The sequence below is a fragment of the Triticum urartu genome, chromosome 1, assembly GCF_003073215.2.
Source record: "Triticum urartu cultivar G1812 chromosome 1, Tu2.1, whole genome shotgun sequence".
NCBI lineage: Eukaryota > Viridiplantae > Streptophyta > Magnoliopsida > Poales > Poaceae > Triticum > Triticum urartu.
This window is the reverse complement of record NC_053022.1, coordinates 561,356,210-561,427,601: the sequence shown is the minus strand read 5'-3', so window position 1 is coordinate 561,427,601 and position 71,392 is coordinate 561,356,210. Positions and strand designations below refer to the sequence as shown.

At 48.1% G+C, this 71,392-nt stretch overlaps 3 protein-coding genes across 4 annotated transcripts; 1 reads left to right on the top strand and 2 right to left on the bottom strand.

The window, feature by feature from the left end:
• Positions 1–48,929: 48,929 nt before the first annotated feature.
• LOC125533154 (DEAD-box ATP-dependent RNA helicase 21-like) lies at positions 48,930–53,832 on the bottom strand. Its single transcript, XM_048696911.1, has 2 exons — positions 53,761–53,832; positions 48,930–50,693 (listed from the first exon to the last, which is right to left on the bottom strand). The coding sequence occupies exons 1-2, from the start codon at positions 53,830–53,832 to the stop codon at positions 48,930–48,932; spliced, it is 1,836 nt and encodes a 611-aa protein (XP_048552868.1).
• Positions 53,833–57,414: 3,582 nt separating this feature from the next.
• LOC125533153 (probable auxin efflux carrier component 3b) lies at positions 57,415–59,962 on the top strand. Its single transcript, XM_048696910.1, has 5 exons — positions 57,415–58,591; positions 58,745–59,009; positions 59,090–59,333; positions 59,467–59,543; positions 59,834–59,962. Exons 1-5 carry the CDS (start codon positions 57,451–57,453, stop codon positions 59,901–59,903), a joined length of 1,797 nt encoding a protein of 598 aa, XP_048552867.1. The 5' UTR covers positions 57,415–57,450; the 3' UTR covers positions 59,904–59,962.
• Positions 59,963–61,622: 1,660 nt separating this feature from the next.
• On the bottom strand, positions 61,623–66,875 carry LOC125530401 (mitogen-activated protein kinase 17-like). 2 transcript variants are annotated; one of them, XM_048694801.1, is made up of 11 exons: positions 66,413–66,875; positions 65,062–65,467; positions 64,834–64,964; positions 64,688–64,747; positions 64,088–64,237; positions 63,528–63,683; positions 63,281–63,418; positions 63,123–63,196; positions 62,857–62,958; positions 62,284–62,467; positions 61,623–62,072 (listed from the first exon to the last, which is right to left on the bottom strand). In XM_048694801.1, exons 1-11 carry the CDS (start codon positions 66,764–66,766, stop codon positions 62,007–62,009), a joined length of 1,821 nt encoding a protein of 606 aa, XP_048550758.1. In that variant the 5' UTR covers positions 66,767–66,875; the 3' UTR covers positions 61,623–62,006. The 2 variants fall into 2 exon arrangements, with proteins under 2 accessions (XP_048550758.1, XP_048550767.1); XM_048694810.1 differs by lacking the exon at positions 66,413–66,875 and adding an exon at positions 65,642–65,951.
• Positions 66,876–71,392: the final 4,517 nt, after the last annotated feature.

The window sequence follows — 71,392 nt, the reverse complement described above, 5'->3', positions numbered from 1 at the left end:
GACAAGAAGGCCAGCAACACTAAAGGTATATGTGATATACATGTGATTGATGTGTACCTTACCAGTACTCGTAGTAGCTCCTGGGTATTTGATACCGGTGCGGTTGCTCACATTTGTAACTCAAAGCAGGAGCTGCAGAATAAGCGGAGACTGGCGAAGGACGAGGTGACGATGCGCGTCGGGAATGGTTCCAAGGTCGATGTGATCACCGTCGGCATGCTACCTCTACATTTACCTACTGGATTAGTTTTAAACCTCAATAATTGTTATTTAGTGCCAGCATTGAGCATGAACATTATATCAGGATCTCGTTTAATTCGAGATGGCTACTCATTTAAATCCGAGAATAATGGTTGTTCTATTTATATGAGAGATATGTTTTATGGTCATGCTCCGATGGTGAATGGTTTATTCTTAATGAATCTCGAGCGTAATGCTACACATATTCATAGTGTGAGTACCAAAAGATGTAAGGTTGATAATGATAGTCCCACATACTTGTGGCACTGCCGCCTTGGTCACATAGGTGTCAAACGCATGAAGAAGCTCGCAGATGGACTTTTGGAGTCTCTTGATTACGAATCATTTGACACGTGCGAACCATGCCTCATGGGTAAAATGACAAAGACTCCGTTCTCAGGAACAATGGAGCGAGCAACCAACTTATTGGAAATCATACATACTGATGTGTGCGGTCCAATGAGTGTTGAGGCTCGCGGTGGCTATCGTTATGTTCTCACCCTCACTGATGACTTGACTAGATATGGGTATGTCTACTAAATGAAACACAAGTCTGAGACCTTTGAAAAGTTCAAGGAATTTCAGAGTGAGGTTGAGAATCAACATGACAGGAAAATCAAGTTCTTGCGATCAGATCGTGGGGGAGAATACTTGAGTCACGAATTTGGCACGCACTTAAGGAAATGTGGAATAGTTTCACAACTCACGCCGCCTGGAACACCTCAGCGTAATGGTGTGTCCGAACGTCGTAATCGCACTCTATTGGATATGGTGCGATCTATGATGTCTCTTACCGATCTACCGCTGTCATTTTGGGGCGATGCTTTAGAGACTGCCGCATTCAATTTAAATAGGGCTCCGTCAAAATCCGTTGAGACGACACCGTATGAATTATGGTTTGGGAAGAAACCTAAGGTGTCATTTCTAAAAGTTTGGGGATGCGATGCTTATGTGAAGAAACTTCAACCTGAAAATCTTGAACCCAAATCGGAAAAATGCGTCTTCATAGGATACCCTAAAGAAACTATTGGGTTTACCTTCTACCTCAGATCCGAAGGCAAGATCTTTGTTGCCAAGAATGGATCCTTTCTAGAGAAAGAGTTTCTCTCGAAAGAAGTAAGTGGGAGGAAAGTAGAACTTGATGAAGTATTGCCTCTTGAACTGGAGAGTGGCGCAGCTCAAGAAAATGTTCCTGAGGTGCCTGCACCGACTAGAGAGGAAGTTAATGATGATGATCATGAAACTTCAGATCAAGTTGCTACTGAACTTCGTAGGTCCACAAGGACACGTTCCGCACCAGAGTGGTACGGAAACCCTGTCTTGGAAATCATGTTGTTAGACAACAGTGAACCTTCGAACTATGAGGAAGTGATGGCGGGCCCAGATTCTGACAAATGGCTAGAAGCCATGAAATCTGAGATAGGATCCATGTATGAAAACGAAGTATGGACTTTGACTGACTTGCCCGATGATCGGCGAGCCACAGAAAATAAATGGATCTTTAAAAAGAAGACAGACGCAGATGGTAATGTGACCATCTACAAGGCTCGACTCATCGCTAAGGGTTATCGACAAGTTCAAGGGGTTGACTACGATGAGACTTTCTCACCCGTAGCGAAGATGAAGTCCGTCCGAATCATGTTAGCAATTGTCGCATTCTACGATTATGAGATATGGCAAATGGACGTCAAAACGGCATTCCTTAACGGCTTTCTTAAGGAAGAATTGTATATGATGCAGCCGGAAGGTTTTGTCGATCCTAAGAATGCTAACAAGGTGTGCAAGCTCCAACGCTCAATCTATGGGCTGGTGCAAGCATCTCGGAGTTGGAACATTCGATTTGGTGAGATGATCAAAGCATTTGGGTTTACACAGACTTATGGAGAAGCCTGTGTTTACAAGAAAGTGAGTGGGAGCTCCGTAGCATTTCTCATATTATATGTGGATGACATACTGTTGATGGGAAATGATATAGAATTCTTGGAAAGCATAAAGGCCTACTTGAACAAGTGTTTTTCAATGAAGGACCTTGGAGAAGCTGCTTATATATTAGGCATCAAAATCTATAGAGATAGATCGAGACGCCTCATTGGTCTTTCACAAAGTATGTACCTTGACAAGATATTGAAGAAGTTCAATATGGATCAGTCCAAGAAGGGGTTCTTGCCTGTATTGCAAGGTATGCAATTGAGCACAGCTCAATGCCCGACCACGGCAGAAGATAGAGAAAAGATGAGTGTCGTCCCCTATGCCTCGGCCATAGGGTCTATTATGTATGCCATGCTGTGTACCAGACCTGATGAAAACCTTGCCGTGAGTTTGGTAGGAAGGTACCAAAGTAATCCCGGCATGGAACACTGGACAGCGGTCAAGAATATCCTAAAGTACCTGAAGAGGACTAAGGATATGTTTCTCATTTATGGAGGTGATGAAGAGCTCGTCGTAAAGGGTTACGTCGATGCTAGCTTCAACACAGATCTGGATGACTCTAAGTCACAAACCGGATACGTGTATATTTTGAATGGTGGGGCAGTAAGCTGGTGCAGTTGCAAGAAAAGCGTTGTGGCGGGATCTACATTTGAAGCGGAGTACATGGCAGCCTCGGAGGCAGCACAAGAAGCAATCTGGGTGAAGGAGTTCATTACCGACCTAGGAGTCATTCCCAATGCGTCGGGCCCGATGAATCTCTTCTGTGACAACACTGGAGCTATTGCCCTTGCCAAGGAGCCCAGTGTCGGTGTCAAAACTGGCGGATCTCGGGTAGGGGGTCCCGAACTGTGGGTCTAGGCCGGATGGTAACAGGAGGCAAGGGACACGAAGTTTTACCCAGGTTTGGGCCCTCTCGATGGAGGTAAAACCCTACGTCCTGCTTGATTAATATTGATGATATGGGTAGTACAAGAGTAGATCTACCACGAGATCGGAGAGGCTAAACCCTAGAAGCTAGCCTATGGTACGATTGTTGTTGTCTATGTTGTCCTACGGACTAAAACCCTCCGGTTTATATAGACACCGGAGAGGGTTAGGGTTACACAAAGTCGGTTACAATGGTAGGAGATCTGTATATATATCCGTATCGCCAAGCTTGCCTTCCACGCCAAGGAAAGTCCTATCCGGACATGGGACGAAGTCTTCAATCTTGTATCTTCATAGTCCAGGAGTCCGGCCGAAGGTATACTCCGGCTATCCGAACACCCCCTAATGCAGGACTCCCTCAGTAGCCCCTGAACCAGGCTTCAATGACGACGAGTCCGGCGCGCAGTTTGTCTTCGGCATTGCAAGGCGGGTTCCTCCTCCAAGTATTTCATAGAAGATTTTGAACACAAAGATAGTGTCCGGCTCTGCAAAATAAGTTTCCACATATTGCCATAGAGAGAATAATATTTACACAAATCTAATCTGCTGACGTATTCCGTAGTGTGACACACCACAACCAAGCCTTCATCCGAGTCGTTTCATTATCCCACCTTAGCGCGTCATGCGAGGCGGTTTCCTTGACACGTCTTGTCGAAGCAGAGATCGTGTCTCCTTATTCCGAGATTCTCATCAATACGGGCGTGGGTAACCCAACCGCTTCTGGGGCTCCTAGATTATAGGCAAGTCCAAGCGGACACGGAGAGGACGCTTGATATTCACCCTCTTTATAAAGGGACAAGGCTTTCTACTTTTCCCTCCCGTGTTCAATCGAATCCTTCCCCCGCCTCAAGCTCAAACGCCCAAGGTCCAGGTCAGGTGCTCCGAACCTTCAGTCATGTCCGGATCTAGCCTTCAAGGACGATGGGTGCCTTCCTCCGTCACGGAAGAAGACATCAAAAAGTTGAGGGAGGCCAGATATCTGACCGCCGAGATTTTACATCGGCTGCCTCCCCGGGGGCAGGCCGTCCCTTCCCCCGAACCCAACGAGAGCGTCGTGTTCGTCTCCCACTTCCTCAGAGGTCTAGGCCTTGCTTTGGATCCTTTCGTCAGGGGCTTGATGTTTTACTACGGGCTAGATTTCCATGATCTAGCTCCAGACTCCTTTCTTCATATCACGACATTTATCGTCGTGTGCGAGGCCTTCCTCCGGGTTACCCCCCACTTTGGCCTATGGCTCAAGACCTTTGAAGTAAAGCCGAAGATGATCGAGGGGCAACATGCGGCGTGTGGAGGTGCCTCAATATGCAAGATGAAGGGAGCTCCATGGCCCAAAGGTTCCATCCCAGAGGTATCTGAATTGTGGCAACAGGAGTGGTTCTACATCACGGCTCCTAGAAGCGCCAAGTGGGCGGCCGCCCCCGTTTTCCGCTCGGGCCCTCCACCACAACTGATGTCATGGATTAGCAGAGGACTGAGCTGGGGTCCAGCCAAGGACGTGCCTATGCTGCAAAGCCGCATTCGAGATCTCTTTAATGGAGATCTCAGTTTGATTGCGGTGATACAAGTCATGCTGGTCCGTCAAGTCCAGCCTTGCAAACGCTGGCCCCTTCGCTTGTGGGAGTTCAATCCCGAGGGACCGCGTGTCATTCAAAATTTCCTCGGCCTGATGCACGAGGAGATGTACAAGTCGTTCTTCGGACCTCAAGTGGGCCTGAGCAGTATCTGTGCCGCCGAACAGGTAGGGAATCTTCCGGCCAAATATACTATCTCTCACTTGTTACGAAGTTATCTCTGAGAGTTTGCTTTTTGACCAGGACTGGCTAACAAAGGCAAAGCTGATCCGGTGTTCGGCCCCCCTTCCCGAGGATTTGGAAAATCCGGTACTGGAAAAGATGCTCCAGGTCGCACCCTGCCCGGAGCCCTTGAAGGAAGATACCGGGAAGGATAATACGGGCGGACGCGGGCCCCCAACGCTGCCCATTCTAACCGAGGGAGCAAGCGTCTTCATGAAGGAAGACGACCGGGGGAGGAAAAGGACCGCGCCCGGGGGTTCGGAAGCCGAAGCTTCCAAACGGGAGAAGAAGTCTCCCACAGAGGGTCTTACCCTGGGGGGCGCTGTTGCCGCACAAAGTCTGCGGGGGGGGGGGGGGGGGGGGGGGGGATCAATTCTCCCACGAGTCGTAAGTGACCCGAAATACTTTAATAGTACACATACGCCATCTTTTTCTTCTGAGAAAGTAACCACCGCATATATCTTTGTAGTTCGGGCCTTAGCCCCTCTCAAATGAGCTCGTCTTTGGGGGATCTCCTTCCAGAGATGATGGAGAGTGAAACGCCTCCTCCGGACTCCTCCGCTCCGGAAGCGGGTGACCCTGAAGTGTCGTCGCGGAGGGCTTCTCCGAGTCCAGCGAGGCCAGAAAATAATCCCGTTGACCCCCGAAGCTCCCAGTGTCCGGTTCCCGAAGAGAGCAGACAAAAGAGTCCGACACCGTCTAGTGTGCGATCGGATGTTCTGAGGGAGTTGGTGGGGCGAGCGGCCATCTCAGACGAACACCGTGTGCTGATGAATACGGTGATGGAGAGGATATCGTCCGCCGAAAGAGGATTGCATGAAGCTTTTATGAGTCTACTGACAGGCTTTGAGGTACGTAAAAGAATGTATGATAGTCCTGCACATGCTAGGTGTGCCCTGTGTAGATAGTAGCCCCTGAGACTCTGGTTGTCGTCGGATATGACGACAAACAGAGGATCATATTCCCAGGTAATAACCATACTGCCTTTATTTGCAGGTAATGGAGGCTCCGGTGGCTAGCCGGACGAGCGAGTTTTCCCATTTAGAATGGCAGTTGGATGAGGCAGACGCCGACATCGAGCTTGTTAACAAAAGGCTTGACGAGGCACAGGGTAAGCGTCATTATCTGGTAAACGCCGCATAGTAAGAGCAGTATGAAGCCAGTATCTTTAATATGTTATGACTGCAGATGGAGCTGCCACCATTGAAGCCTTGCGGGCGGAACTAGCCCGACCCAAGGAACAAGCGAGGTTGGGTAATGCGGCTGCTTTGAAGGCGGTCGAAGAGTTGCGAGCCGAGAAGGTCGCGCATGGTGAGAGCCGAGACAAGATGGCCAAGATGGCCATAGAATTAAAAGCCGCCGCCGACCGTTGCCGGGTTCTCGAAAAGGAAAACCAAGCGAAGGCATCGGACCTTGAGAAGGCTGCTGCGACGAGAAAGGACCTCCGCTCTGCTATGAGGGCAAAGCAGGAGGTTCTGCGGGAAGCCAGAGATATTGTAGCCGGGAAATCCTTTATGTTGCGGAGGAAGTTCGGAGATCCACGATATGCTCCTCTGGATCGGCTGTGGAGTTTGGAGGATGTATACATGGATTTGGCGGTGAGCGCTGCCGATGCGGCCAAGTATTTCCAGGGTTAGACAGACCATGAAGTAGACCGGCTGTTTTGGAGACAATTCCATTCTTACGAGCGTCCACTTTCATTGAGTGACCAATTGGCCGAATGGGCCGAACTAAATAGGTTGTCCGGACTCTCCATGAGGTCTGTTGCGGATCATCTATGGCCGGAAAGGTCAAAACCGGACTCTTATTTCGGCTTGGTGCAACAGTTCCTTGACGTGGTGCCACACATTGATGCGATGAAGAGGTCGGCGTGCATAGAGGGCGCACGGATGGCCTTTGCCCATGTTAAAGCATACTGGGCGGAGATGGATGCTACCACCGTTGCAGCGCGGGATTCGGCCATAGGTCGAAGGGCTGCTGAGCACTACTTTGAAGAAGTTCTTGAGGGTGCTCGTTTGATAGAGACCCAGTGCTCAAAAAATATTATGTTTGAGTGATATGTAATCTCATTGTAAGAGAAATGCTTTTATAAATTTTTGTAAGGCTATTTTTATACTTTTGCCTGAAAGTAATATGATGCCTCCTGTGCGGCCGTTTATGTATACATGTGTATAACCTGAAAGATTGCAGTCGTCGGCTTCAACCCTCACGCATATAATGCGGAGGTGCTCGCACAAACACGCGTTCACACTTAACCCAACGTCTTGGTCCTATTAATGAGGTGATAGCAGCGCGAGCGAGGCAACTGGACTATAATGCTTTAGCACTTTCACTTAGCCATAGGAGTTTGACAGGGGGGCTACTGGATAGCCCTTGGTGGCTCCGCACTATCTCGATCCCGGGGTGCGTACATGCCTGGCCGGAAAATGGCCCTTCGTTAAGGCGGAGGAATTCTAACATTCCGACAGGTCGTCGATTGGTTGACCAGTCTCACGCTATATCATGACAGTCAGTTTTTGGCTTTCTCTACTGAGGTGCTCATCCGGATGAACCAGGGCATAATCGCATTAGTTCTCCTGGTGCTACCTTAGCCAGTAAAGCGGAACATAAGGCACCAAAACACAGGAGTCGGGCAAACCCAACATTTGACCAAAGACAATGATTCGGAGCTGATGCATATAAGGCCAAACTCGTGACGCCGAACACTCCCTAAGGTATTCGGTCTTAGTGGTATTGAAAGTGCGTTATATCGACTAGAGGGGGGGTGAATAGGCGATTTTTATGAAAGTCTTCAAAACGTGGAAGTTATGAAGACAAACGATAGAAATAAACCTATTACCCTGTAGCGGAAGGTAGACTACACTAGGCAAGCCTTAGTCAAGTATTCAATAGAGTGAAAGCACAATGACTAATAGCAGCAATGTAGTAAGGATCAGGTAGGAAGATATTGTGAAGCCACAACAGAACACGCAGTCACTCAGTGAAGACAAAAGATAGTGCGAACATACAATGACTTCACAAGGAGTAACAGTAAGTAAAGGGAAGGGAAGATGAAACCAGTGACTCGCTGAAGACAATGATTTGTTGGACCAGTTCCAGTTGCTGTGACAACTGTACGTCTGGTTAGGGCGGCTAGGTATTTAAACCTTAGGACACTCAGTCCCGGACACCCAGTCCTGAACACGCAGCTCAGGACACCCAGTCCTCACCGTATTCCCCTTGAGCTAAGGTCACACAGACCTCACCCAATCACTCTGGTAAGTCTTCAAGGTAGACTCCCAAACCTTCATAGACTTCGTTCACCGGCAATCCACAATGTCTCTTGGATGCTCAAAACGCGACGCCTAACCGGCTGGAGGATGCACAGTCCTCAAGTGTAATAAGTCTTCAGATCACACAGACAAGAAGACTTAAGTGATGACTAATTCTCTTTGGCTCTGGGTGGTTAGGGCTTTATCCTCGCAAGGAATTCTCTCTCAAAGGCTTTGAGGTGGGTTGCTCTCAAACGATAAAAGCCGTATTCTGAATCTGAGCAGCTAACCGTTTATGGTTGTAGGGGGTGGGCTATTTATAGCCACTTGCAACCCGACCTGATTTGTCCGAAATGACCCTGGGTCACTAAGGAACTGACACGTGTTCCAACGGTCAGATTTCAAACTCACACGGCAACTTTACTTGGGCTTCAAGCAAAGCTGACTTGTCCGACTCTGGACAAGATTCGCTCTCATAGTCTTCACTCGAAGACATAGGTTTTGGTTAGGCATCACTTCAGTCATTCTGACTGGTTCTCTTGGACCCCACTTAACAGTACAGTGGTTCCTATGACTCAACACAGAAGAAAGAGAACTACGAAAGATCTAAGTCTTCGAGCTCCATAGGCTTCATGTGGTGTCTTCTCTTGTCATAGTCTTCAATGTGAATATCTTCATATACCACCTTTGACTTCAATGTCTTCATACATTTTTAGGGGTCATCTCTGGTAGGAAAACCGAATCAATGAGGGACTTCTACCTGTGTTATCCTGCAATTCTCACAAACACATTAGTCCCTCAACTAGGTTTGTCGTCAATACTCCAAAACCAACTAGGGGTGGCACTAGATGCACTTACAATCTCCCCCTTTTTGGTGATTGATGACAAACTAGTTGAAGTTTTCAACGGGGAATATAATCTGTGAAATTGTAAAGGATAAGGAATTGTCTTCATAAGTTGCAAGGGCTCCCCTTGAAGATGTGCATATAAGTAATTTGCTTTTGGAATGCAAATGCACATGGCAGGTTGTACTTGTGGAGATCCACTTCAACTTATGATGACAATCCACTATGCATGTGAAAGTATATGAAGATAATGACATGCATAATGGTAAATGGACGTCTGCAGAATGATCTAAGTGTGGAATTTATCGTCGCAACACAAGGTGGCAGATAAGTAGCATACGACCATCGAGTTTAAGTGTTACAACTCAAAGAACCAAATGTAGCAAAACGAGAGTTGTAAGCACGAAGCAAAATATAAAGCACCCGCCCATACGGACCCACTTGAAGACTATCAACCTCATATGATTCTCCCCCTTTTGTCAGTAAGGACCAAAAAGGTTTGAAGACATAGAGCATCTACTCGTTCCCATGAGGAGTAGGTGAAGCAGAAGGGTCGTTGGTGGTGTTTGGCGGTGCTGAAGAGCTTGGAGCAGAGTCGAAGCATGCTGAAGAAGGTGGCGGTGAAGTAGCATCGTCTTCATCCTCGATCACTCTGGCATTCATAGTTGCAGCAGAGGAAGAGAACTCGGAGTCTTCAAGGGATGGAGTTCGTCGCAGCACTGCCCTTCGAGGAGGTGTGGAGTCAAACTTGAATCGCTCAGTGAAGCCATCCTCTTGAAGATCATCTTCAGAACACATCAGCATTAGCCCTTTCCATGTGCGGCGAGAGGTTTCATGGGCAACAAAAGCATTCTTGGTGGCAAGATTGCAAATGCGATTAACATCCACCAAGAGGCTTTGCATCTGACGCTTCAGCCAGTCATGATGCATATCCTGTTTCTGATGAAGAGCCACAAGAAGCTCTCGGTCATTGAGAACACGAGTGCGCTTCTTGGGTCGTGGAGCAGTTGTACTGTCAGTGGCTTCAGTGAGAGCAGGATGCGGTGCACGTGTAGTGCCAGCCAAAGGATACACACGAGTTACGGTTTCCGCGCCTTCAACGTTCTGAGTGAAACTTTGATGCTCTGCATTCTGAAGACTAAGAGGTTCCTTGGCAGGCTCAGGATAGATGGCTTCAATAGACATATCCACATCAGGCAAAAAGATCCGATGGTTGCGGGCCGAGGGCTGATATGAGATAGCGGAGTGAAGTTTGATCAGCCGCATCACCCAAGGGGCGTACAACTTCAAACCAAACAGATCAGAGCCAGATGCAGCAAGTTGGCGAATGAAGAAATCCTGTGTATTGAAGCATTTTCCATGAAGAATGTAGAAGACCAAAGTCTTCATTGCACCTTCCAGCTTGGCATGGGGAGAATGTCCTTTGATTGGCCAGAGAGTTCGCCTTATGATGTGATAAATGGTTCTTGGCAGATACTCAAGGTCTTCAACGAAGAACTCCGTGGGATAAGCAGCATCTTGGGGCAATGGCTTCATCATACTGAGCATCTGACTCATATTAGGTTCAGTCTTCTGAAAGATGCTCTCAATAGCTTCACTATGAAGCTGACAGCCATGCTCGTAGAGATCGCCAGGAGTGGGCAAACCAATGAGCTCAATGATGTCAAAGTCTTTGGCTTCGTGATGAACGTTTCCTGTCATCCACTCCAGGACCCAAGTCTTCGGATCTCTGCTATACCCGCGGATGTGAAGTGTGGCATAGAATTGGAGCAGCAACTCTTCATTCCAATGCTCTTGGTCAGTGACGAACGGCAGCAGTCCAACCTCTTTGAAGCAATCCAGAGCTTCTTCCAGATAGGGCAGACCAGCTATTGCTTCAATGTCAAGGCGCTTGTGTGGGAAGATGCGACCTTGGTTGTAAAGAACGCATGAGTAATAGCTTCACTGCGGATAACTCCAGAACCGATCAGATGATATTCTTTCCCTGGAGTGGGGGTTGCTGGAGCTGTTGAAGAATGTGTTGTCTGCTCTGAAGCCATTGATATTGAAGGAGCTAGGTGCTGATGCAGGACCTGGGAACCTTGGCAATCTTGGGATTGGCTTCTGTACCTGAGGCCTGTGCTCAACATGATAGTCAAATTGGGGACCGGCAGCAGACGCGGGAACAGAAGCAGCGAGATCAGTGGCTTCCCTGACTTCTGGTGCTTTTGTTGGTGAGAGCTCCACATTTGCTTCAGCCATGACAGCGTCAGTGGCTTCAATGGTGTTGGTGGTAGCAGCCTCAAAATGTTCAACCTCCACTTGACAAGCAGGAGGGTCGATCACGATCACGTTCTCCTCGAGAAATGCTTCTTGGTGGGACAGGGGAGTAGCAGCTTGTGGTGCTTCTTCTTCATCAGCTGATGCAGCCGAAATGTCTTCAGCGGTTTCAGCTTCAGACGCAGAGACTGGAGGCCTTGGTCCTTTGCGAAGCCTGCGCAACGCAGGCGACGCATGTGTAGTTGGAGTTGGCTGGGCCTCAAAGTCTTCTTCCTCTTGTGGGCGATCAGCCCATGAAGCATCCTGAGCAATTAGCGTCAGAGGACGACCAATGCTGATGAGTTCGCTGTGCTCGAGCTGAGGAAGGACTGCACCATCTTCTACATGGTCATGGTGACCAATGTCTTCAGCAGCGATGGGATCAGCTGCTGGAAAGTCTTCAGCTTCATGAGCCTCTGTGAAAGCCGGCTCATGGACAGTCAGTTGACGTTCTTGTGGATCAGCGTCGGGGTGAACCATGGAAATAGGTTCAACAATCAAGGGCTCTGTGGGAGCAGCCCGTTCCTTCTTGGTCTTTCTTTTCTTCTTGGCGGGGCAGTAGCAGAGGCTTCAGGATGTTTTCTCTTCCTTGCTTCAGCCTCAGCAGTCCTGGTCTTCTTCAGTTCTGAAGCGGTTGACCTGGCCTTTGGCTTCGGGCCAGTCATGTGAGTTGGGAAGACAAGGGGATCTGCCTCTTGCCGTGGTGCTTCAGGTTCAGCCATAGCGGGCTTCCTCTGCTTCTTGGCAGCCATCCTGGGGTCGATGCCAGGACGCCCAAGGGCCTTGCGCTTCTCAACCTCATTGTAGGCTTGCACACACCTATCAGCCAGGACCTTCATGCGCTCACGAGAACCCTGAGCTTCTGCACGTTTCTTTAAAAAGGCTTCCTTGAGCTCGTGCAGCATAATCTTGAAATTCTTCACGTCTTGCACGCTGAGCTTGGCCATATGCTTCTTGAACTGAGATTTCTCAAAGTCAATATTCTGCTTCAGTTCAACAATGCGCTAGGCGATAGCTAACTCTGAAGCAATGGCGCCATGGAAGGCGACACTGAGGCCAATGGGTAGTTGGAGATCGTTGAAGCTGATGTTTGGCATGTCAAACCATTCATCAATGAAGTTGTGGATGATTGTTACATCAAAGAGAGGCAGATCATTGAAGATTTCTGCTTCTTCTTTGCTCTTGATGAGTTGCTCAAGAGCGTCATCTGCAAGATCTTCATCACTTGACAGATCAATGGCATCATTGCGCAGAATGGCAGCAGCTGTTAGCTCTTGGCCGGTGTGTGGCAAAGGCATCTTGACCTTCTGGGGCTTGGAGATGCGGGACAAATCTTCAGACTGCACACTGTCTTCAGGAGGTGCAGTTGCCAGTGGCTTCGCTCATGAGAGTTTTGGAGCAGAGGCAGGCTTTGAAGCTTTTGGCTGCTTCTTTGGCTTCGGTGCTGCAGGCGCTTCATCTGATTCAGGAACATCTGCAGGCTCATTCACGGCTGTCCCTTGAACCAAGATATGGGTGATGAGACCTTCAAGGTTGTAGAAAGGACCGACGACATTGGGTTCTGCATCACATGTGCCGTCAACCCTTGGAGCAGAAGGACCAGGGTTGAAGTCTAGTCCCAATGTCTTCTTGTTTTTCTTCGCTGAGTTTTGGGCAAACTGGAAGTTGCGCTTGAACAGAATGTCGTCACGACACCATAGTAGTGACGATGGGTGTGCATCAACAGGCTGTGGCCCACGGACCATGCAGGGATAGAAGCCTTGTTCAATGGCTTCATCTCTGGACCTGGGTTGAAGATTCTTGTATAGGATGTCTCCCCACGGTCTCTTGATGGCATTTTTCTCAGCTTATTCCTGGGTTACAAATCGGTATTTGAACCATTGTTCTGCCCAATATCTTCGAATCCATTGGATTCGGGTCTTGCGCTGATTGTAATCCTCTTCAGGATCTGTCTTGTACAGTTCTGAGAGGTCATCTGGCAGATCTCTAGATGTTTCTCCATGACGCTTTCTGCCACCCTTCCTTGCTGATTTCTCTGAAGCCATGAACTTTAAACTGAAAGGCTTCAACACGTTCAAAGGCTTCAAAGATTTTCGCTTGCTGGACAAACAGGAACTTGCTTCGGGAGAATTTATATGATGCTGTAAGAGTTCTGCAAATGAATGCAGACTATGAGAACCAAGGGATTCTCCCACGGACATGTACCTGTGACAGCATTAAGGTGCGAGGGAAGGGGAAGAGGTCATATGCATTCTTAGAAGATTTTGAATATAAATCAGTTTAGAAGACATTGACCTCATCGTGCGAAGACATTCACTCATAGATAAGGAGTTGGTTCCAGATTTGTACGAATCCAGAGATCAGTACAAGTGAGGAATCTAACTACTTTGTGAAGCATAAGTGAATATACTAGGCATGTTATGAGATGCAGTATGAGAGAGATCTAACTTGTGTGAATAGAAACTGCTTGTGGTAGAAAGTGACAAAGCCATAGGATCAACGGTGCCGTAAAAAGGAAGTTTTATTTCACTAAGAACTGCTAGACGGAGTGGAAGATGAGGCCGAGCAGTTTGATCTTCCGTGCCCTAACTTGGAGACGGAGGACACCTATGGCGACGGCGGAGAGGACGATGTTCGCGGTCGGCGTGAAGATGGCGTCGGAGAGGTTGCGGCAGCGAAGCGCTTCGTCGCCGGCGTCGTCGAGGGCTAGCAGTGGCACTAGGGTTCATGCGAGAGTGGAAGAAGAGATAATGACCGCCGTGAAGTGTGTATTTATAGGTACAGGGGCGACACTTCGTTATTACACAGGTGCCCCTGGCGATTCGCATCTGAGGAACACGTGGCCATTATGCAGAATTTTGGGGTTTGTTCCACGTCCCACGCACACCTGGATTGTCGGGTGGTTGTTCCTACTTCTCCGGGTTTCATGTGGAGGAATGAGCATTGAAGGTGGACTTAAGGTTTGTCTTTGTATCTTCTGCTGACAAGGACGCAGAGAAGACATTCAACAGTTTCAATAGAATGCATATGATTTGGAGAGATAGAGTTTGAGATAGATAACATAGAGAGGTTAGGGTCCGATCACATTCACTTAGTTCAAAAGATTCAACAAGAAGACATAGCTATAAGTGAATGTTGTAGAGGACAGAACACTAGTATATATATATAATCAACATAGTGAAGACAATCATGAAGACATGTTGAGATTGAAGCCAAACCAAATGTGAAGACATAGCAAGGTAACGCCATGAGTGAAACACTTCAAAATAGAACATTTGGTGGTGGCGTTACCCACCGTATAGGAAGTATTAGACCCAGACACGGCACACAATTATCGTGGCGCTCCGAAGTCAAATTCCACATTAATGTATTCACACTTAGAATGTATGTCTTCATTGATTGAAGATATACTTTACTTCGTGTGTTGCACATCTAAGTCATCAATATGCATAAGGGTTAGGATGTGTGCCTGATCACAGGACATTTGAGGATTCCAGGATATTTAGCTCACACCGTAACTTGCAGAATCTCTTCTCATCCAAGGGCTTGGTGAAGATATCTGCCAATTGCTCTTCAGTGTTGACGTGTATGATATCAATATCTTCCTTCACAACATGATCTCTAAGAAAGTGATGACGAATTTCAATGTGCTTTGTCTTCGAGTGCTGAACTGGGTTGTTGGCAATCTTGATGGCGCTTTCGTTGTCGCAGTAGAGTGGCACTTGCTTCAGATGAATGCCATAGTCTTTTAGCGTTTGCTTCATCCACAGAAGCTGAGCGCAGCAAGATCCAGCAGCAATGTATTCAGATTCAGCAGTGGAGAGAGATACACAGTTCTGCTTCTTTGAAGACCAACATACAAGTGATCGTCCCAGAAAGTGACATGTGCCTGATGTAGACTTGCGATCAACTTTGTCACCAGCATAATCAGCATCCGAGAATCCAACTAGATCAAACTCTGAGCCCTTTGGATACCATAATCCTAGAGTTGGGGTGTGAGCCAAATATCGAAGAATTCGCTTCACAGCTAAGTGATGCGACTCCTTTGGTGCCGCTTGAAATCGAGCACACATGCAAACACTAAGCATAATATCTGGCCTAGATGCACATAGATAAAGTAAAGAACCAATCATGGAGCGGTATACCTTTTGATCGAACTCTTTACCATTGTCGTCAGGACCCAGATGATGCTTGGCTGGCATTGGCGTCGTGAAGCCTTTGCAGTCTTGCATACCGAACTTCTTCAGGCAATCTTTGAGATACTTCTCTTGAGATATGAAGATGTCGTTGCGTTGCTGTCATATTTGAAGACCGAGAAAGAACTTCAGCTCTCCCATCATAGACATTTGATATTGCTCTTGCATCATATATCCAAACTCTTCACTGTACTTCTGATTGGTGCAGCCGAAGATAATGTCATCCACATATATTTGGCACACAAACAGTTCACCATCATATGTCTTCGTGAAGAGAGTTGGGTCGAGAGAACCAGGTATGAAGCCTTTGCTCTTCAGGAAGTATTTGAGTGTGTCATACCAGGCCCGAGGGGCTTGTTTGAGGCCATACAGTGCCTTGTTGAGCTTGTATACCATGTCAGGATGTTTTGGATCTTCAAAGCCAGGAGGTTGTGCAACATACACTTCTTCTTCAATCTTGTCATTGAGGAAGGTGCTCTTCACATCCATTTGATAAAGAAGTGTGCTGTGATGATTTGCATAGGCCAGCAGTATGCGTATGGCTTCAAGTCTAGCCATAGGAGCAAATGTTTCATCGAAGTCAATGCCTTCCACTTGAGTATATCCTTGAGCAACGAGACGAGCTTTGTTTCTGACAACTTGACCATGCTCATCTTGCTTGTTGCGGTATATCCATTTGGTGCCTATTATGTTGTGCTTCCGAGGATCGGGACGCTTGACCAGTTCCCATACATTATTCAGCTCAAACTGTTGAAGCTCGTCTTGCATAGCTTGAATCCATTCAGGTTCCATGAAGGCTTCTTCAACTTTCTTGGGTTCTGTTATTGAGACGAATGCGAAGTGCCCACAGAAATTTGCTAGCTGAGTTGCCCTTGAATGAGTGAGTGGACCGGGTGCATTGATGCTATCAATTATTCTTTCAATCTGCACTTCATTGGCAACGCGAGGATGTACAGGGCGAAGATTTTGCTCTTGCTGATCATTGTCGTTGTTAGAAGGAATGTCTTCAGGCTGAGCATTGTCTTCATGTTGATCAGGTGCTGAGATGATAAGTTCTTCTTCAGGATGAGCTTCAGAAGGTATAATTTCTCCAGTTCCCATTAGCTTGATTGATTCACTGGATGGAACTTCATCTAGCACATTTGGCAGTTGCTCTCTTTGTGAACCGCTGGTCTCATCGAACGCGCATCCAATGTTTCAACCACTTTGTAATGAAAGAGATTGAAGACTCTGTAGGAGTGCGAATCCTTTCCATATCCAAGCATAAAACCCTCATGTGCTTTTGGTGCAAACTTTGAGGTGTGATGTGGGTCCTTGATCCAGCACCTGGCACCAAATACTCTGAAGTAACTGACATTTGGCTTCTTGCCAGTAAGGAGCTCATAAGATGTCATGTTCAGAAGCTTGTGAAGATAAACACGATTGATTGTATGGCATGCAGTATCAATGGCTTCAGGCCAGAATTTTCTTGGAGTCTTGTATTCATCTAGCATCGTTCTGGCCATCTTAATGAGTGTTCTGTTCTTGCGTTCGACGACCCCATTTTGCTGTGGCGTGTATGGGGCTGAGAATTCATGTGTGATGCCCAAGGTATCAAGATATGTATCAAGGCCAGTGTTCTTGAATTCAGTGCCATTGTCACTTATGATATGCTTTATCTTGGCGCCATAGTTGTTCATTACTCGATTGGCGAAGCGTCTGAAGACATCCTGCACTTCAGTCTTGTAAAGGATTATGTGCACCCAAGTATATCTAGAATAATCTCAACAATGACAAAGCCATAGAGACAAGCAGTAGTAGTAAGAGTTGAGTAATGAGTGGGACCGAAAAGATCCATGTGAAGCAGTTCGAAGGGTCGAGTAGTGGTCATGATTGTCTTCGAGGGATGTTTGGCCCTCGTCATCTTTCCTGCCTCACAGGCACCGCATAAGTGATCTTTCTTGAACTTGACGCCCTCGATGCCTATGACATGCTTCTTCTTTGCCAAGGTGTGGAGGTTCCTCATGCCAGCATGCCCAAGCCTCCGATGCCAGAGCCAGCATTCTGAAGCTTTTGCTAGAAGACATACGGCAAGCTGTGGTCCTGCTGAGAAATCTACCACGTACAAATCATCTTTTCGATACCCTTCAAATACTAGAGACTTGTCAGATTCCATTAGCACAAGGCAACGATATTTTCCAAATATTACGATCATGCTTAAATCGCAAAGCATTGAGACAGACATTAAGTTGAAGCCAAGGGATTCAACAAGCATGACTTTATCCATGTGTTGATCCCTTGAGATTGCAACTCTACCTAGACCCAATACCTTACTTTTACCAGTGTCAGCAAATGTGATGTGGCTCTTGTCGGATGGACGTAAGGTTGAGTCCATAAGAAGGCTTCTTTTGCCAGTCATGTGATTTGTACACCCACTATCAATAATCCATTCTGAAGACGCTGGTGTCGTACCCTACAGTGCAGTTAGGGGGATAGGCTTCACGAAGAGCATTGTGAAGCAAAAACATTTGACGAACCAGTGGGTTATGAAAGCTTAGATCCAGATTAGGACTAATAGGGAGAGTAGCAAGCGATTCAGGAATGAATTACATAGTAAGACCATTCGGGCATTTGATCTTGCGCCCTACAAGATGTTTAAGGTCCCCAGCAATAGCGTCAGACGATTTTGGTTTTATGCTGGAGACCTTTCCCTGCAAAAGAGAGTTAAGCTTTCTTAGCCACCCACATCTTCAAGGGTGTCTTAGAAGCAATAAGTCTAAGTGCAGCATCTGAGAACTTTGGCTTTGGAGCCCTAGCAAACAGTCTTGCAGACGGACAATAGTACTCATAAGAATAAGCAGAATAGTTCTTGGTCTTATGAACATGGCGGTTTGATGAACCGCTCTCATATTCATATGCCTGAGTATGGTTTCCCTGCAAAACATTTGCGTTAGTGCGACTCAGGTGAGTCCTCTGTCTGTATGAAGCCTTTGGACCGTATGAAGCCTTTGGTCTGAGGTTTGTCTTCTTCACGTGAGGTGTCATGATGACATTCACAGGAAGATTCTCCAGACACCTTTTCGGAACCCAGATCTTCTTCATAGGTGGTCCATTCCTGCAGTTAGTACCAATGTACCTGGCAAACACTTCACAATTCTGATTCTTAAATAGTTTATAGTTTGCATCAAGGGATTCATCAATGATAATGGGGTTAGCACAAGTGAAGCCAGATAGATTGGATGGATCTGCTGAAGGTTCCTTTGTAGCAACCCACGTGGTTTTGGGGTACTGCTCAGGTTTCCAGTAAGAGCCATCAGCATTCATTTTCCTTACGAACCCAACACCCTCTTTCCTCGGGTTTCGGTTCAGAATCTACTTTTTGAGGACATCACATAGTGTCTGATGCCCTTTAAGACTTTTGTACATCCCTGTTTCAAGCAATGTCTTCAACCTAGCATTCTCATCTGCAATAGCAGTGGTATCCTCGGCAGAGGGGTTAGTTACCACATCAACAGTTGAAGATATTGCAACAGTAGTAGCAGTAGAACATTCAGCAACAGAAGTAGCATTATCACGCTCAATGCATTTAAGACATGGTGGTTCAAATCCTTCCTGAGAGGAACTGATCTGTTTGGCGCGAAGTGACTCGTTTTCCTTTTGAAGATCTTCATGAGCCGCTCTCAATTTCTCAAGATCTTGCTTCCTTTGAAGATAATCATAGGAAAGCTTTTTGTGAGCTGTTGAGAGAGTTTCATGACGACTTTCAAGTTCCTCATAATTAACGTGAAGATTTTTTATGTCTTCAATTAAGGATTCAGATCGAGTCATTTCAGCACCTAACAGATCATCGCTTCTGTCTAACAGTTTTTGAATATGTTCCATAGCTTTCTGTTGTTCAGTTGCAATTTTAGCAAGTGATTTGTAGCTGGGTTTTGAACCACAATCAGAGTCATCGTCACTAGATGTTTGATAGTGAGTAGTGCGTGTGTTTACCTTGGCACCGCGTGCCATGAAGCAGTAGGTAGAAGCGGAGTAGTCCTTGTCATTTGCATCGGTGTCGGTGATGAAGTCATTGTCTTCAGTGTTGAAGATGGACTTGGCAACGTATGCTGTAGCCAGACTTGCGACGCCTGAATCGGTCTCCTCCTCAGACTCCACCTCTGCCTCCTCAGAAGCGGACTCCTCCTCTAAATCCATTTCCTTGCCAACAAACGCACGTGCCTTGCCAGATGAGTATTTCTTCTTCTTCTTGTCGTCAGAGTCATATTCCTTGCTCTTCTTCTTCTTTTTGTTCTCATTGTCCCACTGTGGACACTCAGAGATGAAGTGGCCAGGTTTCTTGCACTTGTGACATGTTTTCTTCTTGTAGTCGGGAGCAGAAGCTTCATCATTCCTTGAGCTTGATCGGGAAGACTTTCTGAAACCTTTCTTCTTGGTGAATTTTTGGAACTTCTTCACAAGCATAGCAAGTTCCCTTCCAATGTCTTCAGGATCATCCGAACTGCTGTCAGATTCTTCTTCAGATGAGGAGACAACTTTTGCCTTCAAGGCACGAGTTCGCCCATAGTTTGGACCGTAGATATCTCTTTTCTCAGAAAGCTGAAACTCATGTGTGTTGAGCCTCTCAAGTATGTCAGACGGATCGAGTGTCTTGAAATCAGGACGTTCTTGAATCATCAGGGCTAGGGTGTCAAACGAACTATCAAGTGATCTTAGTAGTGTCTTGATGACTTCATGTTTGGTGATCTCAGTAGCGCCGAGGGCTTGAAGCTCATTTGTGATGTCAGTGAGTCGGTCAAATGTGAGCTGGACATTCTCATTGTCATTTCGCTTGAAGCGGTTGAAGAGGTTGCGAAGGACACTGATTCTCTGATCTCTCTGGGTTGAGACGCCTTCATTGACCTTGGAGAGCCAGTCCCAGACCAGCTTAGATGTTTCCAAAGCACTCACACGGCCATACTGTCCTTTGGTCAGATGACCACAGATGATATTCTTGGCAGTAGAGTCCAGTTGAACGAACTTCTTGACATCAGCAGCAGTGACACCTTCTCCAGCCTTGGGAACGCCGTTCTTGACGACATACCATAGGTCGACGTCAATGGCTTCAAGATGCATGCGCATCTCATTCTTCCAGTACGGATATTCAGTTCCATCGAAGACGGGGCACGCAGCGAAGACTTTAATTATCCCTGCAGTCGACATAGCTAAAACTCTAGGTGGTTAAACCGAATCACACAGAACAAGGGAGCACCTTGCTCTGATACCAATTGCAAGTGCGTTATATCGACTAGGGGGGGTGAATAGGCGATTTTTATGAAAGTCTTCAAAACGTGGAAGTTATGAAGACAAACGATAGAAATAAACCTATTACCCTGTAGCGGAAGGTAGACTACACTAGGCAAGCCTTAGTCAAGTATTCAATAGAGTGAAAGCACAATGACTAATAGCAGCAATGTAGTAAGGATCAGGTAGGAAGATATTGTGAAGCCACACAGAACACGCAGTCACTCAGTGAAGACAAAAGATAGTGCGAACATACAATGACTTCACAAGGAGTAACAGTAAGTAAAGGGAAGGGAAGATGAAACCAGTGACTCGCTGAAGACAATGATTTGTTGGACCAGTTCCAGTTGCTGTGACAACTGTACGTCTGGTTAGGGCGGCTAGGTATTTAAACCTTAGGACACTCAGTCCCGGACACCCAGTCCTGAACACGCAGCTCAGGACACCCAGTCCTCACCGTATTCCCCTTGAGCTAAGGTCACACAGACCTCACCCAATCACTCTGGTAAGTCTTCAAGGTAGACTCCCAAACCTTCACAGACTTCGTTCACCGGCAATCCACAATGTCTCTTGGATGCTCAGAACGCGACGCCTAACCGGCTGGAGGATGCACAGTCCTCAAGTGTAATAAGTCTTCAGATCACACAGACAAGAAGACTTAAGTGATGCCTAATTCTCTTTGGCTCTGGGTGGTTAGGGCTTTATCCTCGCAAGGAATTCTCTCTCAAAGTCTTCGAGGTGGGTTGCGCTCAAACGACAAAAGCTGTATTCTGAATCTGAGCAGCCAACCGTTTATGGTTGTAGGGGGTGGGCTATTTATAGCCACTTGGCAACCCGACCTGATTTGTCCGAAATGACCCTGGGTCACTAAGGAACTAACACGTGTTCCAACGGTCAGATTTCAAACTCACACGACAACTTTACTTGGGCTGCAAGCAAAGCTGACTTGTCCGACTCTGGACAAGATTCGCTCTCATAGTCTTCGCTCGAAAACATATGTTTTGGTTAGGCATCACTTCAGTCATTCTGACTGGTTCTCTTGGACCCCACTTAACAGCACGGTGGTTCCTATGACTCAACACAGAAGAAAGAGAACTACGAAAGATCTAAGTCTTCGAGCTCCATAGGCTTCATGTGGTGTCTTCTCTTGTCATAGTCTTCAATGTGAATATCTTCATATACCACCTTTGACTTCAATGTCTTCATACATTTTTAGGGGTCATCTCTGGTAGGAAAACCGAATAAATGAGGGACTTCTACCTGTGATATCCTGCAATTCTCACAAACACATTAGTCCCTCAACTAGGTTTGTCGTCAATACTCCAAAACCAACTAGGGGTGGCACTAGATGCACTTACAGGTATAAACCAGGCCTAAATAATGGCCTTTGTAAGAAGCACCTTCTGTCCAGGTACGGGCATTGTTCTGGCGTGGCCACATGCCAAGACGTCAGCATCCTTTGGTGGAGATGTATCAACAAGAGAAAGTAAAAAATGTTTACGCAGGGTCTTAATCTAAAAAGAATCCTTGGAACGGGTCCCTGCTGCACGTCTGCGTCTGTGTCTCCGTTGTGCCGTATCCTGGACGGGTGTAGCACGATGATCGTCTATAAAAGAGAGGAATTTAGGTGAAAAAGTTGTCGTGCAGAAGGATAGTTTTTTAAAGAAACCATGCATAATTCAAGATGAGAAGAAATTGCCACTTGTATGCGTGCGTTGAGCCCCTTGTATTGACAAATAGGGGTGTGACTGTTTATAGTGGCGCCGGACTCGATTAGTTGTGTCTGAGGTCTTGACGACCTATTGGATGCTTTCGCTGGTCCGGGCGCCTTTAGTGTGCGGCTGCCAAGGCAGCCTCACTCTCTTCGGCGCGCAGAGATCGCTTGATATTTCCGTGCACTGCAATGATGCCACGTGGACCGGGCATCTTGAGTGTGAGGGAGGCGTAGTGTGGTATTGCATTAAAGCGAGCGAACGCTTCGCGTCCGAGCAGTGCTTGATAGCCACTTTGAAACGGAGCGATGTGGAAAGTTAGATGCTCGCGACGGAAGTTATCGGGGGAGCCGAATATAACTTGTAGTAGGAGGGAGCCCGTGCAACGAGCCCCTGGGCCTGGCGTTACTCCTTTAAAGGTAGTATTGCTATGGCAAATTTGTGTTGGGTCTAACCCCATCCCGTGGATTGTATCCTGATATATTAGGTTTAGGCTACTGCCACCATCCATCAAGACTCGTGTGAAGTGATATCCGCCAATTACTGGGTCTAATACCAGGGCAGCCCATCCTGTGTGCCGGATACTTGATGAGTAATCACGATGGTCGAAAATGATCGGTTGAGACGACCAGTGGCAGGACCTCGTGGTTACAGGCACTTGGGTATATTTTTCTGGGGGTGCCGCGTTATTTTTTCCCTTGATCACGTGTAATACGTTTACTGTTTTGACTTCTGGTGGAAATTTCGTTTGTTCCCCCGTGTCTTGCTTGGGAGGCTCGTCCTCGTCTTCACTTGGCGTATCATCCCCCTTGTGTACGGCGTTGAGCTTGCCGGTGTGACGCCCGGATATTTAAGCTACAGTTATCTCTGCTAACAATGCCACATCACCACGATTACTATTGTTAATCTCGCGATGATTCTACCCCGTTCGAATTCAAAATTCAAATTCTAGATAAACGATAAAAGATTTCAAAATATTAAACTAAAATGTTCGGTTTGTACTAAATATTACATAGATAATTATGGTGTAGAAGATACCGTTTTATAAAATGCATAAATATTTTAAATTGAATTAAAACAGAAAAGTGAAATAAATAAAAGAAAAGATTACAACCAGAAAACAAAAGAACAAAAAAAAAATAGAAAGAGAACCCCCCCTCTCCCCTGGGCCAGGAGGCCCAACTAGCCACACAGCCGGCCAGCCCAGCAACCGGCCGGCCCAAACCCCACTCCTTATCCACTCCCCTCACCCCCCCGCAACCCTAGCCGCCACCCTCCTCGATTCCCCACTCCCCTCGCTCACTCCCCACTCCCCGATCCCCTTCTAGATTGGGGCAACCACCTCAGCGCCCCGTGCCCTCTGCCCCCCCCGGAGCTTCGCCGTTGCCAGGCACTCGCCGGCCCCCAACTACACCGCCCCGCCGCAGGCACCGCCGGCCGGGTGCGCCCCGCCGCATCGTGCCCCGACCACCTCTGGCGCCGCACGAGGACCGCGCCGCCGGAGCCCCCTCACCGTCTTCGCCAGGATCGGCCACCGCCCCGGATCGCCGTCGCTCGGAGCCACGTCGCCGACGCCGCCCTGAAGCTACCGCGCCGTCGTGTCATCGCCCCGTCGCCGGATCTCGCTTCCCTGACTCCTCCTCGAGCCGCTGCCAGTTCCCTACATCCCCCTGTGAGGCCCCCCTCCTCCTCTCTTCCCTGCACGCGCCCGCCGGCGGCGTCCCGCGTCCGTCGGCGCCGACCCGCGTCCACGCCCGAGGCCCCTAGACCACGCCCCTGCCGCCTCCAGTGCTTGCATGGCCGCCCCCGCGCCCGTTTGCCGGCGCGTGACCCGCACCCCTGTCGCTACTCATCGCCGCAACCGTGCCTGCGTCTCGCTCGCCTTGGCCTAGGCCTCGTGCCATGTCGGCGCCCACCTCTGCGAGCTGCCGCACCGCCCATCCCAGCTGCCTCGTCGCCTACAGCCTCCTCGCGTGCGAGCCGCTGCTTGCTACCTGCTGTTGCTGTTGCCTGCATGCTACCTAGCTGCTGCTTTGCTGCTCCTTCTGCCTGCTCCTACCCCGCTGTCGTTGCTCGCGTCGTAGCCGCCCAGCCCACGCGCATCTCCGAGTGCTCATGTATGCTCCCGTGCCATGGCCATGACTTGCCTGTGCTATGTGCACGGCCGTGTGTGAGGCCGGTTGGCTCTCTGTACATGCGGCCAACCCGCTAAACAAGGGCCTAATTAAAAAGATTGTTAGGGGTACTTAGTGATAAGTTAGCTTGTAGTCCATGGCAAGTGGGACCCCCCTGATTAAATTAGCTAGATGATTTATTGACACATGTGCCAATGACATGTGGGGCCTATGCCCCAGAACGATTAAAAAAATGAATAAAATAAATAAATAATAATTAATTAATTAATCCTGTTAATTAATCTAATCAATTAGTTAGGTTACTTAAACCCTAATTAGACTAAACAGTCTATGACCAGTGGGACCCACACGTCAGCGACCCAGTCAACACCTCTGTTGACTGCTGACGTCATGCTGACGTCATGATGATGTCAGCATGCACTGTTCTGGATAATGTTAAATTAAATTAATTAATTAAATTCCAGAAATTAATAAAATCTTTAGAAAATCATATCTTTTAATCCGTAACTCGGATTAAATTATTTTCAACGTGAAAGTTACTCAGAATAACGAGACGAACCCGGATACGCAGCCCGTTCGTCCGCCACGCACCCCTAACATATCAAACTCGCAACTTTCCCCCTCCGGCTCCTTTGCCCGAAAACGCGAAACACCGGGAATACTTTCTCGGATGTTTTCCCCCTTCGCCGGTATCACCTAATACCGCGTTAGGGCACCCCTCGCGCCGATACTTGCCATGTCATGCATCGCTATGCACCTGCTTGCTTAAATATTTATTGTTTCTTCCCCCTCTTCTCTCGCTAGACACCGAGACCGACGCTGCTGCTGCCCAGTTCGACTACGGAGTTGACGACCCCTCTCTCTTGCCAGAGCAACCAGGCAAGCCCCCCCCCCTTGATCACCAGATATTGCCTACTCTCCTTTATACTGCTTGCATTAGAGTAGTGTAGCATGTTACTGCTTTCCGTTATTCCTATCCTGATGCATAGCCTGTCCTTACTACTACTGTTGTTACCATTACCTGCTATCCTACTGCTTAGTATAGGATGCTAGTGTTCCATCAGTGGCCCTACACTCTTGTCCGTCTGCCATGCTATATTACTGGGCCGTGATCACTTCAGGAGGTGATCACGGGCATATACTATATACTTTACACAGTTACATTACCTGTGGTACTGTTCGGAGTTGGGGGCTGAAGGGGAAGGTGGCTCCATCCCGGTAGAGGTGGGCCTGGGTTCCCGTCGGCCCCCGACTGTTACTTTGTGGCGGAGCGACAGGGCAGGTTGAGACCACCTAGGAGAGAGGTGGGCCTGGCCCTGGTCGGCATTCGCGGATACTTAACACGCTTAACGAGATCTGGGTATTTGATCTGAGTTTGGCCATTTGGTCTATACGCACTAACCATCTACGCGGGAGTAGTTATGGGTACCCCGGCGTCGTGGTATCAGCCGAAGCCTTTGTGACGTCAGCGACTGAGTGGCGCGCGCCGGATTGGAACGTAAGCCTGCTCTTGTATTAAGGGGGCTAGTTCTGCTTCCGGCCGCGTTCGCAATGTGCAGGTGTGCTAAGGGCGATGGGCCCAGACCCCTGTGCGCTTAGGTTTAGACCGGCGTGCTGACCTCTCTGTTGTGCCTAGGTGGGGCTGCGACGTGTTGATCTTTCGCGGCCGGGCATGACCCCGAAAAGTGTGTCCGGCCAAATGGGATCAGGCGTGTTGGGGTATGTGGTGCACCCCTGCAGGGAAGTTAATCTATTCGAATAGCCGTGATCTTCGGTAACAGGACGACTTGGAGTTGTACCTTGACCTTATGACAACTAGAACCGGATACTTAGTAAAACACACCTTTCCAAGTGCCAGATACAACCGGTGGTCGCTCTCTCACAGGGCGACGAAGGGAGGATCATCGGTTAGGATTATGCTACGCGATGCTTCTTGGAGGACCTCAGTCTACTTTCTTCTACATGCTGCAATACGGAGGCTACCCGAAGCGTAGTCTTCGATAGGACTAGCTATCTCCCTCGTATTCCAGCTTTCTGCAGTTCAGTCCTCATATAATAGCCTTATTCCAATTGATGCCAATGCATACATATGTAGTGTAGCTCCTTGCTTGCGAGTACTTTGGATGAGTACTCACGGTTGCTTTCTCCTTCTTTTCCCTCTATCCCTTCTACCTGGTTGTCGCAACCAGATGTTGGAGCCCAGGCGCCAGACGCCACCGTCGACGATGACTCCTACTACACCGGAGGTGCCTACTACTACGTGCTGCCCGCTGATGACGACCAGGAGTAGTTTAGGAGGATCCCAGGCAGGAGGCCTGCGCCTCTTTCGATATGTATTCCAGTTTGTCCTAGCCTTTTTAAGGCAAACTTGTTTAACTTATGTCTGTACTCAGATATTGTTGCTTCCGCTGACTCGTCTATGATCGAGCTCTTGTATTCGAGCCCTCGAGGCCCGTGGCTTGTAATATGATGCTTGTATGACTTATTTTATTTGTAGAGTTGTGTTGTGATATCTTCCCGTGAGTCTCTGATCTTGATCGTACATGTTTGCGTGTATGATTAGTGTACGATTAAATCGGGGGCGTCACAACTTGGTATCAGAGCCGACTGCCTGTAGGAATCCCCTTTCCAACTCCTTGGCCGAAGTCGAGTCTAGACATTACAAAACTTTTTACTAACATGGTTGTGTGCCTTACGGGCCCACGTCACCATCTGGGTGGTATTAGGATCTTTTACTCCTCGATCCTTACTCTGGGACTCTGAACTCTCTTCTATTCGGCTTAAATGAATTTTGCTAAATCTAACATTAGGATCTCGTTATCACTTTCACCCGGAGAACCCCTTATTACTGATGATCGTCTGCTGCACGTGAAGACCCTGAAGATACTCTCCGTTGTTAACCCGAGAACTTGTGTTCATCGCGTTTGCATTTCCCCTTCCACCGTCAACCCTTATGGATAACTACTTGTAGTTGTTATTCTTACTTTCATCCCCAGTTGGTCTTGTTATTACAAGATACCCCGAAATACTCCTCGATGTTTCGATAATCCTTTAAGCTTACTGCCTTGCTGTTCTTTGTCACCTGAGTACCCCTATGGGTAATTCTCGCACTTATCGAGTATCCGCTCATCCCCCAGTTGTTCATGTGTTTCACAATGGTCTTCGAAATACTATTTGCTCCTCCAAAAATCCTTAGTAGCTTATTGCTCTGCAATACTTGTCTGCTTGCATTATGGATGCTTTCCATATGTCTGACAATATTCGTCAGTATCCTTAGAAACCGTCATTTTGATCCTATTGATTCAACATGAGTGCGAATGCGCGCAATCATTAGTTGATCCTTTCAAATTATCTTTCTGGCTCAGACGTCATTTTTGAACATGAGCTTGTTCTCGACCATTCTGTTTGTCGTCAATTGTACCCTTAGGTCTATTGAACTTATCCACCCTTGATCAGAGCGTCTGCTTCTGATCCTTCTATTTGGAAATCGTAATTCCTTTGATATCTAAGCATCGAATCATTCAGGTGTTCTATAATCTGATGCCCTTGCATCCTTTCTTCAACTGATTGTGTGCCGATGCTCACATCAGCTCCGCTATGGACCGTCGGATCCTTTATTGGATTATTATTTGACAGTGTCCTCCTTATTCAATAACCTCCTAAGCCTTTCCTCTGATACATAATGCTTTTGGTAAATTGTATCCTCTGTTTTATCAACCATGCTCTGTTTTCGAGCTGGTGGTATTTACGATTGAAGCTTGTGGTATATGTTTCCACGATACCCTGACGGGTTGAACCTATGCCTTTCTTAATCTGTGTGAACCCGAAAGTTTTCACGGGTCATACTCCTCTGGTAATTCACCAAGTAGGTTTTGACACTGAAATCATTTTTATCTAGAGCAGTGAATGAAAGGTTATGCATTGAAGAATGGGAGTCGACCTTGAACTTGGTGTTCATGCCCATGGACACGATGTAGATCTTATCATTAAAGCTTCTCTTAAATTAATATTTCCCTTGGTATAAGTTCTTATATCTGGGATCCCGCCTTTTGCAATCGTGGTTTCGGCCATATGTTCTTCTTTGACCCCATTTCACGGGCAAATTTAAGCACTTGTCTTCTGCAGAGCATTACCCTAGTCCAACCACTACTATGATCTATCGTCGAGTATTACCCCCTGGTATCTCAAGATTATCACGGAACTGCATAACCTCTTATGAGTTCTTCATCAAGTGCTACATTCTCATTGATTCCAATTTTTCATGAGCTCTGAGTAATTTAACACTCAAAGACATCGATAACTGAATCGAGTCCGCACTGCGATTCAACAACTCTTAGTAATCTTCAATGCATACGGGTTTGTACTCGATCGTGTCATTCCCAGCTGATTGACCACATCATCATCGTCAGGCTGACTGCTTGACCATTCTACCTATGTCCTTCATCCTCGAGACACAATCCCGACAGTGCTCTAAGCTTACATCGAACTTTCACCATCATATTGTTTGTCTTGAGAGACAACTCTGAATTCTGAGATGGCATCTTATCTATGGTTATAATAACCTTTTGCTTCACCATTCCCCTTGGCTTGATGTCATCGCCAAGCGATTGCATCCTCATGGAGCCTCTCGACAAAATTTGTTGTGATCATCATCATAATTTTAACTCCTTCCAGGATACCAATCGAATTCATGATGAGAAATACCATCCTTGCCCTCGATGATTTGTGTTATCATCGACCACTTATTGCCTTTTGTTCAACACAAACTTGTTCATGTTTTGTGTTATACCTTGAGATTCCTTGTTACCCAACATTGTTCTTCTTTACCTTGGATATTACCACATTTTATGGCAAGAATGTCGTGAGAATTTCACCACCTCCTGAGAATTCTTGATACGAGTAATGCTTATCACCATCACCATTCCTTCTGGGTCCTCGTGTTGTTCCTAACCGGAATACCGACAAATGAACTATGATGTGTGAATTCAAAACTTCCAGCAACCCTGTTGCTTTAAACCAATGTTTAGATTGTGTATGTTTTCCTCGAGCATACATCATTATACCACTTAGAATTAACAAATGTTATCTCCTTATTCACATAATTGGGGAGATCCATCTTTTGAGAATCTCGATGGATTGTCACCGAGTCCATCAGCCATCTCCTCACCCTCTCCCTGTTTTAATGATGAACTCTTGCCTTGTAACTCGTTTCCATAGTTCATTTCCCTGAGAACCTTACAATGTCATCTCGACAATTTGTGTTGCACCTTTCTTCTTAGGCATCCTGAATCTGAGTTATCCTAACACCAATCAGATCTGAATCTTGATCAGATATGATGGTTGGGACATATATCCCTTGGATATAGCGTTGGTCTTATATGACCCGGTAAGGTAAGGTCATGCCTAGCACACCTGATTGGAGGACTATTGTTATAGTTTCCTTTTCAGCAAGGTTGTCCATTCTTCCATGAGGAAATCGTAAGGCTTATTCTATAAGTTGTTCCTGATGGATCCTTTGTGCATCCAAATTATGACCCTTCCTTGATGACCATGTCAATGCTATCTCGAAGCATGTCTGTGGTACTCTGATTTTCAACAAGAACATTTGAAGCCCAATGCTAATGTATCTTCCTCAATTATCCAAACACCGTTGTATGGGTAATGTCATGAAGTTTCTCTCCCCTTACCTAAAAGGTTTTCTACCTTATATCCTGTCATGGATATCATACCCTACTTGACCGTGGGAAGGATATACCCCTGAAATATGTGTTTAAACACATTTTCCTTTCCATTGTTCTATTTAATCTGATAATCATATTTTCCTTTACATTTGTTGGGTTAACGTTTCTTGTGATCTATATGAGCTAAGCAGTAATAATTCACTGCTTATGTAAACACCTCGGTGTACAATTCCGTCAGCAAGACCCTGTTACTATTGTTGATGACATTCCGGTAGCCGCCGATGGACGAGAACTTTGCCTATTGGTCCGCCTCGTTCAAACGAGCAGGAAAATGGTTCTCTTCGTCCCTCGCCCTTGGTATCGATGTTGTTGCCAACATAACTGACGGACTATCCTCTGACATGCCTCGCTTACATGATCGTGTAAGACGTCATCACCTTCCTACTTTTAACCCACATGGTGGGCCCATAACCCACAGTTCCACAGGATCAAAACCTGACTCTCTGGTACACCCCCTGTTTCCAAAGTTATTCCTCGCGCGTGGCCTCGTATGTAGTTCACGGGCCACCTTCCTAGTGATCTACTCTGGTATCAGACGCAATACTTATTCTCGTGCCCTGAAACCCTTTCACCTTCTAATTGGGCATCGAACGATTGCCTATCCGCTTGATACTTCTTACTATACCCTCTTGCTTGGCTCTCGATGTGTTTCATTTGACCAACTCGAGAGATACCCTTGTGTTCATTCATGGGTAACCCCCAATGGTTAACCCTTGTAGCATTCTATCATTGTCGAACTACCCCTTACCTATTCGTAAGTACGAGACCGACCCCGAAGAAAGGATGCGACTCGTCAAGATGACCTGAAGTAGAGAAATGGAGACATCAACGTAAAGGATCAACTACTTCGTGGAGTACAACAAAGACCGAGAAGACCCATTAGAATTTCACAACCTAGTCTTTCCCCCTTACTCCCCTCCTAAATCTCGGGACGAGATTTCTTGTAGTGGAGGAGAATTGTGACGCCCGGATATTTAAGCTACAGTAATCTCTGCTAACAATGCCACATCACCACGATTACTGTTGTTAATCTCGCGATGATTCTACCCCGTTCGAATTCAAAATTCAAATTCTAGATAAACGATAAAAGATTTCAAAATATTAAACTAAAATGTTCGGTTTGTACTAAATATTACATAGATAATTATGGTGTAGAAGATACAGTTTTATAAAATGCATAAATATTTTAAATTGAATTAAAACAGAAAAGTGAAATAAATAAAAGAAAAGATTACAACCAGAAAACAAAAGAACAAAAAATAATAATAGAAAGAGAACCCCCCTCTCCCCTGGGCCAGGAGGCCCAACTAACCACATAGCCGGCCAGCCCAGCAACCGGCCGGCCCAAACCCCACTCCTTATCCCACTCCTTATCCACTCCCCTCACCCCCCCCCCCCCCCCCCCGCAACCCTAGCCGCCACCCTCCTCGATTCCCCACTCCCCTCGCTCACTCCCCACTCCCCGATCCCCTTCTGGATCGGGGCAACCACCTCAGCGCCCCGTGCCCTCTGCCCCCCCCGGAGCTTCGCCGTTGCCAGGCACTTGCCGGCCCCCAACTACACCGCCCCGCCGCAGGCACCGCCGGCCGGGTGCGCCCCGCCGCATCGTGCCCCGACCACCTCTGGCGCCGCACGAGGACCACGCTGCCGGAGCCCCCTCACCGTCTTCGCCAGGATCGGCCACCGCCCCGGATCGCCGTCGCTCGGAGCCACGTCGCCGACGCCGCCCTGAAGCTACCGCGCCGTCGTGTCGTCGCCCCGTCGCCGGATCTCGCTTCCCCGACTCCTCCCCGAGCCGCTGCCAGTTCCCTACATCCCCCTGTGAGGCCCCCCTCCTCTCTTCCCTGCACACGCCCGCCGGCGGCGTCCCGCGTCCGTCGGCGCCGACCCGCGTCCACGCTCGAGGCCCCTAGACCACGCCCCTGCCGCCTCCAGTGCTTGCATGGCCGCCCCCGCGCCCGTTTGCCGGCGCGTGACCCGCGCCCCTGTCGCTACTCATCGCCGCAACCGCGCCTGCGTCCCGCTCGCCTTGGCCTAGGCCTCGTGCCATGTCGGCGCCCGCCTTGGCCTAGGCCTCGTGCCATGTCGGCGCCCGCCTCTGCGAGCTGTCGCACCGCCCGTCCCTGCTGCCTCGTCGCCTACAGCCTCCTCGCGTGCGAGCCGCTGCTTGCTACTTGCTGTTGCGGTTGCCTGCATGCTGCCTAGCTGCTGCTTTGCTGCTCCTTCTGCCTGCTCCTACCCCACTGTCGTTGCTCGCGTCGTAGCCGCCCAGCCCACGCGCATCTCCGAGTGCTCCTGTATGCTCCCGTGCCATGGCCATGACTTGCCTGTGCTATGTGCACGGCCGTGTGTGAGGCCGGTTGGCTCTCTGTACATGCGGCCAACCCGCTAAACAAGGGCCTAATTAAAAAGATTGTTAGGGGTACTTAGTGATAAGTTAGCTTGTAGTCCATGGCAAGTGGGAACCCCCCTGATTAAATTAGCTAGATGATTTATTGACACATGTGCCAATGACATGTGGGGCCTATGCCCCAGAACGATTAAAAAATGAATAAAATAAATAAACAATAAATAATTAAAATAATTAATTAATTAATTAATTAATTAATCCTGTTAATTAATGTAATCAATTAGTTAGGTTACTTAAACCCTAATTAGACTAAACAGTCTATGACCAGTGGGACCCACACGTCAGCGACCCAGTCAACACCTCTGTTGACTGCTGACGTCATGCTGACGTCATGATGATGTCAGCATGCACTGTTCTGGATAATGTTAAATTAAATTAATTAATTAAATTCCCGAAATTAATAAAATCTTTAGAAAATCATATCTTTTAATCCGTAACTCGGATTAAATTATTTTCAACGTGAAAGTTGCTCAGAACGATGAGACGAACCCGGATACGCAGCCCGTTCGTCCGCCACGCACCCCTAACATATCAAATTCGCAACTTTCCCCCTCCGGCTCGTTTGCCCGAAAACGCGAAACATCGGGAATACTTTCTCGGATGTTTTCCCCCTTCGCCGGTATCACCTAATACCGCGTTAGGGCACCCCTCGCGCCGATACTTGTCATGTCATGCATCGCTATGCACCTGCTTGCTTAAATATATATTGTTTCTTCCCCCTCTTCTCTCGCTAGACACCGAGACCGACGCTGCTGCTGCCCAGTTCGACTACGGAGTTGACGACCCCTCTCTCTTGCCAGAGCAACCAGGCAAGCCCCCCCCCTTGATCACCAGATATCGCCTACTCTCCTCTATACTGCTTGCATTAGAGTAGTGTAGCATGTTACTGCTTTCCGTTATTCCTATCCTGATGCATAGCCTGTCCTTGCTACTACTGCAGTTCAGTCCTCATATAATAGCCTTATTCCAATTGATGCCAATGCATACATATGTAGTGTAGCTCCTTGCTTGCGAGTACCTTGGATGAGTACTCATGGTTGCTTTCTCCTTCTTTTCCCTCTATCCCTTCTACCTGGTTGTCGCAACCAGATGTTGGAGCCTAGGCGCCAGACGCCACCGTCGACGATGACTCCTACTACAGCGGAGGTGCCTACTACTACGTGCTGCCCGCTGATGACGACCAGGAGTAGTTTAGGAGGATCCCAGGTAGGAGGCCTGCGCCTCTTTCGATCTGTATTCCAGTTTGTGCTAGCCTTCTTAAGGCAAACTTGTTTAACTTATGTCTGTACTCAGATATTGTTGCTTCCGCTGACTCGTCTATGATCGAGCTCTTGTATTCGAGCCCTCGAGGCCCGTGGCTTGTAATATGATGCTTGTATGACTTATTTTATTTGTAGAGTTGTGTTGTGATATCTTCCCGTGAGTCCCTGATCTTGATCGTACACGTTTGCGTGTATGATTAGTGTATGATTAAATCGGGGGCGTCACAGCCGGACTGCTTGAAGACCCAACATTCTCTGTGGGTATGATTAGCTGGTTTACCAGGGGTACTATGGATCTGACATATTTGGTCCAGAATTTTGTTGAGGCTGGACAGTTCATCCCTGGTGCCTTTAGGGGGCGCGTTTTGACCTGGCCGAGAGCTTTTGAATCCGGCATTTACTGCCGTGCCCTTCGTGCGGTCTTCTTTATTCCGGCGTTTGTTATTGTTGTTGCGCCGTGATTTCCCGTTTCCATCTCTAACTTCGGATGTACTGGGGTCGCTGGTGCTGCATCTGGCTAGCCAGCTGTCCTCGCCCGCGCAAAAGTGGGTCATGAGGTTTTTTAATGCGGCCATCGTTCTCGGCTTATTTTGGCCGAGGTGTCTGGCGAGCCATTCGTCACGGACGCTATGCTTGAAAGCCGCTAAGGCTTCGGCGTTCGGACAGCCGACAATCTGGTTCTTTTTAGTAAGAAACCTATTCCAAAGCTTTCGGGCTGACTTTCCGGGATGTTGAGTTATATGGCTCAGATCGTCCGCATCCGGAGGTCGGACATAAGTCCCTTGAAAATTTGCCCGAAAGGCATCTTCGAGCTCTTCCCAACTTCCAATGGAGCTTTCGGGGAGGCCTTTGAGCCAGTGACGAGCTGGCCCTTTGAGCTTGAGGGGTAAGTACTTGATGGCGTGGAGATCATCTCCTCGAGCCATATGGATATGAAGGATGTAGTCCTCAGTCCAGACCCCAGGGTCTGTTGTTCCGTCGTATGCCTCTATGTTTACGGGCTTGAATCCCTCTGGAAATTCATGGTCCAGCACCTCATCGGTGAAACATAGGGGGTGTGCGGCACCCCTGTAGCTGGGTGTGCCGCGTTGTTCGCATGTTTGTTGTGTTGCATTGTATGCTGGGGCGCGCTTGCGTGGTCCATAGATGGATCTTGTTGCACCGTCCTTTGGGTGCAAACCCTCGCATGGGTCGCGTGTTGTATTGTGAGCGACGTTGAATGCCGTTCTGTGTTGGTAGAGGGGTCGTCTATCCGACCAGGTGGCTGCTTTGATGTTTGGTTGTGGGGGGATCTGAGGCCTCCTCATCGAATTCGGGTAGCAACTTCCGCTTTGTGTAGCTCTTGGAGGGGCGATCATCGCCGTACCTTGCTGCTGTGTTGAGTATTTTACTCCATCTGATTTGGAGTGTGTCTTGAGCGGCCTTGAGCCTTTGCTTCTGCTTTTTAAGACTCCTCGCAGTGGCAACAAGCCTTTTACGGGCATTCTGCTGCTCCGGGTGTCTGTCCGGCATTATGTTGTCCGGATCATTATCCTTGATGGGGTTTGTTTGTTCGGTTTGATTATCCGGATTGCCGTTGTCCGGCAGCGGTTCGCCCTGCTCCAGCGCTGTCTGTGTGATCGTTATTTTTGTCGAGGCGGCATTTGGGGCGGCGCTTATGCCGCCGCTTTGACTGCTTTTCGAGGGAACAAGCCTTCGGTGCGTCCTTCCGCTCCTCGTCGTCATCTTTTGGTGCGTCCACCATGTATACGTCGTATGACGAGGTGGCATTCCAGGGCCCAGTAGGCGCTGGTTCTTCATCGTCTCCTTCATCGGCGTCCATACCGTCGATGTCTTCGGAGTCGAAGTCGAGCATGGCGGTTAAATCGTCGACAGTGGCTACAAAGTGGGTGGTGGGTGGGCTTTGAATTTCTTCATCATCCGAATCCCAACCTTGCTGGCCGTAGTCCGGCCAGGACTCTCCTGATAAAGAGAGAGACTTCAGTGTCTTCAGAATATCGCCGAAAGGCGAGTGCTGAAAGATGTCCGCGGCAGTAAACTCCATGATCGGCGCCCAATCGGATTCGATCGGCAGGGGCGCGGAGGGTTCGGAGTCCAGAGAGGAGTCCGGCTCCTTGGAGTCACGAGCCTCGCGGAGTGCGGGGCTGGTGCTTGGCTTAATCACCGTTGGGATCGCAGCCCCCGAGGCGGCGTCCAATCGCCCATCCTCGATCGGCGCAGTTGGCTCCGAATTAAGGGTCGAAGCCGATGCGGTTGCGGCCTCCAGGGCACTGTTCGGCGGCAGAGCTAGATCATGCTCGTCGGGACAGTGTGGCGTGCTCGGCAATGGCTCGAATCCATCAAAGATCAAGTCCCCGCGGATGTCAGCCATGTAGTTTAAACTTCCAAATCTTACCTGACAGCCAGGGGCGTAGCTTTCGATCTGCTCCAGATGGCCAAGTGAATTGGCCCGCAGTGCGAAGCCACCGAAGACGAAGATCTATCCGGGGAGGAAGGTCTCACCCTGGACTGCATCACTATTGATGATCGTAGGAGCCATCGAGCCTGACGGCGACGACACAGAGGAACTGTCAATGAAAGCACCAATGTCGGTGTCAAAACCGGCGGATCTCGGGTAGGGGGTCCCGAACTGTGCGTCTAGGCCGGATGGTAACAGGAGGCAAGGGACACGAAGTTTTACCCAGGTTCGGGCCCTCTCGATGGAGGTAAAACCCTACGTCCTGCTTGATTAATATTGATGATATGGGTAGTACAAGAGTAGATCTACCACGAGATCGGAGAGGCTAAACCCTAGAAGCTAGCCTATGGTATGATTGTTGTTGTCTATGTTGTCCTACGGACTAAAACCCTTCGGTTTATATAGACACCGGAGAGGGTTAGGGTTACACAAAGTCGGTTACAATGGTAGGAGATCTATATATCCGTATCGCCAAGCTTGCCTTCCACGCCAAGGAAAGTCCTATCCGGACACGAGACGAAGTCTTCAATCTTGTATCTTCATAGTCCAGGAGTCCGGCCGAAGGTATAGTCCGGCTATCCGAACACCCCCTAATCCAGGACTCCCTCACCCAGGTTTCACAGCAAGACCAGGCATATCAAGCGTCGCTTCAACTCCATTCGTGAAAGTGTTCAAAATGGAGACATAGATATTTGTAAAGTACATACGAACCTAAATGTGGCAGATCCGTTGACTAAACCTCTCCCTAGAGCAAAACATGATCACCACCAGAACTCTATGGGTGTTCGATTCATCACAATGTAACTAGATTATTGACTCTAGTGCAAGTGGGAGACTGTTGGAAATATGCCCTAGAGGCAATAATAAAATGGTTATTATTATATTTCCTTGTTCATGATAATTGTCTATTGTTCATGCTATAATTGTGTTATCCGGAAATCGTAATACATGTGTGAATACATAGACCACATCACGTCCCTAATGAGCCTCTAGTTGACTAGCTCGTTGATCAAAAGATAGACATGGTTTCCTGACTATGGACATTAGATGTCATTGATAACGGGATCACATCATTAGGAGAATGATGTGATGGACAAGACCCAATCCTAAGCATAGCTCAAAGATCATGTAGTTCGTTTGCTAGAGCTTTTCCGAATGTCAAGTATCATTTCCGTAGACCATGAGATTGTGCAACTCCCGGATACCGTAGGAGTGCTTTGGGTGTGCCAAACATCACAACGTAACTGGGTGACTATAAAGGTGCACTACGGGTATCTCCGAAAGTGTCTGTTGGGTTGGCACGAATCGAGACTGGGATTTGTCACTCCGTATGACGGAGAGGTATCTCTGGGCCCACTCGGTAATGCATCATCATAATGAGCTCAATGTGACCAAGTGGTTGATCACGGGATCATGCATTACGGTACGAGTAAAGTGACTTGCCGGTAACGAGATTGAACGAGGTATTGGGATACCGACGATCGAGTCTCTGGCGAATAACGTACCGATTGACAAAGGGAATTGTATACGGGATTGATTGAATCCTCGACATCGTGGTTCATCCGATGAGATCATCGAGGAGCATGTGGGAGCCAACATGGGTATCCAGATCCCACTGTTGGTTATTGACCGGAGAGTCGTCTCGGTCATGTCTGTGTGTCTCCCGAACCCGTAGGGTCTACACACTTAAGGTTCGGTGACGCTAGGGTTGTTGAGATATTAGTATGCGGTAACCCGAAAGTTGTTCAGAGTCCCGGATGATATCCCGGACATCACAAGGAGTTCCGGAATGGTCCGGAGGTGAAGAATTATATATAGGAAGTCCAGTTTCGGCCACCGGGAAAGTTTCGGGGGTCACCGGTATTGTACCGGGACCACCAGAAGGGTCCCGGGGGTCCACCGGGTGGGGCCACCTATCCCGGAGGGCCCCATGGGCTGAAGTGGGAGGGGAACCAGCCCCTGATGGGCTGGTGCGCCCCCCTTGGGCCTCCCCCTGCGCCTAGGGTTGGAAACCCTAGGGGTGGGGGCGCCCCACTTGGCTTGGGGGGCAAGCCCCCCCCCTTGGCCGCCGCCCCCCCCCCCCATTAGATGGGATCTAGAGGGGCCGGCTCCCTCCTGGACCCCTATATAAAGAGGGGGGAGGGAGGGCTACGACCTCTAGCCCCTGGCGCCTCCCTCTCCCTCCCGTGACACATCTCCCTCTCGCTGAGCTTGGCGAAGCCCTGCCGAGATCACCGTTGCTTCCACCACCACGCCGTCGTGCTGCTGGATCTCCATGAACCTCTCCTCCCCCCTTGCTGGATCAAGAAGGAGGAGACGTCTTCCCAACCGTACGTGTGTTGAACGCGGAGGTGCCGTCTGTTCGGCGCTGGTTCATCGGTGATTTGGATCACGACAAGTACGACTCCATCAACCCCATTCTCTTGAACGCTTCCGCTCGCGATCTACAAGGGTATGTAGATGCACTCCCCTTTCCCTCGTTGCTAGATAACTCCATAGATTGATCTTGGTGATGCATAGAAAATTTTAAATTCTGCTACGTTCCCCAACACCTCCCCCCCCCCTCCTTCCTTTCCCCCTTGTCCAAATATGGTAGGGGGCGAATTGGACTAGGGGCCCAAGTAGGATTCCTCCTACTTGGGCGCGCCCTAGGCTGCCTCCCTCCCTCTCCCTCTATTATATACATGGGGAGGGCACCCCTAGAACACACATCAATTGTTCCTAGCCGTGTGCGGCGCCCTCCTTCACAGTTAACACCTCGGTCATATCGTCATAGTGCTTAGGCGAAGCCCTGCGCTGGTAACTTCATCATCACCGTCGCCACGCCGTCGTGCTGACGAAACTCTCCCTCGTCCTCAACTTGATCAAGAGCTCGAGGGACGTCATCATGCTGAACATGTGCTGAACACGGAGGTGTCGTATGTTTAGTATTTGGGTCGGTTGGATCATGAAGATGTTCAACTACATCAACCGCGTTACTAAACGCTTCCACTGTCGGTCTACGAGGGTACGTGGACACACTCTCCCCGCTCGTTGCTATGCTTCTCCTAGATAGATCTTGCGTGATCGTACGTAAATTTTTTGAAATACTACATTCCCTAACAGGTCCAGGCATCCGAGAAGAGCGTCCTGGAGCGGGCCGCAGAGGCGAGCGGCAAGGCGAGGGACCTCGAGCTAGAGAGGATTGCCTCACGAAGCTTGGTGAGGGTCTTCGCGCCACCAAAGCCCGTCACGTTGAGGTGGCCGAGGAAAAAGCGACCCTCAAGAAGGAGCTCCAGGAGACCCGCCGTTTGCTGGAAGACGACCGGAAGGCGAGGGAGACCCCTACCGCTGGGGTTGCGCCAGGTGACCCTGGACTACTCTCCCTGTAGGCGTTGCTCCATCCTGTCGCCGCTGGTCACCCAATGTCGGCAGTGCAAGCGCATGAGCTGCAACCCCGCATAGAGAATTTTACCGAAAAGCAGCCATACACACATTCGAAACGATAGCTACACCCAAATTCCTCATTAGATTCTATGAGTTTTGATCAAAAATACCAGTAAGCCAAACCATTATACACAACTTTGATTCATAAACTTTTCTCAAAATAGGTCTCCATATATGACCCCGCATAGAGAAGTTTACCAAAAAGCAGCCATACACACTTCTAAAAAGATAGCTAGCCGCACCAAAACTCCTCATTCACTTCCATGAGTTTTGATCTAAAATACGTGGTAGTCAAACCATTATACACAACTTGTATGGACAAACTTTTCTCAAAATAGGTCTCCATATATGACCCCGCATAAAGAATTTTACCGAAAAGCAACCATACGCACATTCGAAACGATAGCTGCACCCAAACTCCTCATTAGATTCTATGAGTTTTGATCGAAAATACCAGCAAGCCAAACCATTATATAGAACTTTGATTCATAAACTTTTCTCAAAATAGGTCTATCTATGACCCCGTATAGAGAATTTTACCGAAAAGCAACCATACACACTTTTAAAAAGATAGCTAGCTGCACAGAAACTCCTCATTCATTTCCATGAGTTTTGATCAAAAATACGTGGGTAGTCAAACCATTATACATAACTCCGATTCACAAACTTTTCTCAAAATAGGTCAACATATTGACGCTGCATAGAGAATTTTACCGAAAACCAGCCATACACACTTTTAAAAAGATAGCTAGCGGCATCGAAACTCCTCATTCACTGCCATGAGTTTTGATCGAAAATACCTGGTACTCAAACCATTATACATAACTTCCATTCACAAAAGTTTCTCAAAATAGGTCTCCATATATGACCCCGCATAGAGAATTTTACCCAAAAGCAGACATACACAATTTTAAAAAGATAGCTAGCTGCACCGAAACTCCTCATTCACTTCCATGAGTTTTGATCTGAAATACATGGTAGTCAAACCATTATACACAACTTTGATTCATAAACTTTTCTCAAAATAGGTCTCCATATATGACCTCGCATAGAGAATTTTACCGAAAAGCGGCCATACGCACATTCGAAACGATAGCTGCACCCAAACTCCTCATTAGATTCTATGAGTTGTGATCGAAAATACCAGTAAGACAAACCATTATACACAACTTTGATTCATAAAATTTTCTTCAAATAGGTCTCCATATATGACGCCGCATAGAGAATTTTAACGAAAACCGGCCATACATACTTTTAAAAAGATAGCTAGCTGCACAGAAACTCCTCATTTACTGGCATGAGTTTTGATCGAAAATACCTGGTACTCAAACATTATACACAACTTTTATTCACATTTTTTTCTCAAAATAGGCCTCCATATATGACCCCGCATAGAGAATTTTACCGAAAAGCAGCCATACACACTTTTAAAAAGATAGCTAGCTGCACCGAAACTCCTCATTCACTTCCATTAGTTTGATCTAAAATACGTGGTAGTCAAACCATTATACACAACTTGTATGCACAAAATTTTCTCAAAATAGGTCTCCGCATAGAGAATTTTATCGAAAAGCAACCATACGCACATTCGAAACAATAGCTGCACCCAAACTCCTCATTAGATTCTATGAGTTTTGATCGAAAATTCCAGCAAGCCAAACCATTATACACAACTTTGATTTTTTTTTTGAAATGAACACACACAACTTTGATTCATAAACTTTTCTCAAAATAGGTCTCTATATATGTCCCCGCATGGAGAATTTTACCGAGAAGCAGCCATACACACTTTTAAAAAGATAGCTAGCTGCACCGAAACTCCTCATTCACTTCCATGAGTTTTGATCTAAAATATGTGGTAGTCAAACCATTATACACAACTTTGATTCACAATCTTTTCTCAAAATAGGTCTCCATATATGACCCCGCATAGAGAATTTTACCGAAAATCAGCCATACGCACATTCGAAACGATAGCTGCACCCAAACTCCTCATTAGATTCTATGTGTTTTCATCAAAAATACCAGCAAGCCAAACCATTATACACAACTTCCATTCATAAACTTTTCTCAAAATAGGTCTCCATATATGACGCCGCATAGAGAATTTTAACGAAAACCAGCCATACACAATTTTAAAAAGATAGCTAGCTGCACCGAAACTCCTCATTCACTTCCATGAGTTTTGATCTAAAATACCTGGTAGTCAATTCATTATGCACAACTTTGATTCACAAATATTTCTCACAATAGGTCTCCATATATGACACCGCATAGATATTTTTACCGAAAAGTAGCCTTACGCACTTTTGAAACGATAGCTGCACCAAAACTACCCATTTACTTCCATGAGTTTTGGTAAATAAATACCTAGTAGCCAAACCGTTATACAAAACTTTGATTCACAAACTTTTCTCAAAATCGGTCTCCATATATGACCCCGCATAGAGCATTTTACTGAAATGCAGCGATACACACTTTTTAAAAGATAGCTAGCTGCACCGAAACTCCACATTCACTTCCATGAGTTTTGATCAAAAATACGTGGTAGTCAAACCATTATACACATCTTTGATTCACAAACTTTTCTCAAAATAAGTCTCCATATATGATGCCACATAGAGAATTTTACCGAAAACTAGCCATACACACTTTTTTTGCGGGGTCAACCATACACACTTTTTAAAAGATAGCTAGCTGCACTGAAACTCCTCATTCACTGCCATGAGTTTTGATCGAAAATAACTGGTACTCAAACCATTATACATAACTTTTATTCAAAAAAAATTGTCCAAAAGTTAAGGAAGACCGGTGAAAAACCAAAACGTCGAACGTGCGAAAAAAAACAAATCCAGAGGAAGCGCCCATTGCGCGACATGTGGCGGGCAGCTGAGACTGCGCCAAGTGACGCCGGTCGTTATCTCCCGAAGAAGCGCTCGTTAACTAGTTGCTCCCTCCATTGCATGCGTGAATATGTGATCATCACCCGACCATTGATGGTAGTAGTGGGATTTTTCATTTGGATACTGACCACAAGATTTCTGTATTGAAGTATTCAGACTACTGATCCCCAATTCTAAAAAGATAGTAAGTTCCAACTGGAGCAACCCTCCTCTTTTTGACTTGTATGGAAAACATATGTGCACACCATATCTCGTTTCATTTTAGTTGGTTCAATGCATTGCCAGATAAACACTCCACCGATCCGATTACCATGCATGTTATACTCCGTCCGCCTGGAAAAACTTGTCTCAAACTTGTTTCTCAAATGGATGTATCTAATACTAACTTGATGCTAGATACATCCATATGAGGGACAAGTTTTTTCGAACGGAGGAAGTGTTAGACAGATTAATCCTGGCCGGCTTCGTGACAAATATACACAGGGTGCAGTCAGTACGTATATCACTGCCAGCATAATGGTTTTATAGTGCTAGCAGTATATTCACGCTTCTCTTCTGGCGATTCTCTCGGACCTGTTAAACCGGCGCAGACGAATGAGTCGTTACGCGACAAGAACACGTTGTAAGGCAACACAGGATTTGAGCAAGCGGCAGCGCATATTGGCCTGTAATCTGAAGTCCAACCAGACGTTGGCTCTGACGCCCTTACGTCTTGCACGATTGTCACACTTTTACTCCGTAAACACAATGTTAGCTAGCTAACAAAATTAGCTGACAAGAAAACAACATCAGCTAACAAAATCATATACCAACAGGTAAATAACATCCACTGCCAAAACCATGCAGTTGTTTAAAACAAAAGTTCATGCTCAACATAGGCATTGCTAACACAAGGGGAGACTGATCCTAGCTCAACAGAAGAAAAGGAACCTTGGTAGACTATCAACACAGCTGCTGTAAATTCCTCACCCAACATTTCCCTTATCTCGTCGTAGATGCAAAGCACCGACACGAAAAATGCCATACCTAGTGAGTGAAATAGCAGAGGGCTCATACCAAGGCAAAATGGCAAGCAATGTGAGACAGTTGGTACTACAGTGATAGCACAACATGACGAATGTTCTTCAATCTTCATCCAGAGCCCGGAAGATGGGAGGCCAGACCGTCATGAAAGGAAACACACTTGCGCGCAAACAATGATAGCCGTGCCGCTTGTCCTTGGCATGGCAAACCCACTACTCTCGGTTTCTCAGATCCACGCAAATGATGACAGCCTCACCGTGTGTCCTTGACCCAAAGAGCACATATTCAGCATCGTCCCCAACTTTGCGAACGAAAACTTGCTCGAGATTATCGCATGCTACTGCACTCAAGCGAATCGTGTCCCCCAGCACCCAGATGTGTGTGTCATCGTCATCCGACTCATGGTGCCACACATTGAGCTGAAATCCCTTCGCATGGATGAGGAAGAGGCTGGACTCTTTGTATGAGAGCGTGAGGCTGGCGGCGTACACTTTTTCCGGCAGGTTCAAGGTGGACAGGCATGCCGTGGCCAGATCCAGCAAAAGAATGTAGCCAATCTCTACTGCCATGTAGAGCTTGTTGTGGACATACATCATGTCCGTGATTCTGGACCATGCAGTCACCTCTACTGTTGCCAGGATGGCTTCGCATCAGGCGCCAGACTTCTGCAGGACACAAGCTTGCACGGAGAAGATCTTCCGTGTCGGCGCCATCGGGAACATGAGAGATAATGCCATGAATGCCATCCCTGGGAAAGAAAAATGCACTTATATTATTAGTGTGGACGTCCCGAAGACTGGGTAGCGGCTCTGGCGGCGACGGCGGAAGGGGATCAACTCTTCGTGTCGGGCACAAGGGTTAGCACATGGCGAGCCGCTTATCTAAATACTTGGTGAGGAGGCAGCCATTTCGGCAGTCGAAGAGATGTCGACGGCCGGCAATTTTGACCGCAGCGGCCGCATGGGCAAGCATTGGGTCACCTGGGATGGACACGAACGCCGGGACCGGGACAGGGCGTCGGAGTCCTCCACAAAGTAGCCGAGGTGCCGGGGAGGGTTGTGCCCGCGGAAGGCAGGGTCGGAGGCGATGCGGAGCCACAACTTGGATGATGTGAGCTGTAGTTTCATTCAGGTTGCACGCTTTAGTATCTCTATTCCTAATGGAGCAGTATTTGGCATTAGAACTTTGTAAGTTCACCAAGGCCCCAGGTGACCCAGCTTTTTGGTATGAATTCTACATTGTGCATAAATGCGTCCATATTTGCTTGAATCAATTTTGATGCACCACAACACATGTTAGTCTTATTTGGCACAAACATGGTTCTTTTTATATAAACACAGACATGCAAATGCATAAGTAACCCAATTATGATTTTGCTGGAGCAGAGAACCTTTTTCTTTTGCAGGCAACTAATAAGGTTCTAATCCGATAAAAGCTTTAATATTTCACATGCATTCCCATCGGCTTGTCATAGAGGCAAAAGAGGGCGAATACAAAAGTCTTAGATAATGAAAAAACTGCATAGATGGCTCATACCAAGGCGAATGGTTAAACAATGCGAGGTTATTCGTCGTGATCATCCTCATCATTCAAAGTGGGAAAGGTGGGAGGCCAGATAGTCATAAGGGGAAAGATAGTTGTAAAATATATACCCTGCACCTTGATCTCATATGCCGTCTCCTTCCTGCTTCTCAGGTCAACAGAAATGATAGTTCTACTTGTCCACAAACATAAGAACACAAATCCACCATCTTCCGAGACTGCACACACCCGAAATCTCTCATGGCGGTCCTGTGCTGCACGCACAACAAACCTGTCAACCAGCTCCCACCTGTCTTCACCGTTGTCGTCCATCTGGTGGTTCCAGACGCTGAGATGGAACCTGTCTCTGTGGATGAGAAAAAGCCCAGAATCATCTCCATGCGAGAGCTTGAAGTCCGCGCCGACTTTATCCGGGACTTTGACGACAAAGAGTCGTAGACGTGGAGCAACAAAATCCAACCCACAAATGTAGCAATTGTCGAGCACAATGTAGAGCTTGTCATTGACAATCATCATCGAGCGAACAAACTTTAATGGCACAGGGAGCTCTCCTTCAGCCAAGATGGCTTCACCCCAGGCATCAGATTGCCCGACATACACTCGGGCCGATAACTTTCGCCCGCTGAGACGCACAGACACTAAAACTATGCCGTCGTTGTTGTCCCTAAATAACAAGTAGAGACATTGACTACTGTAGTCCAGCGGACTTAACCTGCCAATGTGTAATAGCTCCGGCGGTAGTCGGATAGGGAGCACCCCCCTTGCCGGGCACAGCAGGCTGAACATGGTGTATCCGCCGCACCCAAATGGCCGGGACTTGAGGGCATCTTCAGCCGAGCCTCCAGGAACGCTCCTAGACCACTTTTTTGACACCGACGCTTAAAAATCGTCCTAGCCACGTCCCCAAGACCCTACTTTTTGCCGGATTTGGTAAAAAATACAGCCGGCACTCTCGGGGCGAACCTAGGCCATCGGGGGGCTGTTGGGGGCGGAGAGAGAAGATTTTGCATGTCATTGGCCCACCGTCAGCCTCCCACTCGGCTCTGTATACTTTTTCTCCCGGACCCCACCCACGTGCTCTTTCCCACGCCGCCCTCCCCAACCTCTCTCCCGCGGCCCGCCCCAACCTCTCTCCCTACCTCGCCGCGGCCCTCCCCAACCTCTCTCCCTCCCTCGCCGCGGCCCTTCCCATCCTCTCTCCTCCCTCGCCGGCAACCACCTCTCCCCGCCAGGCTCCACCGCGCCACTCCGGCTGGATCCTGCGGGCACTCCCACTGCTGGTCGCGGCCGCCTCCTTGCCGTGCGCCGGCCTTTACTCACCGCGCGCCGCGCGCTGCCGCCCTGCTCGTCGCGCGTCGGCCCGGGCGTGCCGGAGCTGCCGCAGGGCGAGCTCGAGGAGGCCGCTGGCCGGAGCCGCCATACAGCGAGCTCGAGGAGGCCACTGGCCGGAGCTGGCAAGGCGGGGGCGCGGCCGAAGCGCGCGTGGGCGGGACGGAGGAGGAGCGTGCGTGGCCGGGCGAGGAGTAGCCGCCGAAGAGGCTGCGCGCGTGGCCGTGGCGCGCGGAGCTCCGCCGCGAGGTCCGCCGGTAGGCGTAGAACGACGGGCTGGGCACGTACTGCTGCGCCGTCGTCGAGTCCCTGGACGGCGTGTCCGGCATCGTCGCGTAGCTCCGGCTGTTCTGCTCTTCTCGTCATCAATGTACCTCTCTTCCACCCACCGATCCAGCCAGTTCCTCCAGCTATTCTACTCTGGCGTGGGCGTGCTGTTGGCGGACGACACGGCGTGGGCGTGGCCGGAGCGGCGCGGACGTGGACTGGGCAGGTGTGTGGGTGGGGCGACGACGGAAACAAATCTCACCCCAAAGAAAAAAATTCGCCGGGGCCTTCCCAGGAGGCCGAAAAAACGCCTCCTGGGGGGCACAACGGCTGGAGATACCCTGAGGAGGAGGCGGCCGTTCCGGCTGTCGGCGATTCTTACAGATTGATTGCAGTGGTGGAAGCCGGCGCGATTCACGGCATAGCGGAGCTCCCGGGCTTCCGAGACGCTCACGAACACCGTGCGCAAGGTGGAGCAGTGGTTGACGTAGAAGCCGAGGATGCGGGGAGGGTGACGGTCGCGGAATCGTCGGAGGAAGACGGTGTCGGCGGCGACGCGGAGCCATCGCTTGGAGACTAGGGCGGCATGGACGAGGAAAGCCGGGAAGCCGAGGCGGAGCAGGATCTCCCGGAGCAGGTCGTCGTCGCCGATCACCGCCGCCATCGCGGCCTCGCCGCCTCTCCTTCCACGAAGGTGGAGCAGCTCGTCGGGTAGGTCCATACCGCGGCGGACGATTTGGGCGCTAAGTCTGGCGGCGGAGGAGGCACTCGTGATCTTGTACTTGGAGCCGGCCGGAGGCGCTGGGGCAAATAAATTTATTTTGGGCTCATTCTGTTCCGTTGCATGTACGCGTAAATAAAGCCCAAAAGCCCACCGACATGGCGCGGGCGAGAAGATTTCCTTCCTTTCGTGACCACCCGGCCATCCGTGGAGATCATTTGTCTCAAAAAAAAAAATCCGTGGAGATCATGAAGAGAAAAACCTCAAAAAAATGAAGAAAAAGAAGAAGAAAAAACATCTACTATGCAACAGAGGCGTCAGAGATGCAGAACTGTTAACTGAGAGGCAACTTATGCATACATCCCACGTGAATCATGACTACGATCCCTCCTCCTTCCGACCTGTATGGAGAACATGAGTACCTGATGGCATTATTGTGTCCATCGGTGCACACCTCTTCTCATTTCAGTCGGCAGGGCACACAAAGCTCAAGATTCACGCATATACTCCCTCCGTCTCAAAATAAGTGTAAGAGAGACACTTATTTCGAGACGGAAGGAGTACTTAGCAGCCAGGAGGTTGTCGTGATTGTCCAAAAATTCAGAGTAGAGGAAGATGCGGCCGGAAGCCAGCACCATTACCGTCGCTGCTGAAATCAGTAAATCACCAGCAGTAGTGCGTACTCCCACAAACTGAGCGCAACAAAAAAAAAATTGCATCGAAATTTGTGGAAGGGTACTCCTCAGTCCTCACCCGAGTTCTTGCGTATATCTGGCGGCGGCCATGGGCGTCGTCTCCTCCTCTGTGCGAATTGTCCCGTATGAGTAGTAGATTATAGTATTAGCACGATGATTAAGATAAAGTTAAAACATTTGAGATATTTTTGTCTTAGTAATTGTGATATTTTTTGGCTCCCTTTCTTTTGACGAAATCTTAGAATGCGAAAAGCTGCAAAATAGAGTACCGAAGTGCATACAAAAAACTATTAAGAAAGTTTAGTCACCTCATAGGACTACAATATAATGTTGACCGGAATGACGATCATATACATCAGATGAACCCTGCATAAATCAACCACCAAAATACACTGAAGTTGCGTCAAACCAAATGTTCGTTTTACAACAGAAAAAATGACAATAAAATGGTTCAAATGGTTAGTGCAATGTTTGCACCTCATCTTACCCCTCACATTCTAGCAGAAATTCAATCTCATTACGGCGAAGCACCTTCGGTTCCTTTCGCGCGGGTAATCTCATCCGTCAGTGGTATGCATGGACGGTGCCATTTCTTCTCGGAGGTCTACCAGGAAGAGACCCTGGCTTGAACTTGGACGTCTCATGCCTGGCAAGCTCCGGCGGCACGGGACTATTGCTCTGCACAAGCATCTGCCTAAGATCGAAGAAAATGTCAGTGTCCTCCAGAGTCAAAAACGATGTCGAGAGCCCCTTCTTTCCTGCACGCCCGGTTCTCCCGATACGATGCGTGTACAGATCGATCGAGCTAGGCATCTCGTAGTTGATCACATGGGCGACCTCCGGGACATCGATGCCGCGGGCGGCAAGGTCAGTGGCCACGAGGACGTTGAACCTGCCGTTCCTGAACCCGTCGAGGCTGGCCATCCTCTCGTCCTGCGACTTCCCTCCGTGCAGCGCCGTGACCCGGCACAACCCTGCGTTTTCCACGTCATGGGTGAGCTTCTCCACGGAATTCTTGGTGTTGCAGAACACAATGGCCGTCCTGTCCTTCCCGAGGTCGGCGAGTATCCTCTTGAGCCGTGGCATCTTTTCTTGGACCTTCACCATGACCACGTTCTGGGTGACGAGGTCCGCGGCCTTGCCGGCAGAGCCGACCGTGACGACCACCGGGTTCCGGAGGTACTTCCTGGTGAGCCGCTCCACGGCCGGCGGCATGGTGGCGCTAAACATGTGGGTCGTCCTGTAAGTCCTCGCCTCATCCAGTTCCTCGTCCGCGTTCTCTGGCTTCAGGTGGCTCGACGGCATTGCGTCGAGCACACCGACAACCTGGGGCTCGAAGCCCATGTCGATCATCCTGTCGGCCTCGTCGAGCACGACGTAGCTACACCGGTTGAGCACGGCGTACCTGCTCTCCAGGCAGTCGAGGAGCCGGCCGGGCGTCGCGACGATGACCTCGCACCCCCGCTCGAGCATGCTGGCCTGCTTCTGGATGGTCGACTGGCCGTCCGACTTGCCACCGACAATGGACACCACCCTGATGCCTAGGCACGCCGCAAGCTTCACCGTCTCCCTCTCGATCTGCTGCGCGAGCTCCCGGGTCGGCGCCAGGACAAGCGCGTACGGGCCCTCGTCCGCCTCGCTGTGGCTGGTCGGCAGCGGCATGCGGGCGATGTATGCCAGCATGGGGAGCACGAAGGCGGCGGTCTTGCCTGAGCCAGTCTGAGCAACGCCGATGACATCGCGCCGCTGGAGGCCGAGCGGCACGGCGGCCATCTGGATCGGCGTGGGCTTTCTGTACCCGGCCCTGTCGACGTTGCGGAGCAGCTCGGCGCCGAGCCCGCTCTCCGCCCAGCTCCGCATGGGCCGTGGCACGCGGGAGCCCCTGTAGGAGATGCCGAAGTCCTCGCGGAGGATCCGCCAGTCGCGCTCCGTCATCTCCTCGGCGCGCTTGTCCGTCCAGTGCCTGTCCACGCGCATGTCCAGGGCGTCGTACGTCGCCGCGGCGTCCTTGTGGAGCGCGGCCGCTGCGGCCTTCTTCTGCTCGCGCCGGTCGATGCCGGCGAGGAAGCCGCGGCCGTAGAGCAGCAGGGCGCCGTGCGGAGGCTGGTTGTTGACGGCGTCGACGCGGCTGGTGTCGTCCGTGCTCGCCCAGTCGAAGCGGAACCTGTCCCGCGGCTTGGCGACCGTCTTGGGCTTCTTGTCCTTGGACCCCCCGAGGTACTGCTCCCTGATCGCCTCGAGCTCCTTCTCCCGCGCCCTCTCCGCCCGATCTTTCTCCCTGCCGTCCCTGTCCTGATCTCTGCCGCGGCGGTCACGGTGCCGGTCCGGGTAATGTCGGCACGAAAAGGGGGGATCGTGGGGGGGAGGCGGCGGAGTGGGGAGCTCGGAGCGACGCTGGTCGGCGACGGCGGCCTGGCGGCGCTCGAGGGCGAGGCGCTGGCGTTTTTCGCGGGAGAGGAACACCGGGCTCGGCTCCGCGGCGTCCAACGTTTGCTTCATGGCGGCGCTGCTGGCAGGAGAGGACGCGCCGCGGTGTTCGGCTTGCACGGGACGGGAGGGAGGATTCGATGCTGCTTCTTCTTCTGTACATAAAGGCCGGCGGATCAGCCGCCGACGCCGACTCGGAGGGGAGTTCGTATCCGGCACGGTCAACGGCTGAAAATGGCGGCAGATTACCGCGGGCCATAATGATCGCGCGAGGAATCCATGATGTCTATCATATTTGGCTGTCACGTATCTTTTTTTTCAGGGATGCGCTACGCGTAAAAGACCAGCCGGGTCGCGAGCCATCAGATCTGTGTCGCATCAAGAGCTCAAACATGCCTTCATTATTGCAACACGGGTCTTGTTGCAGAATTATTTCTGCAATACAGGTTGTGTTGCATTTTTTGCAACCGAGGTCTTGTTGCAGAAAAAAATCGCAAGAAAAATTTCGTTTAAAAAAAGACTCATCATAGACCATTGCAACACTACATATGTTTCAGAAACATAACTCCTGTTGCAGAAACGCGTTTTACAAAGACGGTATGTGGGCTCTCACTAGGACATGTGTAAGGCAGGGGAGGTGCCGGACATAGAAGCTGCGATCTGCCGGGTGATCGTAAGAGTTTCCTTTTTTTTAACATAGTACAGAAGATTGAGATTTAACCGAGTCTCAGTATAGAAGAGAGAAATTATATAAGGGTGTGGCTAGGTCTCAGTCGATTGAGATTTAACATAGTACAGAAGAGAGAAATTATGTAAGAATGTGGCTAGATCTTAGTCGATTAAAATTTAACCAAGTCTCAGTCAAGTAACAGAGAAAAAGAAAAAGATTGGATTATTTTTTTGCACGGATCTGAATGTAAAGATCTTATGCATATAGCATCGAGTGAGATTTAATGAAGTCTCGGTCAACTGAGACTTTTTTTGCGGGGCAAATAGAAGTTTTATTCCATAATAATAGGGTTACAGTCTAGTGACAGTAGTGCCTCAATCATAATTGGAGTTACATAAAAAGAGTTACATGTTGGCTCTAACGGAAAAGAAAGTTACATGTTGGTTACAGTCCAGTGACAGTAGTGACTGATTTTGTAACCACCATGTAGACTGTAACCACCATGTAACTTTTTTTTCGTTAGAGCCAACATGTAACTCTTTTAAAAAAAAATCAATTTATTCATCCTCAATCATAATTATGGCAGTATAACGAACACCAGAAATAATAAAAATTACATCAAGATTCGTAGGCTACTAGCAGCGACTACGAGCACTGAAGCAAGACGAAGACGCACCGCTATCATCGCCCCTCCCTCGCCAAGCCGGGCAAAAGCAGTAGATAGTCGGGAAGTAGAAGCGGTCGTCGATAAAAAGTAGCGTAGATCGAAAGCATGGCTAGCATGTAACTTCATAGTTTAATTTTGCATGGCCAGCCTTTGAGAAGCCATGTACCACAATGCTAACACTCTTCTAATCTTATTTTAATTTCGGTCTATTTCGCACACTCCAAAATTGTTTTCACGCTTCTTTAGTTAACCCATTTCAAAACACATATTTCACTTATTTCCAAACAATGATTTTGGCCCATTCAAAAATAATAATTTCACTAATTTTTGAAAAGATTTTTGATTTAAAAACTGGTTTCGCTCATTTGAAAATACTTATTTCACTCATTTTAAAATCTTATTTCACTTATTTTTAAGAAAGAATTATTTCACTCATTTGAAAACACTCATTTCACTCAATCTTAATAAAAGGATTCACCTAGTTCAAAAATGGATTTCCATCGTTTCAATAAAAAGATATCACTCATTTCAGAAGAAAAAAATTGATTTCACTTACTTCAAAAAACATATTTCACCCATTTACAAAAAATGATTTTGACTCGACTGAAAATAATGATTTTACTAATTACAAAAACTCATATCACTAAAGTCAAACAACAGATTTCACACATTTAAAAAATCACTTGTTTCCAAAAATCGATATTTCTCAATTCCAAAAATTATTTCACTTCTTTCAAAAAAAATCACTCATTCCCCAAAACACATTTCATTCGACTAAAAGCACTAATTTCACTCATTGCAAAAAAAAGTTGAAATAAGCAGCTTCACACATAAGCAGTTTCATTGAAATAAGCAACTCCACTTATACTGCGCAGATATTAGCTTCACACACTGATATCTGGTCTTGTTCAAGAAAATCACAAAAGGGGTTGTTTTGCACTGTGAAATAGACTAAGTGAAATAAGTTAATATAAACTTTTAAATTTAAATGTGTTTGAAATATATCCAAGAGCTTGTTCTAAAGGCCTTGGTGCCAAGAATTCAAATATATAAAAGATGATTCTGTTTTAAGAGATATGAATCATGTAAATTGTCTCAAGAAAATAAAAGTTGTGTATTGAGAGAGAGAGAGAGAGAGAGAGAGAGATTAGGGGATCGTGTGAGGGGGGGGGGGGGGGGGGGGATAGAAAAAGCGATGGGCTACAAAAGATACGGACAAACGACAGTCAAATGACAGTGAAGAAAGAGTGCCGTTCATTTTTAAAAACGTAGTGCACATCAAATAGTCTGCATACATCTTAGATACCAGCATTTTTTTTGCATGGTAAGATGTGTCTCACTCATATTATGGAGAACAAAGTCCAAGTTACGTAAGGACCGACATAACACTGAAAAAATACAAGCATCTGAAACAATAAGCACGTAGAAGTAGAAGCATACGTATGTATCCATTTCCCATTAAACAACACGCAGATGATATAGCCGCGAAAACGCAAAGGTCAACTAGCGTTTTCTCTTAGTCTTTTTCAGCAAAGCGTTTCCTGTTACTCCTTCGACGTACAGCTCCCTGTGACGACGACAGACACTGCATGCGTTATGCTCTAGGCGGCCGTACGTGCACGTCCTGCTATGCTCCTCTCTCTCTCTCTCTCTCTCTCTCTCTCTCTCTCTCTCTCTCTCTCTCTCTGGCACATACAGTACATGTCATCGGATCACGCGTGCACGGTGCACCGCCGCCCCGATTTTGCACGTGTTTGGTGTGACTTGTGACAAGAGAAGAAACGAGAGAAAGAAACACGAGGATGTCGATGGGAACATATCAGCGGCGCCGATCGATCGATCCTTCCATCGGCGCGTGGATTCCATCTGATCCGCACTGGCCGTCTGTCGTTCTACGTACTTGCCATTTTCGTTGGTTTGCCAGCATTTCCCGGAGCTGCCAGGCGGTGGTGCCGCTGCACGTACAGATATGCATGCATGGCTCACGGCAATGCAATATGTTATCAAAAGTCCTCGGGGAACGCCTACTCATAAAATGAATATACTACTTTTCCTATTACTACAAATACAAACAGACTCCAAGAAATAAATGCATATAGTGCATGGTCTTTGATTTTTTTAACACAGTACAGATGCAACCACTCATACATACGCGCATACACTTATCACTATAAACGCACACATGCACACCCTATCCATATATGCACTTTCGATAGACTGAGACGGCATATCATCTTGAGATTTACGAAGTCACCGTAGGCGTCTCGTCGTCGACGAGAACGTCTCTTCCCACTGAAAGCGCGACGGCGGAAATTCTAAAATAAATCCAGAAATGCGAGCACCACGACTTGAATCCTGATGGACTAGAATACCACTATCCCGCTAACCATCTAACCACAGGTTGGTTCGAAGAACATAAGAAAAATGGATGCTCCTATGAAAAAAATAGCACTAACTATTTTTGTACAGGACTTGGTTTGTCCTTTACAAAAATTAACAAGCATATCAAAACCTAGGATTTAACATTATTTTCGCAATCCTTGGCAAATGAAAAGGTTATGCTTTTCACCTAGGCACACTTACGAATTTGTTCATTACTACAATCTAATATACTTAGTGAAAATACCGAGTATTTGACAAAAAAAAACTACCACATTAGAGGTTGCCGTCCCACTGAACTATCACATTCAAGAAAGTGACTGATAACTATCAAAAAATTATAATTTTGTGACTAAAAACTACCATTTTAAAAAAATGACCAGTTTAGACGATTTAAACACGTTTATGACATGCAGGACCCACCCATCAGGGCTGACGTGGCGGCAAAGTCAACTCCATTTATTTTGACCGTTATTACAAGTGGGGCCCACCTGTCAGCATCACTCTTCTTCCTCCTCCTCCCTCTCTTTGCCATTTCCTCGAACACCTTGTGTGCACCCGCAAGCTACCTCCGCCGTCCTCCATTGCCGGCGCTCACCTCGATCTCCCCATGCCTTGATCATGTCTGGATCGGGAGAGCTCGTGCTGCCCAACCACTCCGGCGACCACCTCTCCCCCTCGCGTCACTCCGGCGAGGTCACCTCTGCCGGCGACAACCGCCACCAGCACGCACGAACCAACCTAGCCAGTACTCGCCTTGGTTCGAGCTCCCACATGAGCTCCTGGGGCTCTTCGTCGCCCGCCTCCCGCTCCTCCATGCAGGTGCAGCCGGCCCGCACGGCCAGGTGTGCCAGACGCCACCGAACTCGTGCGCCTCATTGAGGAGCTGGAGGAGGCTTTGCCTTGGTCCGGGCTCCCACATGAGCTCCTAGGGCTCTTCGTTGCCCGCTTCCCGTACTTCGTGCAGGTGCAGCCGGCGCACGCGGCCACGGCGCCAGACGCCGCCAAGCTCGTGTGCCTCGTCGAGGAGCTGCAGGAGTGTGAGTCCTTCCTGCGCACCAAGTTGCTCGAGCACAAGATCCTCAAGGAGGCCGTCGTCGACGAGCTGCGTCGGCTGGTGGCGCCGACGGCCTCGGAGAAAATTCCATCAGCTTCGGCGGCCGCTTCCACAGTTCCAGCCACCGTGGTTGCGCCGCCATTCCAGTCCCCAACCAACGCCAGGGAGGTGTTGCGCCAGGGCGTCACCATGGAGGATTTTGGAGCTCAAGCCCGGGTGCACGCGAGGTGTTCAAGGAAATGCCAAAGAGAGAGAGAGAGAGAGGAGGAGGAAGATTGCTGCTGACAGGTGGGCCCCACTTGTAATAACAGTCAATGTAACGGTCAAAATAAATGGAGTTGACTTTGCCGCCACATCAGCTCGTGTTTGGGTCCCGCATGTCATAAACATGTTTAAATCGTCTAAACTGGTCATTTTTGAAAAGTGATAGTTTTTAGTCACAAAATTAGAAATTTTTGGTAGTTATCAGTCACTTTTTTTAATGTGGTAGTTTAGTAGGACGGCAACCCTAATGTGGTAGGTTTTTGTCAAATACTCGAAAATACCTCTCCAGTCTATAAATGTTCGTTCAAGATGTTCAGATACTATGGATGACTATTCCCTGTCCTTTGGTAGATTCATCATCTAATCCTAACACAACGGCAGAATTTATAGAAATGACGATGCAAAATAGCTGAAAAACACAGCTAATAAATAATAATACATACTCTTCATGTTCCAGAATATAAGGCATATTTTGACTGCCCAGATTCATGTTTTGACTGTAATTTTCTCATGCAATATTTAGTCAACAGTCATCACATCTTACAAAAAAAACAATTCAACGCAAACGAATGATGTCCATTTTTTCTATGATAAACAACACACAAAGGTTATTTGTACTGAAAATAGGGTTGCAGATTTCTTAGCCAAACTTTCGAGTAGAGAGCACCTGACCTACTTGTGGTTATAGGATGCCCCATATGTAATGTTACAGTCTTATTACCTACAGAATTTAGAAGGACCTTGATAAATGCCACACATGTGGCACGGACACGTGTGATCCTGATAAGTTTAGTGACACGATGATGACAACTTTCGTATGACAACTTCAGTCGTAAAAAACGTCAAGGTCGGAATGCTTCATGCCGCATGGGTGGCACTTACCATTTGAGATTCAAAATCAGCAGCGTCTATTCTTTGGCTACATTGATGAGTTCCTTCTTCGGTGGAAGATCTCATGCATCACGCGCTTTGCTACACATACAACTTTATGGTGAATTTCGTCTATTTTGTAGACGCATGCATCTAATGCCCTAGATACGCAGAGTATCAACATCTTAGAAATGCCCTAGAAACATACATGCATACATTAACACGGAAAGCATCCCACCGCAAAACCCAGAAAATATCTAGCCGCGAAAAGGCAGAGGTCAAACAGACGTTCCTTATCAGCATTTCAGTTTCTGGTTCGACAGCTCGTTGTGACGAAAATGCAGAAAGAAAGGCGTTGTATTTTTTAAAATATTTTTTAGTCTAAAGAAACACGTTGTAAGTTGAAAGGTTTCATCGTGAGATGAAAAGAGGGAAAGAAACACGAGGCAAAAACCCACTTGGGATTTGATGTGATTTACCGTTCGGAATGCCTCGCGGGCCTCGGTCGAGATGCAGACCCGGCCCACGGTATAAATAGTCCCCACCCGCGCGTGCCGCAAAACTCAACCCAGGAGCACGGACACACCGCACTGCCCGCGATCCACTCGCTCTCCATCGATTTGCATGCAACCGACTCCAGATCGATCCCTCCACTGATCGCCCAGTCAAAGATCGCTCGGCCGGCGGCGCGGTGATCGTCGTCGTCGGAGGAGGAGGAGCAAGTCCTGTACGTGGCCAGCTGGGCGGCGCCATGATCTCGTGGCATGATCTGTACACGGTGCTGACGGCGATGGTGCCGCTGTACGTGGCGATGATCCTGGCGTACGGCTCGGTGCGGTGGTGGGGGGTGATCACGGCGGACCAGTGCGCCGGGATCAACCGCTTCGTCGCCGTCTTCGCCGTCCCGCTGCTCTCCTTCAAGGTCATCTCCGGCAGCAACCTGTACGCCATGGACCTGCGCTTCGCCGCCGCCGATACGCTGCAGAAGCTCCTCGTCCTCGCCTCGCTCGCCGTGTGGTCCCGCCTCCCCGTCCCCTTCGCCGGGCTCGACTGGTCCATCACGCTCTTCTCCTCCGCGACGATGCCCAACACGCTCATCATGGGCATCCCGCTCCTCGTCGCCATGTACGGCCGCCACGCCGGCGACCTCATGGTGCAGATCGTCGTCCTCCAGTGCATCATCTGGTGCACGCTGCTGCTCTTCCTCTTCGAGTTCCGCGCCGCGCGCCTGCTCATCTCGGGGAGGTTCCCGGCCGCCGCCGTCGCCGACGTGCGCGTCGACCCGGACGTCGTGTCGCTCGACGGCAGCCACGCCGAGGCGCAGGCCGAGGTCGCGCCCGACGGGAGCATGCGCGTCGTCGTGCGCCGGTCCGCGGCGTCGCTCTCCCGCCGCTCCCTCCTCGACGGCGCCGCGGCGGGGATGCCGTCGCCGGCGCGCGAGTCGAGCGTGACCGGCGTGGAGATCTTCTCGGTGAGCTCGTCGCGGAACCACACGCCCAGGGGCTCCTCCAGCTTCACCCACGGCGACTTCTCCGCGACCACGGGAGGCGGCGGCGGCGCCGCCGCGCCTGCTCTGCCGCCGCCGCCGCCGCACGGCGCGGTGAGCGCGTCCAGCTTCGGCGCGGCCGACCTGTTCTCGCTGCACTCGTCGCGGCAGCACACGCCGAGGCCGTCGGCCAGCTACGACGAGCACGCGCCGCGGGGCAGATCGACGGCGGCCGTGGCGCCGGTCGAGGACCCCAAGGACAACGTGCACATGTTCGACTGGAGCTCCGGCGCGTCCGGCGCGTCCGAGGTGAGCGGCCTGCCGGTCTTCCGCAGCAGCGCCAAGGAAAGCGGCCGCCGGCGTACCCCCTCCGACGCGACGTCCACCAACTCCGACTCCTCCAGATGTACGCCCATCAGTCTCTCTCCACATCCCCAAACTGACCCCGCCTTATCAGTATCTGATCACCTCACAAACGCGCACACGTAGCCGAACGTGAACGAAAACCTCTCTTTTGCTCAAAAATTAAAAAAAAACTCGAGCGTGAACTTTGTTGCAGTGAACCGGACGGGAGCGGCCGGCGTCGAGCGCGTCATTTCTGAGGCGGCAGCGCAGGAGTCGCTGGAGAGGCTGGAGGCCGGCACGGAGGCGACGGAGAAGGAGCAGGAGCAGGATGAGACGAAGAAGGTCGGCGACGAGGTGGGAAAGCCGCCGGCGAGCGTGATGCTGCGGCTGATCCTGACCATGGTGTGGCGCCGGCTGATCCGGAACCCCAACACGTACGCCAGCGTCGTCGGCCTCGTCTGGTCACTCATCGAGTTCCGGTACGTGATCCATTTTCTTCTTCTTCGATCGACCGGTGATGATCAGTCATGACGACGGCCGTGCCGACTCGTCGCCGCAGGTACCACGTCACGATGCCGGCGATCGTGGCCAAGTCCATCTCCATCCTCTCCGACGCGGGGCTGGGGATGGCCATGTTCAGCCTGGGGCTGTTCATGGCCCTGCAGCCCAAGCTCATCGCCTGCGGCAAATCCGCGGCGGCGTCCACCATGGCCGTCCGCTTCCTGCTCGGCCCCGCGGTCATGGCCGTCTCCTCCGCCGCTGTCGGCCTCCGAGGCACGCTGCTGCGCATCGCCGTTGTCCAGGTACGTGGCTGGTACGTACGAATATATGATTCCAGTACAACACAATACATGACGATGACAATTCCAACAAAGTACGTACGTAATTCTCAAAAACCAAAGTACGTACGTGACATGTTGCCATGTATGTACGTAGGCCACTCTGCCGCAAGGGATCGTGCCGTTCGTCTTCGCCAAAGAGTACAACCTCCATGCCGCCATTCTGTGCACCGGGTAAGCCAAGAACAATCAGTATCAAATATCTCCCCCAATAAGAATTACTCTATCTTTTCATATAACTTTATAATAAAAATACGCCGGTCAAAATCAAAAGAGGAAATGGGATAGGGCTCGATGCGTCGTCGAGAAACGTACCATTGGGGAAAAATTCTAATCCGAGACCAATTATGGGACGAAAACCTGATAGCACTCTAAGCATACCTGAAATGGAGAATGCCCTAATATGGTCAAGAATTTAGGTTCACGCCAAATGCTTATTTATTTACTATTTTGCCTTTCTACAGGGTCATATTTGGCATGCTAATAGCTCTTCCGATCGTCCTGCTCTACTACATCATCCTTGGGCTGCTATGACGGACGACTCGCCATGAACGAAATGTTCTCCCGCGTCGGAGATCAAATTGACGCAGGGGTTCCGACGCAAGATTGGTTCGGCCTAGTTTAATTGCTCTTATGCTATAGATGCAAAATGCAGCGCTGAGTTTGAATTCCCTCCATTCACAAATCATAAGGATGTGCGGCGCGTGAAGCTGATGGGCCTAGATTAGTGGGAGTCAAAGAAAACAGTTCGCACATGTTTGAAGCACAGAAGTTTAGCGAACTTCGGTTATTTCCTATTGTAACATGAAATAAACCCCGATGGCTAGTATAGTTTGTTAATTAGGGATTAAGTATACAAAGTTGTTGTGTTTTCCATACATATTTGGCAGTTAAGAAAGAGATGAGGAGAAGTTATGTTTGTTTTTCGGTAACATGGTGAAATCAGAGGAGCTGGAGAGGAGGACATTTGCCCATTCCCACATGTGTGGGAATGGTTTAACAATATCCAGAGGGTATTCCCCATTACCACCTTGAGGCAAGACACGCAAACACAAATGCTCGTTGTTATGTTGACACATCCACATCCTAGAAACTAGTCTCCTATCCCCTGCAGCCCCACAGGACCCAATGAATTTTTTTGGGATGCATGTGCATTGTAAGGTGGAGGGTGGAGATCATCGGATCAGTGAATGTGGAAAGTGGCATCGATAAGCTATGCTCTGACTCGCCTATCACCTCCCCCCCCCCCCCCCCCCCCCCCCCCCCCCCCCCCCCCCCCACCGGGCTCTAATTGGACCATGTACTCTAAGAGCCGCCCATCCAACTATTCCTCAGAGGCGGATGGAAAATCTGACAGACACTTGGCTAGATCGAGTGCAAGGAGAAGCCTGGATCGAGTGAAGAGACGTGCACTACCTTGAAATAGAAAATGGTTGTTCAAAGGAGAAGAAGAAGGATCGAGATAATGTTTAATGCGATGGAGAGTGCTGAGGGCGATGAAGCGGAGAAGGCGGCGAAGGCAGCTAACACATACATCACATATCTTCACTCGAGGGCAACTAAATGTCGGTTAGGCCACCATATAAATTGGCGACGAGTTTAGATAATGGCATTGCCACCTTGAGCTGGAAGGGAGGGCATTTGCCCCCCTCCCTCCTCCCTATGACTTTTTTCATCCATAAATTTCTAACCTAACTACTAACTACTAATGTTGGTCATTCACAAATAGAATCATCCAACATTGTCAACAATCAGAGAACAATGAAGTTGTGGTGTTAAGAACCCACACATTTCTGCCAAGGAACCACCGCTCTCACTTCGAAATTACAGGGAATTCGGGCATGAGAAGAGAGAGTAATTGGGAGGAAGCGCAGGTGAGAAATGAGGTCTTTTTTCTTTCTTCTGAAGCTTCCGATCCAATGATGTTGGATGCTGTGGAACCGATGCATGGCTCAACTATTGGCCTTCACTTCAACCTGCTTTGAAACATGCACTGAATCTGATCTAACCAAAAGCCAATTGATCAATTCTCACAACAAACACTAAATACCATGTATCAACATTGTCCAAGTCCAGTGAAGAGACACTTTCTTCACTAATCTTGTACCGATGTCTAACAACTACCGGCTACCCCCAAAAAACATGTTAACTCCATCGATGAAAAATAATATTGCCATATCGCCTCAAGTGAAACATGTAATAATGGAAAATATGGCAAGCATTTCCATATATAGCGGGCACAAGGAGCGTCTCTAGACAAACATTTGCATAAATTAACAGAGGCAAAGAGCATCTCTGATTGCAGAAGGTTTACAAGATCAGAATAGCACCATATGAACAGAAATATAGGGGCGTGATACTTCATATTGACAAAATTGTACAGGATCATGGCAGCTCCTCCGAGGAAAGGACGAGGAACTAGCTTGTAGGTTAGACATGGTTCTTCTTTGACAAAGTACAAAAAACGAGTAGAAAATTTTACATTACAGCACAAGGTTACCATAACAGATGATTTTGTGGTCTTATTTGTTGTATAGAATTCTTGGCTTGGGTTAAAGATCATTCTGATCTTGAGCGCCTATAGACATGCTGTTGTACATAGTATATACTACCGATCGCTTCTGTAACCTTCGAAAATCAGGTTTTCAGTTGAGCGATCTTCTGAGAGACGCCGTCAGCTGCATCCACGCTCTCGTATTCATCCTGGAAAATGTTGAATGGACATTGCAGCATTAACTAAGAAATTGCTCAAATTAGATATAGATATCTTAGAGATATAAACAATTAAACACTCCAAAGGAAAAAAAAAAGGTGAAAGACAGCCTGCAAGTATGGAACTCAAATATACCAGCAATTTCGTAAGAAAAGAGGGGGCAAATATATTTACTGTAGTCAAAGGACGAGCTGAACTCACATCTTTATTTTTTATTTCACCTATACACTTGGAAGCACTCATGGTTTCACTCTTCAGTAAGCTCCGAGCACTCATGAGGGGTTTGCTTATTCCATCTGTCACTGATGCATGTACTGGCTTTTCACCTGCATTCAGCTTTACTTGGTAGTCACTATCTCCGTGCTTATTGCCAATTGCTCTTTCCCTGAGACAAGATGCGAGAATTGTTAGATACAAAAACTTAAAAGGTTGTCTATTTGTAGGATGACTCATTTTATATGTATATATAAGCATCTGATCATGTGAAACATTATTCTCTATCAAATTTAACATTAAAAAATATTTGATTTAAAATCTCTAGCAACTTGCAAAAAGCAAAACAAATATGATATTTATGATGAAGTATTTATTTTGTTGAATATTCTTGCCAAGTCCAAACAGATCATCTTTGGGAAATTTGTACAAGGTTGTCAAAGGAAAGAAATTTTGGTTAGAAAACAAATATTTCGACCATAAGTATCGACATGCCCATTCTACATAAAGATATTTATTGCCTTGGAAGTATACATTTAAGTCTCGGTCAGAGCATATTACCTTGGTAAGGAAGCATTTTGTCGCAACTGTGGACTGGATTTTTCACCCTTTGCACCACCTTTTTCCAAATGAGCGAATTGCTGCTTAAAGCGATCCACCCCACTGTCAACATACATGCACAAACATCAGAGTTTGCAATATACCATCAACCAGTCATATACATATAACTGGCATAATTCAGTGTATGCAGAAGAGAGTAAAGCATAGTCATCATAAAATTCTCAACACAAGTAAATCTTGTTTCTAAGGGAAAATAATGGTCTCACCTAGGGTACATGAAGCTCATCTGGTCTCCTCCACGTAGGTATTCTTGCAACATCTGAGGATGGTACTCTAAAATCTGAAAGATGTAGAAGTTGTTAGCTAACTACAGAGTCGGGCAGCAGCTCTACTGTATCTCCACAAAATAGCTGAGCAATTGTACCTCTCTGTAAATTAATTCTCGGACATCATCTTTGCCCAACTTTCTCTTCTCGAACTCAAACTCAAGTTTTGAGATGGGCTGTGCTATGGGTTCACGTTCTGAATTTGCTAATCCGTTAAAGTATGGGTCTGTCAGGGCCTTGAAGAACATTTTCATATCTCAGTACTGAGGACAGTGATTCACCCAACATTTTCAAAGATGTAATATATCTTTATAGTAAATAGAAGTTGGTCTCAGCCATTCCTACCTCGTCAGCAGTTGGCCTATCCTTAGGATCAAAAGCAAGAAGACGCTCAAGCAAATGGAGAGCCATAGGATCGATGCCTGGAAATTTTTTGGTAAGGGGAACTTTAGGCTTCTTCCTCATATTGCTCAAGTATCGCCGAGCTTTCTCGTTCCGTATCTGCAACCATTCGGTAAAAGGGTGTAAAAGACATATGGTTTAAACATCATCCCACAATTTACATTTCATTCTATATGAAAAATATATAACATGGCGAGAGATTGTGCTGATATTGATGCCAATTCGTGCCGACATCCGTATTCCATGTAGCTCAGTAACCAAGCACGCAAACCATATTAAGGAGAATCAGAGTTTGTAAGTATTGGGCGTGGATGCAAAAAAGATACTGAGAGAAATGGAACAAGCCAATAATAAATTCATAACCATGTACACAAGTTATCAATGCAAGGTTCAATTTTGCAGGAAATTCGCATATTATGAAAATATGAAAAATAGGAAGTGGCAAAATATATAACTCCAACTGTTGTTCTAACTTGCTGGTGACAAGTGTGGAGTAAGCATACCTTAGCGAGAGATTCTGCTGAAGGAGTGCCAAGTACATCAGTCATGAGATCCAATTGATGGACAACATTCTTCCCTGGAAAGAGTGGCCTCCCTGTGAGCATTTCTGCAAAGATACACCCTACGCTCCAAATATCAATTGCAGGTGTGTACTGCAAAATTCAAAGTTCAGCTGCTTTTAGCATTTGCTAAACATGCACAGACATTAATTAAGAAACAAAGTACATCATCAAGTTTGAATTAGCGCCCAAGCCAGGTCGCTACATTCAGCTATGATTATATGAAAGAAGAGGGCAAAACACCACAAGTAACAATTTTTTGGCATTTTTACTGGGAGAGAACTTAGTGCAACATATGAAATACAGATCATGACAGGTTGAACCGACATTTGAGAACTGTAGTAGCAACTCTAAAAGGGAAGGGAACTTTAGTTGCAAAAATGGAAATTAATCAACATGTGTTACTAGTGAAATCAACAAATAGTATTGCTATGTTGCATCGAAACATATCATATTAAAACAACAATTTTGGAAGAAAATCTATAGTATGGTTATTGTGCTTTTTTAATAGCCTGGGTATTGTTGTTGGTAATATTACATCACCTTTGAGAAAAAAGAGCCACACAATTCTGGAGCACGATACCATCTAGTTGCAACATAGTCCTAGACAAGGCATGCAAAATCATCAGAAACCAAGATTTGGCTGCTCAGGATAAACATTATCTGCTCAACATTACTAAAATGGCTACCGTCCAGAATATGGCTGATGGAGCCCCGTCATTAAATGATACACGGGCAAGCCCAAAATCACAAATCTTCAGCTTGCAGTCAGCATTCGCTAGAATATTCTTGGGCTTAAGATCCCGATGGAAAACACTCGCTGCAAAACCATCATGTAAACAAACAATCAGTACAGCAACATGAGATGAAAAAGGTTGAATGAACACTTATCGATTTCCTTTGTGTAGTCTAATCACCTGCATGGATGTACTTCATTCCCCGGAGCAGCTGATACAAGAAGAACTGGTGATGCTCTGGTGTGAGATCATCGTTCGCTTTTATTACCTGATGGAGATCGGACTCCATCAGCTCAAAGACCACATATATGTCCCTGAATTCCCTCCTTGAAGGGGGGAGCATAATGTGCTTGATCTGAACTATGTCCGGGTGGCGCAGCAGCCGGAGCAACTTGATCTCCCTAAGGATGCGGGTGGCATCGGAGACATGATCAAAGACGTCATTGATCTTCTTGATGGCCACACGCTCGCCGGTCTGGGTGTCGATAGCAGCAGCCACAACTCCATAACTCCCTTTGCCAATGACCTCGCTGACCTGATACCGGTTTAACTCACCATACTCCGTGAAGAACTCGGATTCCGAGGTCTGAAAAGGAAGGAGCAAGCGCATATTGGCACCATTAGTTCAGAGAGCTAGATGGTGCTAACATACTGATTTACCAGTGGTGGTAAAACCGCGCCGAGAAAAAGAAAGATAGAACATCTCAACTGAAGATACCGATGGCCTCACAAAGATACGAAACAATATTGACGGCCTTACATGGCTGTGTGCATCCCTGTGATGCAGAGGCCGGGGTAATCCCCTTTCCGAAAAAAATACTGATGGCCTTACAAACAATGATAGTGGTGGGCAAAAAGGATCAGAAGACATGCACACAACTGGAAAGTCACTCGAGACAGCTTCTTGCTTGTGCTGGGTTTGGACTTTGGACTGAATGAATCACGAAGTGGTTGAACATTTGGTACTTTAAACAGTGTATTTTTCTGAATATATCTACCTGCTGCTACCAAAAGTGGCAAACGCGGAATCGTCAACAAGGACCAATAATTGAAAAGCAAAAGCATAACCTCTTCCACCATGCATCATGTTTGTCTCTGATGAGACATGAACAGCGAAAACAGGGCTCCCGTGACACTGCTTGCTCCTAAATAATGCCGCGCTTTATTAGGCTGTCACGGACGGCATTCATGTGTGGCGCAGTTTGCACAAGCTAATATTATGAGTTTATTATATATGACATTAATAAGTATAACAACTATCCAAGAACTGGCATTGACCGTCACCACATCAAAATCGGTGGTTCCAGGAAAACAGATCCGCAAAGAACTGGCAAGGGAGCAAGAACAGAGCAATCCCAAGGGTGGATCTTCCCCAATCCACGAAGCGAACAGAGCAATCCCGGCAGCACGGCAACATATTTCATCCGGGAGAGATCGACGGCAACCGACATTGAACGAGAACGGCGGAAGGGGGCCGCGGGGGAAGGGGACTAATTAAGGAGAAGAGGGCGCACGGCGAGCAAGGACGCACCTTCTTGCCGGGATCCATGCGTGGCGGCGGGTTGGTGCGCGCGGGCGCGCGGGGTAGGGCGACGCGCAGGCTCCCGGCCTCCCCCTCCCGGTCGAGCACAATGTATCCCTCGGGGTCGGACTCGGGGCCGTCGGCGAGCTCCTCCTCCTCCTGCTGCTGCTCCTGCTCCCAGTCGACGTGATCGTCCTGCGGCTGCGGGAGCGAGCGGGCGCGCAGGTCGCTGGTGGCGGTGGTCGCGGAGGATGTATTGGTGTGCGCGGTCAGGTGGGAGGAGGAAGAGGATGAGGCGGAGGAGACGCGGCGGGAGCGGTGGTGGCGCAGCCAGCGGATGAGGGAGCGGGCGCGGCCGCCCATACACTGCTGCCTATTCCGCGGGTGGGCCGGCGCATTGGGCGGCGGGCGTGGCGGAGGGGGGCGTGGGCGGGTGGGCTGCCCGGGCGCGGCGGTGGCGGGGAGGGAGGGAGGGGGCAGCGGGCGCGGCGCGCGGGGAGGGGTGTGCGTGGAGGTGGCGGTTGGGCAGGGGATTGATGGGTGGAACGTGGGTGGTGCTACAGGGAGGAGACGCCGTTTGAATCCTCTCTGATGTACTGACGACCGTGGGTGGCCAACACGTCCCAAACTGCTTTCTTTCTTTTAACCTGTTTTTATTTTATTTATTATTATAAATCTTTTCTTCTATGAATAGCTTTTACAAAAGGCAAAATGAATGTTAAACAGTTTCAATCATTGATTTAAATTTTCATGTCTACAAAATGAGATTTAGTTATTCTCTTTTGTCATTTATTATCATAGTACTCCCTCCGATCCTTTTTAGTTCGCATATAAGATTTGACTGAAGTCAAGCCTCGTAAAGTTTGACCAATTTTATAGAAAAAAGTACCAATATTCACAATCTGAAATCAATTGTTGGGGAACGTTGCAGAAAACAAAAATTTCTACGGTTTCACCAAGATCTATTTATGAGTTCATCTAGCAACGAGTTGATTAGATGCATCTACACGTACCTTGTAGATCGCGAGCGGAAGCGTTCAAAAGAACGGGGATGATGTTAGTCGAACCACGACGTGATTCAAATCACGATGATCTTTAGCCACCGAACGGACGATGCCTCCGCGTTCAACACACGTACGGGACGGGAAGACGTCCTCCTCTCTTGATCCAGCAAGGGGGAAGGAGAGGTTGATGAAGATTCCAGCAACCACGACGGCGTGGTGGTGGATGCAGGGCGTCAACCAAGTAGCAGCTTCGCCTATACTACGAGAGAGAGACGTGACGGGGAGAGAGGGAAGCACCAAAGGCTGAGGTCTGAAATCCCTCCTCTCCCCCACTATATATAGAGGGCCAAGGGGGGTTGGTGCGCAGCCTAGGAGATCCAATCTCCTAGGTGCGGCGGCCAGGGGAGGGTTTCCCTCCCCCCCAAGGCACCTCGGGGTGCCTTCCACCACTTGGACTCTCCTTGGTGGAAACCCTAGGCGCATGGGCCTATAGGGGGTGGCGCCCCAGCCCACTATGGGCTGGGTTCCCTCCTATTTCAGCCCATGAGGCCCTCCGGGATAGGTGGCCCCACCCGGGGGACCCCCGAGACCCCTCCGGTGGTCCCGGTACAATACCGATAACCCCGAAACTTGTCCCAATGGCCGAAACAGCGCTTCCTATATATAATTCTTTACCTCCGGACCATTCCGGAACTCCTCGTGACGTCCGGATCTCATCCGGGACTCCGAACAACATTCGAGTTACTGCATATACATATCTTCACAACCCTAGCGTCACCGCACCTTAAGTGTGTAGACCCTAGGGGTTCGGGAGACAAGCAGACATGACCGAGACGACTCTCCGGTCAATAACCAACAGCGGGATCTGGATACCCATGATGGCTCCCGCATGCTCCACGATGATCTCATCGGATGAACCACGATGTCGAGGATTAATCAACCCCGTATACAATTCCCTTTGTCAATCGGTATGTTACTTGCCCGAGACTCGATCGTCGGTATCCCAATACCTTGTTCAATCTCGTTACCGGCCAGTCACTTTACTCGTACCGTAATGCATGATCCCGTGATCAACCACTTGGTCACCTTGAGCTCATAATGAGGATGCATTACCGAGTGGGCCCAGTGATACCTCTCCGTTATATGGAGTGACAAATCCCAGTCTCGATCCATGTCAACCTAACAGACACTTTCGGAGATACCCGTAGTGCACCTTTATAGTCATCCAGTTATGTTGTGACGTTTGATACACCCAAAGCACTCTTACGGTATCCGGGAGTTACACGATCTCATGGTCAAAGGAAAAGATACTTGACATTGGAAAAGCTCTAGCAAACGAAACTACACGATCTTGTCTATGCTTAGGATTAGGTCTTGTCCATCACATCATTCTCCTAATGACGTGATCCCGTTATCAATGACATCCAATGTCCATAGCCAGGAAACCATGACTATCTGTTGATCAACGAGCTAGTCAACTAGAGGCTTACTAGGGACATATTATGGTCTATGTATTCACACGTGTATTACGATTTCCGGATAATACAGTTATAGCATGAATAAAGACAATTATCAAAGAAATATAATAATAATGCTTTTATTATTGCCTCTAGGGCATATTTCCAACAAATAGATGTGTCATGACTTAAAGTTTCATATTGTATAACTTTAGCATGGCAGATGTTGATATTTTTTCATATAAATACGGTCAAACTTTGTGAAGTTTGACTTCAGATAATTCTAATATGCAGAGTAAAAAGGACCGGAGGGAGTACTCCCTCTGTTTCAAAATAATTGAAGGTCTAGGATTCTTCTAAGTTAAACTTCATCAAATTTGACCAAGCCTATATAAAAATATATTACAAAATCAAACTTATCCCATTACTTTAATTATGAAATGTAGTTTTCATATTATAAATCTTTTCTTCTAGAAATACTCCCTCCGTTCCAAATTACTCGTCGCAGAAATGGATGTATATAAACTATATACATCCATTTCTGTGACGAGTAATTTGGAACGGAGGGAGTAACTTTTAGAAAAGATAAAAGGAGTTTTGAAAAGTTTCAATTGTTTCAATCATTGATGATCTAAATTGGCATGTCTTTAAAATGAGATTTAGTTATTCTCTTTCCTCTGACCTAAAATAGATTATCATCTATTACCATGGTACTCCCTAATTGAAGGTCTAGGATTCTTCTAAGTTAAACTTCATAAGTTTGACCAAATTTATAATATAAAAAAGTACCGACATCTACAAAATCAAATTTATCCCATTAGTTTAGTTATGAAATATATTTTCATATTTTATATACTATATATATATATATATAGTGTTACTATTCATCACTCAGGGTGCAGAATAAGTTATTCTTCACCCGAGGTAATTTTACGATTATTTCATAAACAAATTACGTTTGAAATGAAAATAGTTACATTCATCTTCATTCAGCACGTAAAATTTGGCATAAGAAAACAAATATATAGGTCATAAGATCAAAAAATGCATTTTATGTATTTTTTACACTGCGTTTTTACGTTTGTAATTTTACCTAACATAAAATATTTTTTACGGCGACTATATATTTTCTTACGATCTATTTTTACGTATAAAATAAGACAAAATTTACGGAACATAAAATTATGGTGCATTGCTATTAAAATAGAGGGGGGTGAAGAATAACTATCCCTTACCCAGGGTGACGAATAGCGATATCTATACATACATACATACATACATACATATATATATATATATATATATATATATATATATAGTAAGTCTTTGTGGATATTTCTATACACTTGGTAAAAAATTACTGAGTTTGACTTTGGAAAATCATATCTCAATTATTTTGTAACGGAGGGAGTATCTACTGAGAGTTGATCGCTATTATATATTCTTTTTCTTTAACTCACCTTTTTTTTTAAAAAGACTTGAACTTGGGCTAACTTGTTTCATAACAACTAAAAAAGTTTTTTCTAAAGGTTTGACCACCTATCTCCCACGGTAGGTTGTTTTTCTCAAGATTCGTGTTTGATATTCATAGGCGTGGAGAAACAACCATAAAGGGGGTTGTTTCCGATCTGGCCTAGAACCCGGCAATCCTAACCATGAGTTCATGCACCCATGGGCACCCGGCTCAAATGGGTAGGGCATGGGTTACTGACTTCACCCATGGGTAAGAGCATCTCCAGCCGTTGAGCCTCCCAGGAGGCAGTTTTTGCCCCTTGGGGGGCTGCCGGTGAAATTTTTTGTCTGGGGTCGAGAACACATCCACTCGTTGCCCTCCCACGCACCTCGGAACCGCTGAACCGGCTGGCGCTCATCTACTCCTCCGTCAAGCTGCTGCTTCGTCTGCATGTCGAACATCTGCACGTACGTCGGCGGCGGCACCATCATCGACACCGTGAAGGGGTCCGCACCTGGCACGGCGCTGCACATCCCTGGCGGCGCGGGCAGGGCCAGCATGGGCGCGGCGCAGAACCTGGTCACCTGCCTCTACCATACGCAGCTCGCCGGCCGGCCCTGCTTCGTCTCCGTCACCTGGAGCAAGAGCCTCATGGGGCAGGGCCTCAGCGTCGCCGTCGACGCCCTGTCCGGCCAGAGCCTCTGCAAGGCGGACATCAAGCCCTGGCTCTTCTCCAAGAAGAAGGGCTCCAAGAGCCTCGACGCCGACGGCGCCAAGGTCGACATCTTCTGGGACCTCTCCGCCGCCAGGTTCGGCGCCGGGCCGGAGCCGCTGGAGGGCTTCTACGTCACGCTGCTCTTCGACTTCGAGCTGGCGCTCCTGCTCGGCGACATGAAAAAGACGCCTACCGCAAGACCGGCACCAACCGTCCGGTGCTCAACGCCGCCTTCGTCGCCAGGAAGGAGCACATTTACGGCAAGAAGATTTACTCCACCAAGGCGCAGTTCTGCGACAATGGCCTGCCCCCTAGCATCGCGCGCTGGTTCGCGAGAGCGCTCGCCGACTCGACCAACGC

What these genes read in the sequence shown, in the direction of transcription:
- LOC125530401 (XM_048694801.1), bottom strand. Translation starts at nt 66,766, where the DNA reads ATGGGCGGCCGCGCCCGCTCCCTCATCCGCTGGCTGCGCCACCACCGC. An exon ending in GTGGCTCTTTTTTCTCAAAG is followed by an intron (nt 64,238 to 64,687) that starts GTGATGTAATAT and finishes TGAATTTTGCAG; the next exon opens with TACACACCTGCAATTGATAT. An exon ending in ATGAGCTTCATGTACCCTAG is followed by an intron (nt 62,959 to 63,122) that starts GTGAGACCATTA and finishes GTATGTTGACAG; the next exon opens with TGGGGTGGATCGCTTTAAGC.
- LOC125533153 (XM_048696910.1), top strand. Translation starts at nt 57,451, where the DNA reads ATGATCTCGTGGCATGATCTGTACACGGTGCTGACGGCGATGGTGCCG. An exon ending in TGGTCACTCATCGAGTTCCG is followed by an intron (nt 59,010 to 59,089) that starts GTACGTGATCCA and finishes TCGTCGCCGCAG; the next exon opens with GTACCACGTCACGATGCCGG. An exon ending in TGCGCATCGCCGTTGTCCAG is followed by an intron (nt 59,334 to 59,466) that starts GTACGTGGCTGG and finishes GTATGTACGTAG; the next exon opens with GCCACTCTGCCGCAAGGGAT.
- LOC125533154 (XM_048696911.1), bottom strand. Translation starts at nt 53,832, where the DNA reads ATGTACTGTATGTGCCAGAGAGAGAGAGAGAGAGAGAGAGAGAGAGAG. An exon ending in AGAGAGAGAGAGAGAGGAGC is followed by an intron (nt 50,694 to 53,760) that starts ATAGCAGGACGT and finishes TGCCGACATTAC; the next exon opens with CCGGACCGGCACCGTGACCG.